Raw genomic sequence first — 72,089 nt, 5'->3', positions numbered from 1 at the left:
TAAATCTGTTTCTAGTCAATTAAAAAGACATATGTTTTGCTCTCTGGATAACACATATTAGTATGTAAAGTGAAAGAAAGTGAAAGTGAAGTCGCTCAGTCGTGTCCGACTCTTTGCCACCCGGTGGACTGTAGCCCACCCGGCTCCTCCGCCCATGGGATTCTCCAGGCAAGAATACTGGAGTGGGTTGCCATTTCTTTCTTGAGGGGATCTTCCTGACCCAGGGATCAAACCCAGGTCTCCCGCATTGACAGGCTTAATTGTTAGAAAAGGTCAGAACCTGCATTTCAGTGCTACAGTGAGCTACTATTTCCCTCAGAAACTTCGTAATCACTTATTCATCAAGATGTTCTGATGTTGAGTTTTTTCTAGGTCACAAGATCATGTGTCATTGTATGCTAATAAATAGCCAATCGGTGAATGACAGTGTCAATTTAAGCTTGTTCTTTTTTTTTAGTGTGAAAATAAAAATAAGCATTAACTTTCAGTCCTCTACTCACACCAAACTGCCAGCCTGTGGTAGAAGAAAACTTATTCAACAAATCACCTTTCTCCCTTACATTCAAAACCCTATAATAATCCATTTGTTGGGTGTATATTTGGGCTTATTTTTAAGATTTTTATCATATCCCATTAATTTGTTAGTCTAGTCTTACTACAGTAACACAGTTTTTCTTACTGTATCCTTGGAAAGCATTTTAATATCTGGTAGAACTGTCACCTCTCACTTCTTTTCTTGTTCAAAATGGTTTTGGGAATTTCCTCATGATTATTTTCTAGATGAATTCTAAATAAATTTTGGAGTTATATATTCAAATTTTAAAGTAAAATTTTATATTAGTATATTTGGGGGATTATATTGAGTATTTAGATTAATTGATTTTTTAAATCTATTTACACATTCTTATACAAGAATGCATGCATGCTAAATAGCTTCAATCGTGTCTGACTCTGCAATCCCATGGACTACCATGGGGTCGGGCTCATGGCAACAGGCTCTTCTGTCTATGGGATTCTCTGGTTAAGAATACTGAAGTGGGTTGCCATGCCTTTCTCCAGGGGATCTTCCTGATCCAGGGATTGAACCCATGTCTCCTGCATTGGCAGACGGGTTCTTTACCACTAGTGCCACCTGGGAAGCCCCCTATACAAGAATATGTATGTCTTTTTCATTTACCAAAGTTGTCTTTTATGGTTATCAGTAGAGTTTTATAACTTTTTTTCTCATATCGGCCTTGTACATATCTGGTTAACCAGGTCAAGGAATTTAACCTTTACTACTACTTTTATAAATATGAAGTTTATACATTACATTTATATTAATATATTATAATTATAAATGTTACTGAATTTTTATTAACAATGCTAACCAATTACCTTATAAATTATCTTCTAATAATTAATCATTTCTGAGTTTGTAATGATATGTAGTCATTTTATGTGTTACAGTGTTTTCCGTCTTTCCTATTTTATATATTTTATTTTTTTCTCTCTAAATGCAATGGCTAATACTTCTAGAACAATGTTAAATAATAGTCAATAATAGTTTTCATTGCTTTGTTTCTGATTTTAATGAAAATCTTCTGTTGTTTCAAAATTAACAATCTTTTGTATGATACAGTTAAGAAAATATCCATCTGTTTCATATTTTATTAAGTATCAAATCAGCTATAGAAAAATTTTGTCATTTATCTGTTTTGGCATTTATTAAGATAATCACATGCTGATTCTTTTTTTCTTTTGGTTTATTAATACATCAAATAATATTAATACTTAATCTTGAGTAGTTCTTTCCTTTCTAGGGAAAAACATCACTGATTATATGTATTATAACTGGTTATATGTATTACATGTACTGTATTAATACATGTGAAGATGGATTCTATTTGCTGATAATTAGGGGGTTTATATTAATATTCCAAGATAGAATATATCTGCATTTTTCTATTTTGTCTGAATTTTCTGGTTTTGGTATTGGTATTATCTTTTTCCATTAACCTCTCCCCCACTCAACACACAGAAACACACATACGCTTTTTATAAGTAGATAGCTAATGGATGATCTATTTTTTTTCCCAAAACAAACATCTTTCAATTTTTTTAACCTATAAAATATTTGTTTAATGAACATATGATGGTAAAAAGGCTTGTTTGCCCCCTTGGGAAACTGTGGTTCAAGTTGCTGAGAGTCTTACAGTGTTAAAAGTTGTTTGTTTGTTTGTTTTTTTGATCTTTTTACCTTTTGATCTCCTTCACCCAATGTCTCCCACCCCCACCCTAATTTGTACTTGTTCTTTTGATAGTTGTTGTGGGAGGTGGTTCAGGCTATCTGCCTTCAAGAAAATGCATTTCTCTTGGCAAGTCCAAGCTGGCATCTTATGTAACACACAGTAAACAAGATGGTGCTCTCACTGCTCATCCTCCCCTTAGAGTAGCACATGATGCTAGACTGCGAAGAGAGCGTTGACTTTTAAAAATAGAGTTATGGCTTAGGTAGATCTTAGCATTTATTTCTTTATTATTTTTTTGGCTGAGCTCTGTGAGCATGTGGGATGTTAGTTCCCCAACAAGGGATCGAACCCACCCCCTGCGGTGGAAGCATGGGATCTCAACCACAAGACCACCAGGGAAGTCTGGTCCCAGCGTTTAGAAGTTCAGAGCTGAACTGAGCTCAGAAAGGCAGTCGTATGAGGCCTGGGGTTCCCATATGATTTTCGCCTTCTCCCTGTGGATGCTGACATAACCACAAGTAGCCCTGAACAATTCTGAGACAGACTGTTGTGAAAGCACTCAATTTTCCCTTTTGGTGGTATCAGATTGAGCTGGCCATGGCCTCTTCATTCCTATCTCCCAGAGGAAGGGACACAAGTAGTCTGAATTGCCGAGGGAATTATTTCTGTAACCTCCTTGTCAGAACTAGGCCAGTCTGAGCCTCTGCTGGCCAATGGTCATCTATTCAACTTTAACAAACACTGCAACAGGCCAGGTGAGGGCAGCAAAGGGCTGATCATGGAGCAGGATTCCTGTCCGGTGTCAAATAACTAGCCCAGAAGGCAGATGCAAAGAGGTGCATGCCTGATGCCACATCTTTATTAAGAAAGCCAAGATTGCAAGGATAAGATGAGGCTGGGAGAGAGTGGAGGATGTTCCAGAGAGAAATGAGGGCAATTCAGAAGCACAAGCAGGTAAGGAAATTATTCGTGCATGGGAGCCAAGCTAAGACCAGGGAAGGAAATTTCTGGCACCTATTTTTTTTTTTTAAAGCACAAATACTTTTACCTGGAATAATAACTACTATTTAGGTAAAAACGAATACCACCTATTAGTTACTATCTCTTAGATACTATGCTAGGCTGCTAAATGTTTATTGCTGTTATTTAGTCACTAAGTCATGTCTGACTCTGCGACCCCATGGACTGCAGCACGCCAGGCTTCCTTGTCCTTCACTATCTCCCGGAGTTTGCTCAAACTCATGTCCATTGAGTCGGTGATGCTATCTAACAATCTTATCCACTCCTGCCCCCTTCTCTTTTTGCCTTCAATCTTTCCCAGCATTAGGGTCTTTTCCAATAAGGAAATGGCAACCCACCCAAGTATTCTTGCCTGGAGAATCCCAGGGACAGAGGAACCTGGTGGGCTGCTGTCTATGGGGTCGCACAGAGTTGGACATGACTGAAGTGACTTAGCAGCAGCAGCAACAATGAGTTGGCTCTTCCTATCAGGTGGCCACAGTATTGGAGCTTCAGCATCAGTCCTTCCAATGAATAGTCAGGGTTGATTTCTTTTAAGATTGACTGGTTTGATCTCCTTGCAGGAGACTTCCAAGGGACTCTCAAGAGTCTTCTCTAGCACTACAGTTCGAAAGCATCAGTTCCTTGGTGCTCAGCCTTCTTTATGGTACAACTCTCACATATGTACATGACTACTGGAAAAACAATGTGAGTGCTAAGTCACTTCAGTTGTGTTCAACTCTTTGCAACCCTATGGACTGTAGCCTGCCAGGCTCCTCTGTCCACGGGTTTCTCCAGGCAGGAATACTAGAGTGGGTTGCCATGCCCTTCTCCAGGGGATCTTCCCAGAAAAACAACAGCTTTGACCATATGGATGTTTGTCAGCTAAGTGATGTCTCTCCTTTTTAATACACTGTCTAGGTTTGTCATAGCTTTCCATACAATGAGCAAGCATCTTTTAATTTCACGGCTGCAGTCACCATCTCCAGTGATTTTGGAACCCCAGAAAATAAAATCTGCCACTGTTTCATTTTTTCCCCCACATATTGGCCATGAAGTGTTGGGATCAGATGCCATGATCTTAGTTTTTTTTAATGTTGTGTTCTAAGTCAGCTGTTTAACTCGCCTCGTTCACCTTAATCAAGAGGCTCTTTTGTTCCTCTTCATTTTCTGCCATTAGGGTGGTATCATCTGCATATCTGAGGTTGTTGATATTTCTCCTGGCAATTGTGATTCCAGCTTGTGATTCACACAGTCCAGCATTTCACATGATGCTTCCCTGGTAGCTCAGATGGTAAAGAATCTGCCTGCAATGTGAGAGACCTGGCTTTGACCCCTGGGTCAGGAAGACCCCTGGAGAAGGGAATGGCAACTCACTCCAATATTCTTGCCTGGAGAATTCCATAGACAGAAAAGCCTTGTGGGCTACAGTCCATGGGGTTGCAAAGAGGCAGACATGACTGATAGAGTTTCACGCACACATACTCTGCATAGAAGTTAAATAAGCAGGGTGACAATATACAACCTTGAAGTACTCCTTTTCCTATTTGGAACCAGTCTGTTGTTCCATGTCCAGTTCTAACTGTTACTTCTTGACCTGCATACAGATTTCTCAAGAGGCAGGTCAGGTGGTCTGGTATTCCCATCTCTTTCAGAATTTTCCACAGTTTGTGGTGATCCACACAGTCAAAGGCTTTAGCATAGTCAATGAAGCACAAGTAGATGTTTTTCTGGAATTCTCTTGCTTTTTCTATTCAAACAGATGTTGGCAATTTGATCACTTGTTCCTCTGTTTTTCAAAAATCTGAAAGTTCTCAGTTCACATACTGTTGAAGCCTGGCTTGGAGAATTTTGAGCATTACTTTGCTAGCGTGTGAGATGAGTGCAATTGTGCGGTAGTTTGAGCATTCTTTGGCATTGCCTTTCTTTGGGACTGGAATGAAAACTGATCTTTTCCAGTCCTGTGGCCTCTGCTGAGTTTTCCAAATTTGCTGGCATATTGAGTGCAGCACTTTCACAGCATCATCTTTTAGGATTTTGTTGGAATTTTATCACCTCCACTAGCTTTTTTTTTTTTAAATTTTATTTTATTTTTAAACTTTACATAACTGTATTAGTTTTGCCAAATATCAAAAAGAATCCGCCACAGGTATACATGTGTTCCCCATCCTGAACCCTCCTCCCTCCTCCCTCCCCATTCCATCCCTCTGGGTCGTCCCAGTGCACCAGCCCCAAGCATCCAGTATCGTGCATCGAACCTGGACTGGCAACTCGTTTCATACATGATATTTTACGTTTCAATGCCATTCTCCCAAATCTTCCCACCCTCTCCCTCTCTCACAGAGTCCATAAGACTGTTCTATACATCAGTGTCTCTTTTGCTGTCTCGTACACAGGGTTATTGTTACCATCTTTCTAAATTCCATATATATGCGTTAGTATACTGTATTGGTGTTTTCCTTTCTGGCTTACTTCACTCTGTATAATAGGCTCCAGTTTCATCCACCTCATTAGAACTGATTCAAATGTATTCTTTTTAATGGCTGAATAATACTCCATTGTGTATATGTACCACAGCTTTCTTATCCATTCATCTGCTGATGGACGTCTAGGTTGCTTCCATGTCCTGGCTATTATAAACAGTGCTGCGATGAACATTGGGGTACACGTGTCTCTTTCCCTTCTGGTTTCCTCAGTGTGTATGCCCAGCAGTGGGATTGCTGGATCATAAGGCAGGTCTATTTCCAGTTTTTTAAGGAATCTCCACACTGTTCTCCATAGTGGCTGTACTAGTTTGCATTCCCACCAACAGTGTAAAAGGGTTCCCTTTTCTCCACACCCTCTCCAGCATTTATTACTTGTAGACTTTTGGATCGCAGCCATTCTGACTGGTGTGAAATGGTACCTCATAGTGATTTTGATTTGCATTTCTCTGATAATGAGTGATGTTGAGCATCTTTTCATGTGTTTGTTAGCCATCTGGATGTCTTCTTTGGAGAAATGTCTATTTAGTTCTTTGACCCATTTTTTGATTGGGTCATTTATTTTTCTGGAGTTGAGCTGTAGGAGTTGCTTGTATAGTCTCGAGATTAGTTGTTTGTCAGTTGCTTCATTTGCTATTATCTTCTCCCATTCTGAAGGCTGTCTTTTCACCTTGCTAATAGTTTCCTTTGATGTGCAGAAGCTTTTAAGGTTAATTAGGTCTCATTTGTTTATTTTTGCTTTTATTTCCAATATTCTGGGAGGTGGGTCATAGAGGATCCTGCTGTGATGTATGTCAGAGAGTGTTTTGCCTATGTTCTCCTCTAGGAGTTTTATTTGTAGTGATGCTTCCTAGTGCCCACTTGACTCTGCATTCCAGGATGTCTGGCTCTTGGTGAGTGATCACACCATCATGATTATCTGGGTCATGAAGATCTTTTTTGTATAGTTCTGTGTATTCTTGCCACCTCTTCTTAATATCCTCTGCTTCTGTTAGGTCCATACCATTTCTGTCTTTTTTTGTGCTCGTCTTTGCTTGAAATGTTCCCTTGGTGTCTCCAATTTTCTTGAAGAGATTTCTAGTCTTTCCCATTCTATTGTTTTCCTCTATTTCTTTGCTTTGTTCACATACGAAGGTTTTCTTCTCTCTCTTTGCCCTTCTCTGGAACTCTGCATTCAGTTGGGTATATCTTTCTCTTTCTCCTTTGCCTTGGCTTCTCTTCTTTTCTCAGCTATTTGTAAGGCTTCCTCAGACAACCATTTGGCTTTGTTGTGTTTTTTTTCTTTGGGATAGTTTTGGTCATTGCCTCCTGTACAATATTGCGAACTTCCATTCACAGTTCTTCAAGCACTCTATCAGCTTGAATCCCTTGAACCTATTTCTCACTTCCACTGTATAATCATAAAGGATTTGATTTAGGTCATACCTGAATGGTCTAATGGTTTTCCCCACTTTCATCAATTTAAGTCTGATTTTGGCAATAAGGAGTTTATGATATGAGCCACAGTCAGCTCCTGGTCTTGTTTTTGTTGACTGTATAGAGTTTCTCCATCTTTGGCTGCAAAGAATATAATCAATCTGATTTTGGTGTTGACCATCTGGTGATGTCCATGCGTAGAGTCTTCTCTTGTGTTGTTGGTAGAGGGTGTTTGCTATGACCAGTGCATTCTCTTGGCAAAACTCTGTTAATATTTGCCCTGCTTCATTTTGTACTCCAAGGCCAATTTGCTTGTTACTCTAGGTTTCTCTTGATTTCCTACTTTTGCATTCCAATCCCTTATGATAAAACGGGTATCTTTTTTTGGTGTTAGTTCTAGAAGGTCTTGTAGGTCCTTATAGAACCATTCATATTCAGCTTCTTTGGCATTAGTGGTTGGGCTGTAGACTTGGATTACTCTGATGCTGAATGATTTACCTTGTAAACGAACCAAGATCATTCTGTTGTTTCTTAAGTTGCACCCAAGTACTGCATTTCAGACTCTTTTGTTGACTATGAGGGCTACTCCATTTCTTCTAAGGGATTATTGCCCGCAGTAGTAGATATAATGGTCATCTGAATTAAATTTGCCTATTCCCATCCATTTTAGTTCACTGATTCCTAAGACGTCAATGTTCACTCATGCCATGTCCTGCTTGACCACATCCAATTTACCCTGATTCATGGACCTAACATTCCAGGTTCCTATGCAATATTGTTCTTTATAGCATCAGACTTTACTGCCATCACTGGTCACATCCACAACTGGGTGTTGTTTTTGCTTTGACTCAGCCTCTCTATTCTTTCTGGAGCTATTTCTCCATTCTTCCCCAGTGGCATATCCGACACCTACCGACTAGGGGTCTCATCCTCTGTTGTCATATCTTTTTGCCTTTTCATACTGTTCATGGAGTTCTCAAGGTAAGAATACTGAAAGAGTTAGCCATTCTCTTTTCCAGTGGACCACATTTTGTCAGAACTCTCCAACATGATCCATCTGTCTTGGGTGGCCCTACTGGCATGGCTCATAGCTTCATTGAGTTACACAAGGCTGTGATCCATGTGATCATTTTGGTTTTCTGTGATTGTGGTTTTCATTCTGGAAGCCATGGGATTGTAGTTTTTGCTTCTTCTGTCTGCGCCCTGATGGATGAGGATAAGAGGCTTGTGAAAGCTTCCTGATGGGAGAGACTGAGTGTGAGGAAAACTGGGTCTTGTTCTGGTTACACACGTGTATATACATACATGTGAGCTTCCTTGGTGGCTCAGTGGTAAAGAATCTCCTGCAATGTAGGAGACACAGATGTGGGTTTGATTCCTGGGTCGGGAAGATCCCCTCAAGAAGAGAATGGCTACCCATCCAGTATTATTCCTTGGAAAATTCCATGAACAGAGGAGCCTGGAGAGCTAGTTCATTGGGTCACAAAGAATAGGACACTACTGGTTATATCTTGGGCTTCCCTGATGGCTCAGAGGTTAAAGCATCTGCCTGGAATGTGGGAGACCTGGGTTCGATCCCTGGGTCAAGAAGATCCCCTGGAGAAAGAAATGGCAATCCACTCCAGTACTCTTGCCTGGAGAATCCCATGGAGGTAGGAGCCTGGTAGGCTACAGTCCATGGGGTTGCAGAGTCGGACACGACTGAGCGAATCTTATATGGGTTTCCTTGGTGGCTCAGACCATAAAGAATCTGTCTGCAATGCAGGAGACCTGGGTTCGACCTCTTGGTCAGAAAGATCCCACGGAGAATATTCATACACACATATATGTACACATATATTTTTATGTAGTATTTAAACTCTGAAATCAATACATGGATAAGGACAGATAGAGAAGAGTCTCAAGGCCTGAGCCCTGGGCACTTAATTATTTAGAAGGGAGAAAGAACCAGAAAGAAGCCCTGAAAAGGAACAGCTAGTTGCTGAAGTATAAATAAATATATGGATGTTTAGTACATAAGTATAAATGTAAGTATAAATAAACATATGTATAACATACATTTCCCTATATTTAATATCAATATATAACCTAGTATCATACATAACATATTTAATTTATAATTCTAAAAAGATACACAAAGTAGGTATTATTATCCATTTTTAATAGCTGAAGAAAGTAAAATCCAGAGAGATTAAGTAATTTTCCCAAGCTTACAGTATATAGTTAGGCTGATGGACAAACTTAGAACTTTCTGACTGAAATCCAACACTTTCTACAACATCATATACTATATGTCTTACAGTATACTGCTATGAATTTATCCCTTTCATCTAGATTATCTAATTTGGTGGCATACAATTTTTCATAGTATTCCCTTATAATTTCATTTATTTCTGTAGTGTCAGTAGCAAAGTCCTCTAGTTGATTTTTGTATATTTAGTATTCTTTTTTTTCTTGGTCAGTTTAGCTAAAAGTTTGTCAGTTTTGCTAATCTTTCAAATAACCAACTTTCTACTTTGTTGATAGTCACTATTATTTTGCAATTTCTATTCATTGGTTTTTCCTTTAATCTTGATTATATTTTTCCTTTGTTTACATTCATTTTAGTTGGTTCTTCATACTTTACTTCCTATGGTGAAAGTTTAGGCTATTGATTTATTTCTTTTTTAATATAGGTGTTTACATGTACAAAGTTATCTCTAAAAGTACTGCTTTTCCTGCATCACACAAGTTTTGTTATCTGTATTTTAGTTTCCATTGGCCCATTGGTTATTAAGGTGGGTGTTCATTTTCACATATTTGTGAATTTATCAAATTTATTTATTTTATGAACTTGTAACTACATCCCATTGTTGTTTTGTGAAGATACTTTGTCTAATTTCATTCCCTTTTAATATAATAAGACTTGATTTATGGCCTGTATATGGTCTATCTTGTAGTTAGTTCCCTGTGAATTTCAGAATAATGTGTTTTCTGCTATTTTGGGGTGGAGTGTTCTATAGTTTGTTGTCTAATTGGTTTATAATATCAATCAAGTCTTCTCTTTCCCTGTTGATTTTTGTTCTTCTGTTTATTCAGTCCATTATTGAAAGCATTAAAGTTTTCAACTATTAATTTTAAATTGTTAATTTCTCCTTTCAGTTTTGTTACTTTCTGTTTTATGTACTTTGGGATTCTGTTGTTAGTTATATTCACATTTATAAATGCTAATAAATTCTGGAGTGATTTCACCTTTTCTCATTATAAAAAGTTCTTTGTCTCTAGTAATAATTTTTGTCTTTAAGTCTATTTTGTCTGGTATTAAAATAGCTGTTCCAGCTCTCTTTGATTATTATTTGCATGGTATATCTTTTTCATTTTTTTTACTTCTCAACTTATTTCTGTCTGAATGCAAAGTGTGTACACTGTAGATAATATATAGTCGATCATTTTTAAAATCCACTCTACTGACCTTTGCCTTTTCATTGCAGTGTTTCATTTAGAGTGTAATTCATGTGCAATTAATTTAATTATTCATAATTTAAGGTATATGTTTGTCATTTTAATATCTACTTTCTATGTCTTATAGACTTTTTGTTCTTCTATTCCTCCATTACTGCCACTTTTTGTATTAATGATGAGGAGTGACTGCTTAATAGGTATAGGGTATCTTTTGGGGATGAATTTTTTTAAAGTTTTGAACTCAACAGTGGGGAATGTTGCACAACATTATGAATGTACTTAATGCTACTGAATTGTATACTTTTAAATGGCTAAAGTGGTAAATGCATGTTATTTTTAGTTTACTACAACAAAAATATTTGGATGCAATTTCAAAAATGACAGAATGATCTCTGTTCATTTCCAAAGCAAACCATTCCATATCAGAGTAATTCAAGTCTATGCCCCGACCAGTAATGCTGAAGAAGCTGAAGTTGAATGGTTCTATGAAGACCTATAAAACCTTCTAGAACTAACATGCAAAAAAAAGATGTCCTTATCATTATAGGATATTGGAATACAAAAGTAAGAAGTCAAGAAACATCTGGAGTAATAGGCAAATTTGGCCATGGGGTACAGAATGAAGCAGGACAAAAGCTAATACAGTTTTGCCAATGGAGTTTGGTCATAGCAAACACCCTCTTCCAACAACACAAAAGAAGACTCTACACATGGACATCACCAGATGGTCAACACCAAAATCAGATTGATATATTCTTTGCAGCCAAAGATGGAGAAGCTCTATACAGTCAGCAAAAACAAGACCGGGAGCTGACCGCGGCTCATATCATAAACTCCCTATTGCCAAAATCAGACTTAAATTGATGAAAGTAGGGAAAACCACTAGACCATTCAGGTATGACCTAAATCAAATCCCTTACAATTATACAGAGGAAGTGAGAAAGAGATTCAAGGGATTAGATCTGATAGACAGAGTACCTGATGAACCATGGACAGAGGTTCTGACATTGTACAGGAGACAGGAATCAAGACCATCCCCAAGAAAAAGAAATGCAACAAAGCAAAATGCCTGTCTCAGGAGATCTTACAAATAGCTGAGAAAAGAAGAGAAGCGAAAAGCAAAGGAGAAAAGGAAAGATATACTCATTTGAATGCAGAATTCCAAAGAATAGTAAGGAGAGATAAGAAAGCCTTCCTTAGTGATCAGTGCAAAGAAATAGAGGAAAACGATGGAATAGGAAAGACTAGAGATCTCTTCAAGGAAAATTACATATACCAAGGGAATATTTCATGCAAACATGGGCTCAATAAAGGACAGAAATGGTATGGACCTAACAGAAGCAGAAGATATGAAGAAGAGGTGGCAAGAATACACAGAACTGTACAAAAAAGATCTTCACGACCCAGATAATCACGATGGTATGATCACTCACCTAGAGCCAGACATCCTGGAATGCAGAGTCAAGTGGGCCTTAAGAAGCATCACTACGAACAAAGCTAGTGGAAGTGATGGAATTCCAGTTGAGCTATTTCAAATTCTAAACAATGATGCTCTGAAAGTGCTGCACTCAATATGCCAGCAAATCTGGAAAACTCAGCAGTGGCCACAGGACTGGAAAAAGTCAGTTTTCATTCCAGTCCCAAAGAAAGGCAATGCCAAAGAATGCAGAAACTACTGCACAACTGCACTCATCTCACATGCTAGTAAAGTAATGCTCAAAATTCTCCAAGCCAGGCTTCAGCAATACGTGAGCCACAAACTTCCAGATGTTCAAGCTGGTTTTAGAAAAGGCAGAGGAACCAGAGATCAAATTAGCAACATCCGTTGGATCATCAAAAAAGCAAGAGAGTTCCAGAAAAACATCGATTTCTGCTTTATTGATTATGCCAAAGCCTTTGACTGTGTGGATCACCACAAACTGTGGAAAATTCTTAAAGAATTGGGAATACCAGACCACCTGATCTGCCTCTGGAGAAATCTGTATGCAGGTCAGGAAGCAACAGTTAGAACTGGACATGGAACAACAGACTTGTTCCAAATAGGGAAAGGAGTACATCAAGGCTGTATATTGTCACACTGCTTATTTAACTTATAGGCAGAGTACATCATGAGAAACACTGGACTGGATGAAACACAAGCTGGAATCAAGATTGCTGGGAGAAATGTCAATAACCTCAGATATGCAGATGACACCACCCTTATGGCAGAAAGTGAAGAAGAACTAAAGAGCCTCTTGATGAAAATTGAAAGAGGAGAGTGAAAAAGTTGATTTATAACTCAACATTTAGAAAACTAAGATCATGGCATCTGGTTCCATCACTTCATGGCAAATGGATGGGGAAATGTGGAAACAGTGACAGAGTTTATTTTGGGGGGCTCCAAAATCACTGCAGATGGTGATTGCAGTCATGAAATTAAAAGATGCTTACTCTTTGGAAGAAAAGTTATGACCAATCTAGACAGCATATTAAAAAGCAGAGACATTACTTTGTCAACAATTTCCGTCTAGTCAAGGCAATGGTTTTTTAAGTAGTCATGTTCGGATGTGAGAGTTGGACAATAAAGACATCTGAGCATCAAAGAATTGATGCTTTTGAAGTGTGGTGTTGGAGAAGACTCTTGAGAGTCCCTTGGACTGCAAGGAGATCCAACCAGTCCATCCCAAAAGAAATCAGTCCTGAATATTCATTGGAAGGACTGATGTTGAAGCTGAAACTCCAATACTTTGTCCACCTGATGTGAAGAGCTGACTCATTGGAAAAGACCCTGATGCTGGGACAGATTGAAGGCGGGAGGAGAAGGGGACGACGGAGGATGAGATGGTTGGATGGCATCACCCACTCAATGGACATGATTTTGAGTAAACTCCAGGAGTTGGTGATGGACAAGGAGGTCTGGTGTGCTGTAGATTGACTAGTTTTCTGTGATTATGGTTTGTGTGTCTGCCCTCTGATGCCTCTCCCAGCACCTACCATCTTTCTTGGGTTTCTCTTACCTCGGACGTGGGGTATCTCTTCACGGCTAATCCAGCAAAGTGCAGCTGCTGCTCCTTACCTTGGACCGAGGGGTATCTCCTCCTGGCCACTGTCCCTGACCTCGGACATGGGGTTGCTCCTCTCGGCTGCCGCCCCTGACCTTGGGTGTGTGGTAGTTCCTCCCGGCCGCGCAGAAGCTACCCCTGGCCCGAGGTCAGGAGAGGCAGCCGAGAGGAGCTACCTCACGTCCGAGATCGGGGGAGGCAGCTGAGAGGAGCTACCCCACGTCCGAGGTTGGAGGCAGCGGCCGAGAGGAGCTACCCCATGCCCGAGGTCAGGGGTGGTGGCCGAATTGAGCTATCCCACGCCCGAGGTTGGGGGCAGCGGCCAAGAGGACCTACCCCACACCCGAGGTCGGGGGCGGTGGCCGAATTGAGCTACCCCACGCCCGAGGTCAGGGGCAGCGGCCGAGACGAGCTACCCCATGCCCGAGGTTGGGGGCGGTGGCTGAATTGAGCTACCCCACGCCCGAGGTCGGGGACGGCGGCCGAATTGAGCTACCCCACGCCCGAGGTCAGGGGCAGTGGCCGGGAGGAGCTACCCCTCGCCCGAGGTCAGGGTCGGCGGCCGGGAGTAGCTACCCGACAGTGACACTGGTAATCGGTAAAACTATGGCTCGAGGGCCATGAGTTAAAACGATTCTGACCATTTCCTAGTCTTCATGATCCCATCCCCCAGTTCTCTCACAGCCCATGCCCATCCTCCCTGTGGCGTGAACGTGCCCCTAACTGCTCACGCTCAGTGAGGTAGTCTCCATTATGTGTATCTGGGCTTTAGTGGTTGGACCCCACCCCACTTCATGCCCCTAGTACATTTGTGCAGTTGTCAGGTGGGCAGCTCTTTAGGCTCACTTTCCCTTTCAGATGGATTCCTATCCCAATGTCATCTCCATTTCTTTTTTCCAATTTTAGTATATGTGTTTCCTAAGCTGCTGCCGCCGCTGCGTCGCTTCAGTCGTGTCCGACCCTGTGCGACCCCATAGACGGCAGCCCACCAGGCTCCCCCGTCCCTGGGATTCTCCAGGCAAGAACACTGGAGTGGGTTGCCATTCCCTTCTCCAATGCATGAAAGTAAAAAGTGAAAGTGAAGGCGCTCAGTCGTGTCTGACTCTTCGAGACCCCATGGACTGCAGCCCACCAGGCTCCTCCATCCATGGGATTTTCCAGGCAAGAGTACTGGAGTGGGGTGCCATTGCCTTCCCCGGTTTCCTAAGCAAGCGCTCTCAAATATAGTTGCTGTGGGGAATTAAATTCGCTGCTGAGAGATTTGATATCTCACTTTAATTTTACCCTATTGTACTTTAGTTTTACCCCCTGAACATAAATGGCAGCAAAGAACTTTCTAGAAGGAGGCAAAGGCAAAGGAAAGCTGAATAGGACCGTTGAAATAGTTTGAATTCACTGCTTGAACCAATCACAGAGTCTGGTTTGTGACTCTCTGTGCGTGGTTTGTCCTGTGCATCCCACAATTCCTTGAACCCCAGTTCAAATGAAAACACTTGAAGCGGGAATTCTTTCCACCAGTAAGAGTGATGCTTGGGATAGAGGCATGAGTTCCACATACAGAGAAAGAGTGAGTGGATACTGTACTTGTCAATCATTCTTGCCTCAGCCAATCAGGAACTTTATAGGCGAGACCATCAGTAGGCTATAAAAGGAGTGCACTTGCTTCTCGCCCGCCGTTTTTTCCCGGGTCTCTTGGTGGGTGCCTAGTGAGTTGGTCCTTTCAGCGGTGAGGGAACACAGCGGCTGCTCCTAGGTGAGTAAGATTAATTTAATTTTTATTTGTCATTGCTAGTTGACTGTTTACAATGTGATTTTTATAGAGGAATATACTTTAATAATGTAATTAATAATATACTTTAATAGTCTGGAGGGCTTTGGAGTTTTGGCTGTGTGGGTCTTTTAGCCGAACTTGGACACAGTGTTGTGCTTTATGGTACAGCATGATAACTTTAATATTTTACTTGTTTTAAATATTGATCTTGGTTCCCTTTTGTAATCGTTGTTAAGGTACGGTTAGCTGAGCAGGTAGAGGGGAGTCTTGGGGCTGCCAGGGAGCTGATTTTGGCTTTTTATTTTAAATCTTTTTTTTTTTTTTTTTTTGGTCAGTTAAAACTTTTATTTTAGAGTTATGTTTTCTCTTTTTTTTATTTTTTTTAATTTTATTTTTAAACTTTACATAACTGTATTAGTTTTGCCAAATATCAAAATGAATCCGCCACAGGTATACATGTGTTCCCCATCCCGAACCCCCCTCCCTCCTCCCTCCCCATTCCATCCCTCTGGGTCGTCCCAGTGCACCAGCCCCAAGCATCCAGTGTCGTGCATCGAACCTGGACTGGCGACTCGTTTCATACATGATATTTTACATGTGTCAATGCCATCCTCCCAAATCTTCCCACCCTCTCCCTCTCTCACAGAGTCCATAAGACTGTTTTTTTTTAATTTTAAATTTTATTTTATTTTTAAACTTTACATAACTGTATTAGTTTTGCCAAATATCAAAATGAATCCGCCACAGGTATACATGTGTTCCCCATCCCGAACCCCCCTCCCTCCTCCCTCCCCATTCCATCCCTCTGGGTCGTCCCAGTGCACCAGCCCCAAGCATCCAGTGTCGTGCATCGAACCTGGACTGGCGACTCGTTTCATACATGATATTTTACATGTGTCAATGCCATCCTCCCAAATCTTCCCACCCTCTCCCTCTCTCACAGAGTCCATAAGACTGTTTTTTTTTAATTTTAAATTTTATTTTATTTTAAACTTTACATAACTGTATTAGTTTTGCCAAATATCAAAATGAATCCGCCACAGGTATACATGTGTTCCCCATCCTGAACCCTCCTCCCTCCTCCCTCCCCATTCAATCCCTCTGGGTCGTCCCAGTGCACCAGCCCCAAGCATCCAGTATCGTGCATCGAACCTGGACTGGCGACTCGTTTCATACATGATATTTTACATGTGTCAATGCCATTCTCCCAAATCTTCCCACCCTCTCCCTCTCCCACAGAGTCCATAAGAATGTTCTATACATCAGTGTCTCTTTTGCTGTCTCGTACACAGGGTCATTGTTACCATCTTTCTAAATTCCATATATATGCGTTAGTATACTGTATTGGTGTTTTTCTTTCTGGCTTACTTCACTCTGTATAATAGGCTCCAGTTTCATCTTTACATGATTGTTGTCACTGTGTATTTAATTATTGGTCTTGGTCCCTCCGTTTCTGTTGTTTTCAACCTGAAAAGGAGAAACTTAACAAACTGAGAGGAGTTGTGCATGGGATTAGGACAGTTAGTCGCTTTTGGTTACCTTTAGAGTAACTTTATTGGAGAAGGCAATGGCAACCCACTCCAGTGTTCTTGCCTGGAGAATCCCAGGGACGGGGGAGCCTGGTGGGCTGCCGTCTATGGGGTCTCACAGAATCGGACACGACTGAAGCGACTTAGCAGCAGCAGCAGCAGCAGAGTAACTTTGTGCTTATGTGCCAGCGTCCGTGCCCCAGTGTGTGCCTGTGTGCCGGCATGTCTGTGCACGCGTGTGCTCATGCCTGGGTGCCTCCGTGTGTGCCCATGTGTGAGTGCCCGCGTGCGTGCCTCCATGTTTGCTCATGCTTGCGCACCCACGTGCGTGCCTCCATGTTTGCTCATGCTTGCGTGCCTACGTGCGTGCCTCCATGTTTGCTCATGCTTGCGTGCCTGCGTGCGTGCCTCCATGTTTGCTCATGCGTGCATGCCCGCTTGCGTGCCTCCATGTGTGCCCATGTGTACGGGCCCTCATGTGTGCCCTGGCGTGCATGTGCATGCCTGCATGCCCACATATGTGCCTATGCATGCATGCCCACGTGGGTGCCCATATGTGTGAGTTCTCATTTGTGTCATTAAATTTTGGAATCAATCCTCTCAGACGCTGATTTAATTAAAAAGAAAAAAAAAGCTTCTGACATTTTAAGCTTGGAATGAGGAAATCAAAGGTCTGATTGGCACAGGAATTGTTCACTAATGACTTTAAATAGCTTTCAGTCACCGTTGGGGCTGTTTAATGTATTTGTATATTTGATATCATATTTGACCAAACGTGGTCCTGGGGTTTTTCATGTGTTTTCCTTTAAAAGCCTGATCTTATTTGCACTTGGTATTTTACAAACACTGTGGATACCCCAAAGCCTCTCTTCAGCCAATATTGGATGCAGTTTGGCCTTTAATTTTATGTAACAATTGTTTGTTCATTCTCTTTGCATTTCAGTTAAGTTTTCTTGATTGGGATTTCATAGTTTTCTTATGAAAGGTTTTGTGAAAATTTAGATTTACAGGGGGAGAAAATTAAGTCAGATTGCGTGTCTTTTATTTGGTAATTGGTTATTTGGTATAGTTTTATTTGTTTAAATTGTGATTTTATAGCCCATTTCATAAATTTCTTTAAAAATAAACATTTTAGGGTACTTGGGATTTACAAATGCAGGATTTAATCATCAGGCAGAGTCTTTACTGTTTTACGATAGTGAATGCACTTAAGTGTCTGTCATAGGCTGCCTTGTAGTGCAGTTTGGCAGTTTTACAGAGGAATTGTGTGTTTGGTATCATTTGAATCCATTAAATGTAGATCTTGGTCCTTTACACAAGCTTTGTGTTTAAAAAAAAAAACACCGTATGTTGTCTTCAATTCACAAATAAGGAAACAAGTTTTCTAATCCATAGATTTATGGTATTTTCAGTGTAAAAATACACACCTGGACAATCTGAGTGGCCACGAGCTTGTTTTAGGACACTGGATGCTCAAAAATGCCTGGTACTGGCCAGAGTTGAGTCATGTTTTGGATTTCGTCTCCTGTAAAATCACATGTTGAATATGAGGTTATTCCATAAAATATTCTGTCCCTGCTGCTGCTGCTAAGTCACTTCAGTCGTGTCTGACTCTGTGCAACCCCATAGGCGGCAGCCCACCAGGCTCCCCCATCCCTGGGATTCTCCAGGCAAGAACACTGGAGTGGGTTGCCATTTCCTTCTCCAATGCATGAAAGTGGAAAGTGAAAGTGAAGTCGCTCAGTCGTGTCTGACTCTGAGCGACTCCATGGACTGCAGCCCACCGGGCTCCTCCGCCCATGGGATTTTCCAGGCAAGAGTACTGGAGTGGGGTGCCATCGCCTTCTCCGATTCTGTCCCTAGCCTTTGGCATATATTTGCTTTGAAAGATGTGAGACATTTAAAGATAAAAATCAGGAAAGTAATGGGGAGATGGAGGGCTTTGTGTTTCCAGACAGCGAAGTCGTGTTGTGTGTTCAGTTTTGAGTTTTATTTTACAGGCTCAGTGTGCATTTAACATAATAGTAATTTTAAAATTTTGGTCCGGGTCCTCTTTCCCAGGTCCTTTCCCCCCTGTTATTCCACAGGGGGGAAATAATTTGTACAGTTTCTGTTCATAAGCAAGGAGGACAGCAGTGTTGGGTACCAGGGTAGTCAGGACCGAAAACGGCGGGAATTCCAAGTCCCGCCCCAACGTGCTGCCTTCCCCCGCTATTGGCCACACCCAGCGGAGGTTTTTGCGCTTAACCATAGAGCGAGCGGAGGCTTCTGAAATCTAAATGGTAATGGTTGCTTGTGCCTCTGTTACCTGACATGTATTCATGGGGAGAATTTAATGAAAGGAAAACCCTTGTCTTTCAGAAACCCAAAGACCAAACTCACTGAGAGGAGCCCAATTTTTGCTTTGAGGTAAAATGATGCTATTATTGAATTTGGTCTGGTTTGTTCTTGATTTCTGCCTGAATAATGTGCATTGTTCAGTATGTCGGTGAGTGCTGGACACCTTTTTTGGTAGAACACTAGTGATTTCCGAATATTCTCTTCCTGGATTATGTTTAGAAATCAGAAAGTTGGATTGTTGGTAGGATTGAAAGCTACTTCTTCCTCTGTTATGTGACATACCGAGGTTTTAGGCATTGGGACATTAAAGCATCACAAATACTACTGTTTCAAGCTCTAAACCTCGTTTTTGACTGTGGGATTTAGGTCCAAGGGTCAGGCTTGAAGGCATCTTTATTGTATCTACTTTGCTCATAGGAATCCTAGAGGGCATATTTTCCAAAGAACACATCTACAAAAGCCAATATTAGCAATGGTTACATTTCTCTCATTGCTACTACCTTGAAGGATCTGTGCTCAGTTTCAGACAGCAGCAATGTTATTTAATGGTTTGGATTATTCATAAAAGTACCCCTAATGATATTAGCTGCTTTCTGCTGTCTGTGATTTTCTAACTGTGTTACTGATTACTTAAACTAATACCTCATGAAATTGTTGTAGAGTATGGTGAACAGCTCAGCCTCCCATTTCAAAGGTTTAAGCCTTTAGCTATGGTATTGAAAATAAACAGATTGGTTTGAGACGCACTGTCCCCCATAGAAATTAAGGGACATTGCCTTTTAGCCTAATATTTCATACTTTCCCTGTGATGTTTGATTAAAGCAGGATGAAGGTTCATTTTGAAGGGGCAGTCAGACCTCTGAAGTAGCGATCTCATCTGATCTTGTAGCCACAAAATGAGTGCTGTCCCTTACATTATATTTCACTCTGAATGATTGGGTACCCACCAACCATTTCCAAAAGTTCCTCTGGATAAGGGGAAAAAAAGGATATTTGTTCCAGCCACTCACCTAAGTAAGTTTCCAAGTGAAGTAACTTTCCCTCTGTGGTGCTAAGCTGCCCACCCTCAGGCAAGTCTTCTTGCAGATTTGTTAAGTTACCACCTTTTTCAGGACCTGCTGTGGAAAAGTCCAGTACTGATAAATCTGTGGACTTGTAACATGAAGAAAAAGGAACCAGAACCCGCCAGATGATTAAGTGCATTGCTGTGTAGTGAGAGGTGAGGGGTGTTGGGCAGAGGGCAACTCTGCTGTCTCCTGGCTCACTACACAAGGTGTTGGACCCCTTCCCTGTGTCTCTAGAGATAGGAACTACCAGCAGTGGCAGGGTCACTCCTGGACACTGCCGACTAACTCGATGGTAGAGACCGTGTTTCTACAACCCGTTGTTTTAATTAAGCAGGTGCATGTTTTTACCCATACTTATTTGTATTCCTCTGTACACTGTGAGTGCTACTGTTACAGAGACATTGGCAGAATCAGACTGGTTGAATTTCAAAGAAACCTCACTTTGACTTTTTAAAACCAGAATTTTGACTTTTCTTTGTATTCTTTTTGGAAAGCCAGAATGGACTAGATTGTAGAAAACAAACTTCGGGAGTCAAGAGTGCAGGGTGCTGCTTAAATTCCTGTTTCGACAGGTACGAGAATGTGGATCTGAATGTAATTTTAGAGCCCAGCTCTATCTATGGAAAAGGGGGAGGGATGAGATTCATGGACCAAGCGGGGAGCAGGGAATGGTAGTCTGCCAGCCTACCTACCCTCATTGTGACATTTGGTAGGAGTCCTGAAGGCAAAGGCCAGCAATTAAGGTAATACGTAGGTCGTACTCCTCCAAATCTTTACCCTTCCATACATTTTGGGCATTTTCCTGCTCTACAGACATTGCTGGGACCACATATCATGTTTCATACATAGTAAGCCTTCAGTCTCTAAGCTTGAGAGACACTCAGCTCATTTCCACTCTAAGACAGGTCTGGTAGTTCAGCTGACTTCTAACGTATTCAATACTTGGTGTCACTGTTAAAATTTTTCAATGGATTCAGGTATTGGAAGCTGGGGATAAGATTTGAGATTTTCATGCTTAAGTCTCCCTGACCCCTGTGTTTCCTGTTAGTTACACCATGGGATGAATGGGTTTGGGTGAGGTGATCATGACAAAAAGTGCTAATGTTATTGGGTTACATTTAAGCTCCTGTATAACAAATGCTCTCTGTTGTCTATGTCAAGGTCATCGTCTCTGTCAGTACAGTGGCCAAACCACAAGGCTTGATTGGTAAGAATTCCCCATGTTTGGTGCTGTTTTTCCCAGATTGCTCTCCGATGTTTCTGTAAAACATGTAAAGGTCTTGTGTGTGAACCTGATCTCACCTTTGCAGGCAATTTTCTGACAAGGTAAGTAGTAGCTAGATCTGGATTCTTTTCTGGTGAGTGATGAGATTTCATATTAATTTGGGGTTGAAGCTTTCAGAATATTGGAATACCCAATCGCAGCGTGGGACATCTTCTAACCACGGTTTTTACATTTGGAGTTGTTGCTCACTCTGGCGTACATTTTGGAATGCAGTCTTCCCCTGCAGTCATCTAACAATAAGCCTTATAAACTAGAATCATGTGTAAATTCCTGCATTATTGGTGGCTCAGATGGTAAAGCAAGCATTTGCGTACAATGAGGGAGACCCAGGTTCAATCCCTGGGTCGGGAAGATCTCCTGGAGAAGGGAATGGCAACCCACTCCAGTACTCTTGCCTGGAAAATTCCATGGACGGAGGAGCCTGGTAGGCTACAGTCCATGGGGTTGCAAATAGTCGGACACGACTGAGCAACTTCACTTCACTTCATGTAGCTCTAATGCTTGGTACTTTATAACTTGCCACTTGGATTGCTTTGGAGTCAGTCAGATCACAGTTCCAATCTGATTCCACCAGTAACTGTGTGTAGACATAAATACTAGAGTGGGTAGCCATTTCCCTCTCCAGAGAACCTTCCCGACCCAAAGATCGAACCTGTGTCTCCTGCACTGCAGGCAGATTCATTTCCATCTGAGCCACCAAGGAAGCCCACACTTTTAAGAAGTTCTATCCAAAGTCCAGGAGGAGCTGATGAGGTGGTTGGATCAGGCAGAATCTGCAGAGAACTCTAGTGGAATACTGCACTAGGACTCTGGATAGCCACGAGTGCCTCAGGAGAGTCTGGAAACTGCTAGATCCCCAAAAAGCAAACCTGTGAGCTTCTGCTAGAGTTCTTCCAGAGTCAAGAGTGGAGGTTCTGCTGTCCTTACTTGGGTCTTTCTGTAGCTGATGATGCAGTCTTTACTGTCTAGAGAAGGACTTCCCTAGAGGAGGCAAGGCAAGAGATGTCAGCTAAAAGCACAGTGCAGTGAACTTCCCTGGTGGCCCAATGGCTCCCAATGCAGGGGACTGGGGTTCGATCCCTGGTCATGGAACTATGATCCTACATGCTGCAACTAAAAGTTCACATGCTTCAACTAAAGATCCCGCATGCCTCAACGAAGATGGAAGAACTCACGTGTTGCCACTAGAGACCCAGTACAGCCAAATAAATAAATAAAAATATTAAAAAAAAAATAAAAGCATGGTGGGAAGAGAGTAGAGGAGAATGATTGTTCCTAGTGCACAAAGGTACATGGGTAGCTTGCTGGTCAGGGATTAATTTTTCTAAACATAATCTTTTCTCAACAGATCCAGTTTCACTGTTTCCACCTGGGCTGATAAGGACGTGCCTCTCAGGATCTTTGTGGAGGTAAGGACATTTGACAGTCACAGAAAAGTGTTTTTATTAATACATCATTTTGATTCACAGAATAAGCAAAATGGCGGCAGGTAAAGATTTTCACAGCTTGCATGAATGTTAATTAGAAACAACTAGAAGCCTTGGATGCGAGTGTCACTTGTTTAATTTAAATATCTTTGCAGAGAAAGTGGTCCTTACTCAGTTAGTCATAGCTGGCATCCAGCCATAAGGAAACCCCAAAACCCATCTGTTTCTTGGACTTTTGACCAAAACGGTCACCCCACACACACCTAGTTAGTATAAGTGTAGATCATTTGGGTACTTCAACACAGTGGGAATTTTGATTCCTCATTTAAGCAAAAATCTTTCCAGCTACCTATTTCAGCATGTCTCATTTTTGGCTGTTCTATAGACCTATTTTCTCCATTTATGTATGTAGTTAGGTTGGAAATGTCAAGGGACCACAGGGGAATGTTTATGAAATTCCATAAAAATATGCTTTCACAAGACTGAGGTTTATTGGTATTCCAGAGGAGCTAGCTGGTAATGACTTCTTTTCCATCGGAGTCTGCTCCTCGTCTCCTCCCTCTCACCTTGAACTTTTGCTTGAATCTAGGAATCAATTTTGTCTAATTTCCAAATGTTACTTGTCGGTGGTTTGGCTGGATTCATTACACACACACACACACACACGCACACGCACACGCACACACCCAGAATGGAAGTAGCATGGTGCATCTTAATGACATAAATACTACCCTTATCTTGAAAGCTTTTATTCTCCCTTCCTGTTATTTTGTTTTGTGATTTCTCAGCAGAATCAAGGGATATAATGATAATTTTATTAAAATGAGAGGTTCTCTTAGCAGTACCATGACCCTACTGTCTCATTTCATGGTAAACTCTACTCGTCATTTGTAGGCATTTGTGGGAATTCATATTTTTCATGGAGTTCTAATGAGTCAAAAGTGATCCAGAAAAGACTGTCCTTTGGTCAATGACTGTCCAGCTGTGGGCCTGGCATGCATTCCCTGCAATCTGTCTGTGCACAAAGTGGGTGCACAAACCAGTCCAAAAATAAAAGTGTGTTTTTAAAAAAATTTGTATCAAACTTATACAAGTATGACATTTAAAGAATAAAATAATTCCATGAAGTTTACTCATCAAAATAATACTTCCCCCAGCCTACCACCATTCCATTTCCTGCTCACCATGTTTATCCAGAAGCGACAGGTGATTTTGCAATTGTAGAAGTAACTGGTGCTGAAAACTGCTCAGAAAATCATGAGAGCACTAAAAGGATTTTAGATGTGGTTCTTTGGCTACTTATTGTCTGTTTTTCTAAGGGGAGAAGAATTGCAGCAGATAAATCCTCAGAAAATGAATCAGAGAGGGAATGACAAGTAGGAAATGGTCTCTTACCTTCAGCCCAGCCCAAAGATGGGGAGAAGGCTTGAAACAGTAGTGCTGTGCTTCCGAGGATGAGGACAAAGCAGACAATTAGAAAGATAGGGCTTTTGGTATGAAAGGTATCACGGGCATTGTGGGTTCAGGGGGTGTCTCCTACCCACTTTCCTCTTCTCAATCCTACCTGTGCTTCAGCATCTCCTCAACTAAACAAGTAAGTAACATAAAGGATATCACAGATCTGGAAGTTTTATTACTGTGGTCTGAGATGTAGCTAGCAAATATGGAAGGAGATGTATATATCAGGAGGCAAAACCATGACTTATTGCAAATACTACTTTTCCCTACACATTTTAGCTTCAGAATATAGGTATTCAAAAGAAATGTCTAGTGCTGTGGCCACTTGATTTTTTAAACTTTCATGTGTCTTCCCACCTTCTGCCTTGGGGTTTGATTCAACTAATCAAAGTAATATTTAAAGATGATTTTTAGGGGCAAAGATATCAATGTAGATGAGACTTGAAGGCAATCTCAGTTTGAGATGCATCAATTAATTGCTTTAAATGCTTCATTTAGATATATATGCTATCTATGGTCTATTTATCAAACACTTGAATAAAGAACTGGTAGCTCCACACTTTTAACACTGTCATCTTTCTTGGTCTGTTATTACAGTGACAGAAAGATTGATGACTCTTGATACATGAGGAAAGGATGGTAGTATTTATCATCTAGAGCCTGAGAGTGGCTCCTTTTAGCCTTGAAAAGTTATTGTAGTCACCAACATGCAGAATATTTGGATTCCACTGTAGTTGTTTTAGATACTAATTTCTTAGTGGTAGTTTCTCAACCTGGAAAAATTACAGTTCAGTTTAGGTATATAAACACACATCATGAAGGAGATAGGTCAACTTAGGCAGTATGGAAACAAGTGAAGGAAAAGTGTCTGAACTGGAAAGTACTCAATAGGCAATTCATAGTCAGACCATTTGTAAGGAGACCATCATCAAAGAACCTTTCTCAGTTCTCAGAGTTAGTTTATATATTTGATTCGTTTTTCTCCAGAGCATCTTGAGCCCACTGGAAAATAAGTAGTTTGGAATTGGATTGGTTTGTCTATTCACATCTGCAGTAACATGGGAAGAGTATTTAAGAATTATAGAGATTTAAGGGTCCCCAGTACAATGCTCGGGAGAAGGCAATGACACCCCACTCCAGTACTCTGGCCTAGAAAATCTCATGGATGGAGGAGCCTGGTGCGCTGCAGTCCATGGGGTTGCTAGAGGTCGGACACGACTGAGTGACTTCACTTTGACTTTTCACTTTCATGCATTGGAGAAGGAAATGGCAACCCACTCCAGTGTTCTTGCCTGGAGAATCCCAGGGACGGGGGAGCCTGGTGGGCTGCCGTCTATGGGGTCGCACAGAGTCGGACATGACTGAAGCGACTTAGCAGCAGCAGCAGCAGCAGCAGCAGCAGCAGCAGTACAATGCTCCAAGTATGTATAAGGAAGAAGAAGATACCAGTGCCCATTGTGAGTATAGGAGAGAGAACTGCCCTTTAGGCAGTTGAGAAACTGGTGATGGAGATGACTCTTTACCATTTTTCTCTGAATTCTTTATTTCTTTGTTGATGTAGGCTTTGCTGCTCCTGTTTCTTGTGGATTTTTATTGGGCCTCTGAAAAATGACCCTGGGAATAAGTGGCCTCTCAGCTTCTCATTTGTTTAGAGTCGAATTTCTGGTACAGACTTTTTGCACATGAGCTATTTTAAGGGTGAGATTGTTCCAATATATTCCTCAAGACACTGTTTTCCTTCAATCTTCCCATATTCTATATATTTCTTCTGGACTTTAATCTGAAGTCATGGTTGGTACCTGTAATATTTCATCTCCCTCTTGTGATCTTTCATTGATTTTTTTTTCAGGAGGACTCAGCTAAGTTTCTAAGTTTTAATTCCATACATTGATCAATTTCTTTTTCTTATTTTGAGTTAGTTCTGCGTGCTGAGATTCAGTGCCTTTTCTTCCTCTACTTTTTTGTTTTCTAGCCCAGATCTTTGTTTTCTTAGTATATTCTTTGTGAGGTTTCATGGCAATGACACTTGTGAAGGTGATATGGTTTGTGTCTGCCAGAAAGCATCTATTCAGCTAAATCCTGTCTGTCTTCTATGAACACCAGCAGGCCATCTAGAATCTGCTCTAAGCTTTGGTTTTCTCCATCCCTTCCCTGCTTGGCTAGACTTTATCATGTTTCATCTTTGATATATGTTTCCTAATTCCACAAATTCCTCTGCTCTGTGCCCTTAAGAAGCATACAATTCTTATATGCCAATCCACCTACAAGAGCTGTCCCTAGAAAATCATCGAGTTAGTCTGTTAACTCTTTTTATACTGGTACTCCTGGACTTTTCTTGTAATCTGTCTAGTTTTTTTTTTTTTTGTCTTAATTTTCAAGAGGTATTTTCCTACTTGGTATTTCCATACCGTTTGTGCTTCTTAATCACTTCCTGCTCATGGCTCCTTCAGTGAGTGGGAGTGGAGTCAACTCTCTCTGATTATTGAGTTCTTATATATCATTATTTCTTAGGTTCTCCACGATCTTGGTCACCCTTTGTGATCTTGTAACAACTTAAACATCCTTGTTTGTACAATACACTCTTACGGAGAATGTAGACTCACATGTATTTCCTTTATTTGTCCCTTCTGGTCTTAAAGATCTGGCATTTCCCTATCTGTACAGGTTGACTTATAAAGATCTCATAGTTAATATTAAGAACTCTTACTTTGAACTTAACCTGTTTTCATTCTTCCACTGCTGATGTTCTTTGATGTGGCTGATTACCTAACTTCTGTGAACTTTAATTACTCTAAGTATAAAGTGGAGACGATGAGATCTGCCCCAGCTTCTTAAAGCGGCTGTTATGAGAGCAGAAGTTAAAGCATTGTTGAATACTGGGTCCTCAGAAATATCACCAGAATAACTTGTTGATAAGGACAAGTTGAGTTTATCCTTACTGTGGTAAGGAAGAGTACTATCTTGAAAGCTAAATGGGGATAATTATGCGGTTTGGGAATCTGATTACAGGTGGCTATTGGAGTATGGGTGATTGATTAGGATTAGGTAAAGTTCATGACATAATATTATACTTTGGATTGGTGGACACAACAAGGCAAGGTTTTTGAGACAAGGGTATTGATCTCAATCCTATCTCTGAAAGTCTGTTCGCGATTCATATGAGTATCTTTGGGACATCTCTGGAATGAGCCACAGAATTATTTGCAATGTCTTTCTTCACGAGCAAGAGTTACCTGGAATTGTAAAGTCATGTTGATGAATATAGTAGAATAGTTAAATTGTGTGGTAAGACAGCTGAAGAGTAAAATCATGTTAATGTAGGCAGTGAGCTGTGAGGAGGTTGAAGCTTTTAGTGCTTGGTATACAAAAGCACTTTGTAAATGATAAGTACTGTATAAATGGTGGTCATATTCATGAGGCAAGTGTTTCACTTGTTTTTGATTCTTATGCCTTTTTATCTAAATGCAGTCTTTTTCTGCTGAAACTCAGTAGAAAGGGGAATCTGTATTCAGAATGACTGAACTTCTGATATGTTATTTAGCTCTTTGATGCCTGGGACCAGCCTTGAAAAAGTCGTGTGTAACCTCTACAAAATTTTCCTCAACTCTTTAAAGCAACTAATCACAAGAGATAATGAAGGCAAAGTCAGAGAGTTTTAATTCAGGTTAAACCTTCAAAATAAGATAAAACATTTGGGGGAAAATATATGCCAACATGGTGAGTGAAGTAAAACTCCTCACTTGGCCAATCAAGAGTCAGCCTTTTGCCTTCCTTATCTGAAAATAAAATCCTGGATAGTTCTTTCCTTTATAACTTCCATTTTGGCCTAACACTGGCTCACTAGTTAACTCCAGCTACATGGTATATAGACTGTTTTTAAAAGCTCATTGGGCATAAACTTTAAGATAGACTAATGTAGGTAAAATATCATAGGAATATTATATTTAACATTGGACTAGCAGTTAAAATATAGTTCTCCCAAGAGAGTTATTGCAGGTCTGTTATCTCTAGGCAACATAAATATCATATCAACACTATTGATTAGTTCTCTTTTACTTTGATAGTCAGGTGTGAATTATTTTTAATATGTCTGACACTGTCATAGAAAATAAGTGGACACAGAGGAAAGAGCACTGAGGTATTTGACCATTGTTGTACAAATGTGGACCATCATGAAATAGAAAAACTGAAAGTTTTCAGACTACATAGTACTTTTCCTATCTCATAGTACTTTTTTATCTCAAGTAAAAGCAACAAAGAAAATAGATTTGCTTAGGATTCAGAGTGCATGACATACTTGAAATAAACTCAAGACAATGCCAGACATGGAAGAGAGAATTTAAAAACATGGCAAGAAATGATCCTTTTCTCAAGGATCTTACAATCTAGTTAGAGACAAAACTAACTTAAATTCATTTCATCTGTATAATGAGTTAAGAGGAAGGAAACATTGCAATTTCAATAGAGAAGTCTTAGAAAAGGTCAATGGTGGGGTGCTTCTTGCTCTCGCTTCCCAAGGATAGAGGAAAAGTCAGAATCCACAGGGGCTTCCCAGGTGATGCAGTGGTAAAGAATCACCTGACACTGCAGGAGACATGGGTTCTATCCCTCAATCAGGAAGATCCCCTGGAGAAGGGAATGGCAACCGACTCCAGTATTCTTGCCTGGAGAATCCCGTGGACAGAGAAGTCTGGCAATCCATGGGATCACAGAAGAGTTGGACACAACTGAGCACACACACACACTCCAACACGCACACAGAACCCATAAAGGAGAGGGAGAGCACTGAAGAGAAAGGTGTGAGGTAAGGGGACAAAAGTGGGAGGGCACAGACAGACCTGTGATCTTTAAAGTTGAATTGCTGATGGAAATCTGCTGCTGCCACCAGATTTATATCTTTCTCGGCTGTAGTGCAGCTTGGCCCTGAGTATACAGATGCTTTATTGGATTATTATGTCTGTGACACTGCAGCTATTAATCATACTCAGCCATAGGACCTGACAATATAATGATGTTCTATTTTTACTTCTGTCCCAAAAATGCCCCAGAAGTACTGAAATTATGACCAGAAAATTAATTTCTTTGCATTTGGACTAGAAGTAAAAGAACAGGGAATAATTCTACATTCAGTCTATAAATCTCCAGAGTTGTTGAGAAACATTTTGTGTTAACAGTTTAGGCTGAGTTTTATAGTAAGTATTGCACTCCTCCCCAGAGGAACTGGTGAGAAAAATACCTGATCAGAGCATTTCAGTGTTGTTCAAGGCTATCAAACAGACGCTTGCACATATATGCACATACAGTTGTAACACTGATTATTTTGCAAGGTCAGAAAAGGAGTGGCTGTTTTGTGCCACATCCTAGTCGCTTTCCTGAGTATAGAAATAAAGCCGGCTACTTCATCCAAGCTTCTCACAGAGGTTTTCTTGGTGATCTGTGTGTGTACCAGGAAATTAGCGCACAGGACCATTTATATTCTTATTTATATTGAGTTCCTGATGAGATCAGTTAAGCCACATTCTCAGTCTTCTTCCCTAGTACTTGGTCCATACTCTCAAACTGTCATAGACAGGTGGGCCCTTGGAGATCACTGTCCACTGTATAAGTGAAGAAATGTCAGTGCAGTGAGATAGTGACCACATAGACTGTGATTAAGCTGACACTACCACCTTGTCTCCTGCTTTGTCATCTTCATTCTGTCATGCACCTTTCCTCTCTTCCCAGAGGTCCTCCATACATTAACATATGTATTTGAAGTGACTGCGTGGAGAGCGAAAGGAGCAGTGATAGTGTGCCTGTTTGTGGGGAATGCTCTCCCCCGCCCACTACGTGTGCTGCACACTTAGACATACACAGCAGGGCAACCATATGACAGCCTGTGTCACCTGTAAGGCCAAGAGTTCTGTTTGTAAAGATGCGTTGTATTGCTTTAACTTTTTGGGGTGGGGCACAGGTCAGTTTCATAATCTGTTGACATTGTATACCATCTCTTTGGGAAACAAAAGGCTTTTGCACATATCCATAGACATACAGTTTTTAGGAGGTCAGGGACCAACCTCAGGAGTCCAACATATTACCGACGGTAAGAATTCCTCTTCATGTTATAAGCACTTATTTCTTTATTTGATCATAAGACATTTGATTGCCTGCCATGTACTCTGGGCCCTGCGCCAGTTCCTTGCTAAGTAACCCCGTGACCTTGGGGTCATCTCCCCAACTCTTAAGTTTTGTGTATAAGATTAGCGTGTTTTAATGGAATGATCTCTAAAGTCTCTTATAGTGTTTTATGTACTCAGCCTTGTTCTAAGTACAGATAGGAATGCACAGTCCAAGCATCTAATAAAGCAGAACAGTGACCAGGAGCAGGCAAAAGCAAGAAGCAAAGGGAAAAGGGATGGCGGCTCCTGTTTAGTCATTTGAAACAGACAGTTAGGCAAAGAAACTGTTTCACTGCTGTGTGAGAACTACAGCTCTGAGTTTGTCTCTACATGTGGCCTCTGTATAATAATGAATGCTCACATCATTAATCCATTTGGACTATTGCATAATTTTTTAATTTTATTAATGAGTTGCTTTTAAATTTTTTAAAAACTCACTCCTTTTCAACCAAGTACTTAATGGGTCAAGTTACTGTTACTGGACTGCAGGAAGTCAGGGAGATGGTACCCTGTGTAAGGAAGAGCGGAGTTTCACACAAACTCTTCCAAGTAAACTATATTTAAAATGTTTATGTTATTACAGTCTCTACTGAAAGCATTTCTAAAGCTCTTAGTAAACTTGTCCCTAGGCTGCTTGTGTCTGTATTTATTCAGCCTTCAAATAATTCATTTGCTCATTTCAGGCATGTGTTTGTTTTATTTTTTTCAACATGATTTAATTTAACTGAGACTTCAAGTTTGTATCAGGATGTCCAAATAAGTTCATTAATTCTGGGAGATTTTCTCCTAACAAGTAGAAATTCATCAACATCAAATAATGACATATTAAAGTTATTAAATTGAAAATATCTTTATGCTCACTCTGGAGCTTAAATACGTCAGTCAATAATAATCAAATGCCACCCAAACACTCATAATTTTCTGAGAAGACAAAATTAGTTGGTTTCAATATGTCTGAAAGATAAATCAGACTATCAGTGTTTTATCATTCATATGAGAAATTTATATAACTCACATTAAACAAATCAGATCAACTGGAAAATTGGAGTAATTAAATGTTATAGGGGAAAGAATTTTATTAGAAGAGTAACAAAGACACTCATGCTGCTAGTTCAGTTCAGTCACTCACTTGTGTCTGACTCTTTGCGACCCCATGAATTGCAGCACGCCAGGCCCCCCTGTCCATCACTGACTCCTGGAGTTCACTCAGACTCAGATCCATCGAGTCAGTGATGCCATCCAGCAATCTCATCCTCTGTTGCCCTCTTCTTCTCCTGCCCCCAATCCCTCCCAGCATCAGGTCTTTTCCAATGAGTCAGCTCTTCACATGAGGTGGCCCAAGTATTGGAGTTTTAGCTTCAGCATCAGTCCTTCCAATGAACACCCAGGAATGATCTCGTTTAGGATGGACTGGTTAGATCTCCTTGCAGTCCAAGGGACTCTCAGGAGTCTTCTCCAACACCACAGTTCAAAAGCATCAATTGTTCGGCACTCAGCTTTCTTCACAGTCCAACTCTAAGAGCAGTGAGAAAATGCAGACAGGTGAGGGCAGAAGGTGTAATGAAGGCACAGGTTTCCTGTTCTTAGGAGTAAACAGGGAACGCCCAAGGCAATTAGATTCATAACAAGTAGCTGGCGAAGCTAGAATATGCCAGCACACTGGAGAAGAGCACAGATACTATAAATGTTGACTTTACTCCCTTTAATTTAAATTTAAAATATTTTGGAGTAAAAAAGAAAAATGCTTTTAAACATAGTTGCATTTGTGATGATGATCAGGAGCCTTCTCTGCCATGTTCTCTACCCTTTCTCTAATACCTGTTTTTGTTTTTTTAATATTTGTTTTTAGTTTTGGCTATTTCCCTGTCTACATATACTCTCTTAATACTCATTGTTTAAATTTTTATCTTAGGAGATTGCATATTGTATTCTTCTCTAATGGCTCATTTAACCCACCCTCATCTTTAGCTTCTTTCCTCCCAAATTACATCATTTCTCTACTATTTTAGCCACTGTACTTTAACATTCATCTCTTGTTGCATCAAGAGTCCATACTTAACAAGGACATGTATATTGCACGTCTGTCCTTCACTTCATTTCTTTCCCTTTTACATTCTGCACTCTGTCAAGCATACCTTTTCTTTTACATTATCAAGGTTGTTAAAAGCACTCTTATTTTTTATAATCACCTAATTTTGTGGGCTAAATCATTAAGTAAATTCCTAAGAAAGGTATGTATAAGGCAGAGTTTATGAACTATTAATTATTTGAAAATATTTTTCTTTAGACCTCACACTTGATTGGTACTTGTATAGAATTCTATGTTCAAAACCATGGGCCCAGAGTTTTCTTTTTAAATTTTTCTTTCTTCTTTTTTGGATCTTCTATTAGATAGATATTGGGTCTCCTGGACCAATCATCTGTTATGTTTGTATTTCTCCTTACTTCTATCTTATACTTTTGCTCTGTATTCTGGGAGCATATTCTCAATCTTAAGAAACCTATGATTCATCAGACACCCTTTTCTAGGCCCCAGTGAACTCCCTACTCTGTTACCTGGGTCTTTGATGGGACATACTCTTATTAGGCTCTCTGAAGTTTCTCACTCATAATTATGACTCCGACTACAGTGATACTAGACACAAATGTCATTATTTCTAATCTTAGTTGTGTTCTCTAAGAAATAAAATATAAACCTCCTTTCCTCTCTGTCTTCTCCTTAATTTCTCATGAAAATATAGTTTCTTCTTTCCTTAGAATATCATTATGCAATATAGGCATCAACTATAAACTTTTCTATTTGCCAACACATCATGAGGGTTGCCTTTCATGCTGTTAATGCCTGGAATTTGAATAGAATTTATTTTGTGAACTTGTTCCACGTCTGATTTCTATACCCCTTCCTCTTGAATCTGGGTAAATAAAAATAGTACAAGATCATGCATTAAATGAGCCATTTCAAAATATCTCAAGTAACAAATAGAAAAAGGGAGGAGGTTACTTGTGTAGGAGTCTGTCTATGCAGATAATTACAAATTTAAAAAATCTACAGTAAGCACTATTCCTTTGAGCTGCAAATTAACTCATTCTTATTTGGCAGAAAGAAAGTGAAAGTGAAACTCACTCTGTCGACCCCATGGACTATATAGTCCACGGAATTCTCCAGGCCAGAATACTGGAGTGGGGAGTCTTCCTGCCCAGGAATCGGACCAGGGACCCGCCTGTACTGCAGGCAGATTCTTTAGCAACTGAGCTATCAGGGAAGCCCTAATTGGGAGAATGCCCCCAAAATACCACCTTGGTGTCAACAAGTCACTTAATTTAAGCTCTACACTGCACTTTGCTCCTTGAAATATATAGCATCCCTTCTGTCACAGAAATTCTTGAGACTTTTCCTGCAGTAATGTTGTTTTGTGCTAAATGGAAACTTCCCAGATGACTGGCTCATCCAGCCTCCTACTTGCTGCAAAACTCCTGGCACACTTAGCCCTACCAGTTTCTCCTGCCTGGTAATTAACCAAATCCTTCATCTTGAACTGAGAATCTATATTGTCACTGGGTACAAGAAATAGGTAAATGAAATAGGTTTTTCTCCATATTTAAACTATCTCATGGTGCCCAAAGCAAGATTGTGAAATAAGGGACAGGCTTCTGATTTTAGAGCTTGATCTTACAATTTGGAGCTAGAAGGCTCTGTTTCTTTGAAGAACTATTTCTTGTATTTTCTTTTCCATTCATTGTTCACTTAAGCTTCTCTTATTAGGGCCAAAGTTTCATATGCTATTCCTCACTTCACAGCCTGTGAAAGCATACACAGATTATCTTTTTGGAAGTGACTGGTTGTGGGGGGACAAGTCTTTCATACTTAGAAGTGACTAAAAGAAATAAGACCTTCAACATACTTTGCTGTCCATTCTGCTTCATTGGAGCATTCATTATGTGTCTCTCTATATCTGGATTTACTAAGCAAAGAGGGCATTCTAGAAGACAGTATGTTAGCAATTGAGAAACCACCAACTTCAATTAATTAATTGTTTCTATAGTCTCCTTTTAACATGTGTCAAGGATTTTCCTAGAGCAAACTTTTGTTTGTGGTTAATATTTAGAAAAAACAGCATAATTGTGTATTTTTACTATATTCTGAGGCTGAACATTAAATTATCCTAGAGATGTTAAGATTTGGATATGGTTTGCCTTTAAGATTACCCTAGTACATTTGTTAATGAATCTTTTACATGAATTGATACAACTTTAAAAACATTATTAATTTTTACTCTGATTCTAAATGCAGTATAATAATCTACATAGTGTTTTTAAGCACTCAAAGCAACTGTGAGAAGAAAGATTTTTACAATCTGGGAAGAAAAATGTAAATTTTTAGTATTTCATTAGTATTAGGGGAAAAAGGCATTTTAAATGTCCATATTGTGGTAAGTGGGCTTCCCTGGTAGCTCAGCTGGTAGAGAATCCGCCTGCAATGCAGGAGACCCCGGTTTGATTCCTGGGTCAGGAAGATCTCCTGGAGAAGGGATAGGCCACCCATTCCAGTATTCTTGGGCTGCCCTGGTGGCTCAGATAGTACAGAATACGACTGCAATGCGGGAGACCTGGGTTCAACCCCTGGGTTTGGAAAATCCCCTGGAGGAGGGCATGGCAAGCCACTCCAGTATTCTTGCCTGGAGAATCCCATGGACAGAGGAGCCTGGCGGGCTACAGTTCATGGGATCACAGAGTCAGACATGACTGAGCGACTAAGCACAGCACATTGTGGTAAGTAGTGTTTTTAAAATTGTGTTTTTTAAAAGTGTTTTTAAAAATAATTTCAAGGCAAAATCAAGATCTGTTCTTATTGTCAGTTTTCTGTGCTCTTCCACCAATCTGCTGAACAGAATGCATTTCAACAGAGCAGAATGGTACTATTAGGAATTATTAGGACTTCTGTGTGTCATGCTATCTCTTGCTGCAGCAGAAGAGTGCTTCAACATCTTAGAGAAATGATTGCATAAAACCCTAAACCTCTCATACACTAAATCTCAGTTTTACTGTAATACTGAATTCAATTTTGATTAACACCCCTTTCTGTCATTCAGCATTCAACACCTTGGACCTGTGAAATGCTGGGTCACAGAGAAGGAATTGGCGAAGACCTGTTGTCATTCTTGGGTGTTCATAACACTGATCTGTTAAACAGGATGCATTTTACCAGAGTAGAATGATAGGAGTTTTAGGAATTATCAGGACTTCATACTTCTAAGGAGAAGGCAATGGCACCCCACTCCAGTACTTTTGCCTGGAAAATCCCATGGATGGAGGAGCCTGGTGGTCTGCAGTCTATGGGGTCGCTAAGAGTCAGACACGACTGAGCGACTTCACTTTCACTTTTCACTTTCATGCATTGGAGAAGGAAATGGCAACCCACTCCAGTGTTCTTGCCTGGAGAATCCCAGGGATGGGGGAGCCTGGCGGGCTGCCGTCTATGGGGTCGCACAGAGTCGGACACAACTGAAATGACTTAGCAGCAGCAGCAGCAGCAGCAGCAGCATCTGGATAAAGTGAGGCTATTGATGGCAATATTATTAAGGATAGGCATTTGGAATTGGGAATACTCTGTTACAAGATATGAGCGTGACTTGTGAAGAAGTATGGTGTTATTAGAAAGTCAGATTAGTTGTAAATACATATTGCAAACACTAGGAGAATCACTAAATTTTCTTTTAAACTATTGTTGATATTCCACGAGAAGACGTAAAACGTATTCATAAAGCACTTGATTAAAACCAGAAAAGGCAGGGATAGAGAAGAAGAAAAGAAAAGAGCAGGGAATAAAAATGGTTACTACCATAGTAGATATTAATATATCTGTATCAGTAGTCACTTTAGAGGCAAATGATCTAAAAGTGTCAATTAACATATTTTCAGAGTGAATGAAACTATATGTTGTCTATGAGAGACCCATTTTAGATGTAAATATTCTGTAGTTTGTAAGTAAAGAGATGGAGGAAGATGAGTAGTTGTATTATTTTTAGACAAAATAGATTTTGTAACGAGGAAAATTATCAGGAATAAGAGGGAGCATTACATAATGAGAAAAAGGAGAAAGCTCTCCCAGAAAACATAACAAAATTCTTCATGCATTTATATCTCACAACAGTTTGTCAAAATACATAAGGCAAAACAAGTAAAACTTAAAGAAGAAATAGACAAATCCTCTATTACAGTTGGCAGTTTCAGTGCCCTCCTTTCATTCATTGATAGATGAAGCAGGCAAAAAATCAGTAATGGCATAGTTGACCAGAAAAACATCATCAGTCAATTTGATCTAATTGACACTTAAAGAGTACTCCATCCAACAACAGCAGAATACATATTCTCAAACTCACATAGAACATTCACCAACATAGATCACATTCTGGGTGATGAAAAACACCTAAACAAATTTAAAAGAATAGAAGTCATGTAAAGGATGTAGTTGAACCACAATAAGATTCAATTTAAAATCAATAAGAAATAGAAACTCCACAAATATTTGGAGATTAATCAACACATTTCTAAATAACATATGGATCAAAGAAGAAGTTTTAAGATAAATTTTAAAATATTTTGAACTAAACAAAGAAGGGAAATAAAACTTATCAAACTGTGTAAGGTTGCAGCAAAAACAGTGCTTGAAGGAAAATTTATAGCATTAAATTTAGAAAAGAAGAAAGATTTAAAAATGATTCAGCTCACATGTTAGGAAAGTAGAGAAAGAAAAGCAATATGAGCCTAAAGCAAATGAAAGAAAAAAAAATAGATTCAATAAAAATTAGAGGAAAAATCAGTGAAATTAAAATTGGGAAAATAATAGAAAAAAATCAGGGAAATTAAATCTGGATCTTTGAAAAGAGAGTAAAATTTAGCCAGGGTAGTGAAGGTTAAAAAAGGGAAGACACAAACTACTAATACCAGAAATGCAAGAGATGTATGACTGTTGATAATGATGGGCATTAAATCTAAAACTTTCTAAAATAACTATCTATTTAAAATAAACATTTAAAATGAATTATTATTAAGGGTTTACTGAAGGATATGGATTCTCTGCAGATTATAGAGTGTATAAAAAGGCTGAGCTCACAAAAGGTCTTGTTGCATTTAGGGATCAGTAGGCTTCCAGAGATCCCTGGGAAGCCTACCCTTCTTTCCCCTTCACCCTTCCCTCTTCCCACTGGTAACCACTAGCATGTTCTCTATGAGTCTGTTTCCTTTTTTTTTTTTTTTTGTTATATTCACTAGTTAGTTTTCTTGATATCATAAGTTATATACGTGATATCATACAGTATTTGACATTTCACTAAGCATGATATCCTCCAAGTCCATCCATGCTACTGTAAATGGCAAAATTTCACTTTTTAAAAGGCTGTGTAGTATTCTATTATGTATATATACACCACATCTTTATCCATTCATCTATTGATGGACATGTAGACTGTTTCCATATCTTGGCATTGTAAATAGTGCTGCTATGAACATTGGGGTGCATCCATCTTTTTGAATTAATGTTTTCCTTTTTGATGGGTATGATTATATGCAATTTCAAATGTTATGTGTCCAAAATCTCTGCCTCTGAGTCACTGAGCTGTTTGTGTAGCTCCTGACAAAGAGAAATCCCTCAGTTGTCTATTTCTAGGAATTGCTAGCTCTCTGTTTTCAGAAAATTCATATGGGTCAGAAAGGAGTGAGAGTAAGGAATGTCAAGAGGTTCAGGCAGGAGGAACAAAAGGTCCAATGAACTGCCACCACATCTTCCCTATTGGTAGCAAGGGATCACAGAAGGGAAGAGGTAGAAAATGGCAGTGCTCAGATATTGGGAAAGGATAGCCCAAGTGTTCACAGTTTGATAGCACCTGAACTCTACTGTTCATTCAGGTCATCATCTTTTTTTAAATTGATGTATAGTTGATTTACATTGTTGTGCCAGTCTCTGCTGTACAGTAAAATGACTCAGTTACACACGTGTATACATTCTTTTTAAAATATTCTTTTCCATTGTAGTTTATCACAGGAGATTGGATGTAGTTCCCTGTGCTATACAGTAGGACCTTGTTGTTTATCCATTCTATGTATAATAGCTTGCATCTACTAACCCCAAACTCCCGCTCCATCCCTCTCCCTTCTTTACTACCTCTCCTCCTTGGCAGCCACAAGTCTCTTCTCTATGTGAGTCTGTTTCTGTTCTGTAAACATGTTCATTTGTGCCATATATTTGATTCCACATATAAGTGATATCATATGACATTTGTGTTTCTAACTTACTTCACTGTTGGTGGGAATGTAAGTTGATGCAGCCACTATGGAAAACAAAATGGAGGTTCCTCAGAAAACTGAGGCTAGAATTACCACATGATCCAGCAATTCCACTCCTGGGTGTATACCTGGACAAAACTATAATTCAAAAAGATACCTTCACCCCTATGTTCATAGAGCTGTTTACAATAACCAAAACAAGGAACCAAGCTAAATGTCCATCGACAGATGAATAAAGATATGCTACATATATACAATGGAATGCTACTCAGCCATAAAAAAGAACGAAAAAAATGCCATTTGCAGCAACATGGATGGACCTAGAGATTATCATACTAAGTGGAGTAAGTCAGACAGAGTGTCTAATCTTTAAAAAATGGCTGCCAAATGTGACTAAGTACTCACTCATTTCTGTTCAGCATAGGCAATGTCCTTAATAGACAGCTGCAGGACCCTGATTACACTCTGTTTTGCTTATTAGATCCTGTGACTTATTCCGATGAAGAGAGAACAGGTCTCACTGGTAACAAAACAATCATGCTTTCAGCCCCAGTGAGCATCACCTCTGATCTAGGCTGAATTGTATCTATAAAATTCGTATGTTGAAGCCCTAACCACCAATGTGACTGTATTTAGAGATAAGGCTTTTAGAAGGTCATTAAGTTTAAATAAAGTCAAAAGGATTAGATCCTAATCAGATCGAATTAGTGGCCTTATAAGGAAAGAGAGCTCTCTTTGCATGCCCACACACTGAGGAAAGGCTATGTGAGACCACAGTGAGAAGGTAGCCATCTACAGGCCAGGAAGAGCAATCTCACCAAGAAACCAAGCCTTGCTTCTAAAATTATGAGAAAATAGATTTCTATTTTTTAAACCACCCATGCTGGTATTTGTTATGACAACCCATGCTGACTAAGGCATCCTCCATTCTTCTTTCTTTAGCCATGGAGGATCAGTGGGAACAATAAGGAAAGTATTGCCTGCGTATAAAACACAGATAAAGAAATTCCCTGTGTGGAAGTCTGGCATTTACAGTTGTTTAAAGGGCAATTTGGCTTGTCTCTTTTGTGTTTTAATAGCAGAAAGACATTTCACATAATAATTCAACTCCATGGTTCACTCTAATCTCTGTCTCTGAGTGGGGCTTTGCATTTTTTGCTTGTGATTTACATCGCCTGACACCTAATGTAATGACTCCCACTGCAAGGGCCATTGCTGCATCTGTGCAGCTCCAATCTGTCACTGGCAACGTTCTGAGAGCTGGGGTACCCTCCATTCAATCATGAAACTAGACTGAGTATAATTAATTACATCCTTTACCCCCAGCCCCACCAACTGCAACACATCACTTCTCTTAAAAACTCAGTCAAAGCAATATTTTTTCCCATACCCTCTATCCCCATCTTTTCAGTAAATGCAGACATGGTTGTGCAATCAATCTTGAAACTTTAGGCTGTTTTTTTTTTTAATTTCAAATATTCATGAGCATATCTCTGCTGCAGATTTTAAATGTATTCTTTTAAGAAATGTATTCTTTTAGAATGAGCTCTCTAACTGACTACTGTACTTCAGGAAGATCTTTGAAACTGGAGTTTCAGCCACCTGTATGTAAGCAATGGCCATCTCTGTGACTGTCTTCTAGGACTGTAACAGATGCTTTAGCTGATAAATAACACCCATAATTTTATTGTCAAGTTTGCAGTTTGGTAACAGTACCTAAGCACCAGTTATTCTGTGGACTACGTTAAATGGAGTAATAGAATGCAGGACTAGGATTTCAAGGGTGAGATTTGATATGATTGTTTAGGTTGTATCATTAGGCATTACACCAAATAATTTATCCAAGTGGATGGTCTTCAATTTTCAAGTCACTCAGATTTTGAGTGACTGATAAGTTAAGAGAATGAGGTTCATTATGGGCGGTGAGAGGGAAAAAAAGTGCATCAGAAGCTTGGAAAAGAACAGACTCTCAAAACCAGCTAAGCCCATGATGCATTCCAGTGAATTGTTAGGATGCTATTATGTTAAGAAGTTCTCTGCTTTCCTATAAAGGTCTCTGAGAGTATTTTCTGTTGGCCATTAAGACAGAGCAACACAAACCAGACAGCAGTTGTGACTTGAATGCTCAGTGCTGTAAAACTATTATGTGAATCGTGTTCAGTTTACATATGGAAGATGATGGTGCCTCAGTGCTGTTTGCATCATTACAACTCAGGAGGAAAAATGTAAAGCGAGTGGAAAAGAGGAAGGTAGAAAAAATTAATTGGAGCTTTGAGACCAAGGACATGCCCACCTGGTCAGCTCCATCTAAAGTTAAAGAAGTAAATGCTGTCTAGAGGACTCAGTCGCTTCTTTTGAATCTCTGGAAGGCTGTTAATCTCTTGCCCACATATAGGAAGCATAGCCCCTGGAACAGACTCCGGGCACTAGAAAATAGAAATCAAAATAAGGCAGAAGTTGTTGGAGTTTATCTAGGACAGTTTAGTTGCTGCTGCTAAGTCACTTCAGTCGTGTCCGACTCTGTGCGACCCCATAGACGGCAGCCCACCAGGCTCCCCCGTCCCTGGGATTCTCCAGGCAAGAACACTGGAGTGGGTTGCCATTTCTTTCTCAAATGCATGAAAGTGAAAAGTGAAAGTGAAGTCGCTCAGTCGTGTCCGACTCTTAGTGACCCCATGGACTGCAGCCCACCAGGCTCCTCTGTCCATGGGATTTTCCAGGCAAGAGTACTGGAGTGGGGTGCCATTACCAAAATAATATCCTCATTACTCCAACTCTCTCCTTCAACCTAACACTATTCCTTGTACTTTAGATCTTTGTATTGCTCCTCATCCCCAGAATGTGTCCCCTTTCCTTTCACGTAATGAGTAGACTGGAAGGGGAGAGACTGTACTTAGGAAATGAGGCTCTGCACTTAGGTAAGTACTTAGGTAGGAAATTTGAGTTCTAGTCTCGGCTCAGACACTTAAAACCTCTCTGACCTGAATGTCCTTACCTGACATACTTGATTGTGAGGGTAAGGATCTTTTATCTCATCAGTGCCAACAGTTCTTAAGTCTGAACATTTACCAGCCTCAGAGAGGTTCCTGCTCTGTGGCCCATTGGCATGTAGAGGGATGTGGGATTTACTTATATCTAGGAAATAACATTGACCTGGCCCCTGAATTTTCACATTAAAAGATTAATCCTACTTACTGTGCTTGTCTCAAGTATGAATCTGTTTTCTATCAGTAGAAAATATTAACACTGTATTTTTTCTCTAGTCATATTTTTGTTAAGACATGAGTTTATACTGTATTCAGGGTTCATATCCTCCTTTCTTAATATATCCATCTCATGGGCTTCTTAACAGTAACCATATATCTTGAACCAAGTAATGTACACATAGTATATTAGTGGAGTCACTTTAAATGAAAGTGTCAGAAAGAAAAGCAATTCAAAGTAGCTTCTAAGCAAGAGAGGGAATGAATGGCATATTACTGAGAAATCTGATGGAGGCACTTTAGTTCACATACAGCATTGACTTTCATTCTGTTTCTCAGCGCTGCTTTCTTTTGTCCTGTAAGTCTTGGCTCTTACCTGACACAAAGAGGCCCTATCCATATGGTAAGAGGACACAACTGCCAGGGCTCCCCCTTGTCTACATTGTAAGACAAGATGTTTAAGCTCTGTGGCATCCGATTGTCTCTGCATGGCTCATGTGCGTCACCTGTACCAATCTTGGTGGACAGGGATCTTGGGTCACCATGATGGGCAGGCAGTGCTCTGATTGCCGGCTAACAAACAAAAAAATCAACAGCCCTTCACTACACTATTCCTAGTCTACTCAGCACTCACACACCCTCGGTGAGATGAAATATAATCAAGCTGATGTTTCCAGTGATACCTGTGGAGGGACTTCTTTCTGCAATTGTGAAATTCATTTTGTGAAGTCTTTAACAGGAATAAAAATCAAATTTTACATTTTTCCACCTTTTTGGTAGTCACAGATACATTCACTCCCTTTTCTACATTTCAAAGTCAGGTAATTCTTGGGGCTTCCCTGGTGGTCCAGTGGCTAGGAATCCACCTTGCAATGCAAAAGTCAAGTCATTCTGAAGCCTTGTAAATATTCAGACCCACTGTGTTCATTCAGTTGGTCATACATATGGCATCAGGTGCCATTTGCAATCTGAATATTATTTCATTCCCACCCAGGGGTGCTGTCTTAGCTCCTTAAATGGATAACCAGTTGTCTACTTCAGTGTCTCTTGGACTCAGACCCCACTGTCATAAATCATATTTTCATTCTCCATCTCTGGGACCACATCTTGGGTTCACTAAATTCCACATCCTAGTGACTCTTAGCACCAGACTCTCCATCCAGAGGGGCTGTTAACGGCTCTTGCTTTGTTGTTTTCCCAGTGCCTTCTGCTTGTTGATGTGGAGCTCTCATTTCTACAATTTCTTCTCTCTATATTTAACTGCTCCCTTGTTGACAGCCAAAATCCCATCTATTCCATACTAGAAGGGAATGTGAATGTGGAATAGAAACTTAGACTATCAGGAAACTGTTCATTTTAAGTAATTCTACTGGCTTAAAGAAGTAGGAGTTTAATTATTTTCATTATTTTTCACCTAAGAGCTATATCTTGGGTTGTCAAAATTTCTATTTAAGGCTTTTCAACATGAATATGGAATTAATGATTAAAACTATCATTTAGGAAGTTTTGACTGCATGTAACAAAATGTTTTAATGTATGTCATGCAAACTACAGGGTCACATCACAGAAACTGTGTTGGTAGTAAATTCACTCCTTGTGTAACAGCTCCAGCTCATTAAGGATCAGTGCTCTTACGAGCTTTCATATTACTCTGCCATCCTGAACTTGTTAACTTTTTAAGTCAATTAATCTAGCATGACTTTTCCTTTCCCAACCTTTGGACTTAAACCTCATGGTATTCCATGTCCAGTGGTCCTGAGCTTTTAACTGCCAGGAACAAAACAGAACTTCAGTAGCATAAATAAATATGATGGTTGTTGCAGTGGTTCAGGGGCATCTTCAAGGAACCATGTTTTTAAGAAAGATTTTCAGTCTTCAATTCTGGTTGTATCTTATCTTCTGGTGGTTGTCTCTTGGAATTAATAAGGCTTCTTTATTGCAGTATTCATCTTCATCTTGTTGTTTCATGAGATAAGAAGGCTTCCTTATTCTATTTATGTTCAGTTGGTAAAAAGGGAAGTGTGAATATTGAATGGCAAAATGGGTCTTTGCAGGTATCTTTTTTTTATCAGCTACACAAACTCCATAGACTCCTGCTTTGTTGTTCAGTTGCTCGGTTGTGTCCGACTCTTTGTGACCCCATGGACTGCAGCACACCAGGCCTCCCTGTCCATCACCAACTCCTGGAGTTTACTCAAACTCATGTCCATTGAGTCAGTGATGCAATCCAGCCATCTCATCCTCTGTTGTCCCCTTCTTCTCCTGCCTTCAATCTTTCTCAGCATCAGGGTCTTTTCTAATGAGTCAGCTCTTTGCATCAGGTGGCCAAAGTATTGGAGCTTCAGCTTCAGCATCTGTCCTCCCAGTGAATACTCAGGATTGATTTACTTTAGGATTGACTGGTTTGATCTCCTTGCAGTCCAAGGGACTCTCAAGAGTCTTCTCCAACACCACAGTTCAAAAGCAACAATTCTTCAGCACTCAGTTTTCTTTATGGTCCAACTCTGGAAAAACCGTAGCTTGACTAAATGGACCTTTGTCAGGAAAGTAATGTCTCTGCTTTGTAATATGCTGTCTAGGTTTGTGGGCTTCCCTGGTGTCTCAGTGGATAAAGAATCTGCCTGCAATGCAGGAGACCCCTGTTCAATTTCTGGGTCAGGAAGATCCCCTGGAGAAGGGATAAGCCACCCTCTCTGGTGGTCTCGAGTTTCCCAGGTGGCTCAGATAGTAAAGAATCTGCCGGCAATGCAGGACACCTGGGTTCGATCCCTGGGTTTGGAAGATCCCCTGGAGGGAGGGCATGGCAACCCACTCCAGTATTCTTGACTGGAGAATCCTGAGAGCAGAGCCCGGCAGGCTACAGTCCGTGGTATCGCAAAGAGTCAGACACGACTGAGCAATTAGGCACAGCAGCAGGTTTGTCATAGCTTTTCTTCCAAGGACCAAGTGTCTTTAATTTCATGGCTGCAGTCACCATCTGCAGCATTTTGGAGCCCAAGAAAATAAAGTCTGTCACTGTTTCCATTGTTTCCCCATCTATTTGCTATGAAGTGATGGGAATGGATGCCATGATCTTTGTTTTATGAATGTTGAGTTTTAAGCCAGCTTTTTCACTCTCTTCTTTCAATTTCATCAAGAGGCTCTTTAGTTCCTCTTCATTTTCAGCCACAAGGGTGATGTCATACGCATATCTGAGGTTATTGATATTTCTCTCTGCAATTTTGATTCCAGCTTGTGCTTCATCCAGCCTGGCATTTCGCATGATGTACTGTGCATATAAGTTAAATAAGCAGGGTGACAATATACAGCCTTGACATACTCTTTTCCCAATTTTGAACCAGTCTGTTGTTCCATGTCCAGTTCTAACTGTGCTTCTTGACCTGCATACAGATTTCTCAGGAGGCAGGTAAGGTGGTCTGATATTCCCATCTCTTTAAAAATTTTCCAGTTTGTGGTGACCCACACAGTCAAAGGCTTTAGCGTAGTCAATGAAGCAGAAGTAGGTGTTTTACTGGAACTTTCTTGCTTTTTCTATGATCGAACAGATGTTGGCAATTTGATCTCTGGTTCCTCTTCCTTTTCTAAATCCAGCTTGAACATCTGGAAGTTCTCGGTTCATGTACTGTTGAAGCCTGGCTTGGAGGATTTTGAGCATTATTTTGCTAGCGTGTGAGATGAGTGCAATTGTGCAGTAATTTGAACATTCTTTGACATTGTCCTTCTTTGGGATCGGGCTTCCCTTGTTTCTCAACTGGTAAAGAATCCCCCGGCAATGCGGGATACCTGGGTTCAAAATCTGGGTTGGGAAGATCCCCTGGAGAAGGGAAAGGCTACCCACTCCAGTATTCTGGCCTGGAGAATTCATTTCATGGACTGTATAGTCCATGGGGTCGCAGAGTCAGACATGACTGAGCGACTTTCACTTCTTTGGGATTGGAATAAAAACTGACCTTTTCCAGTTCTGTAGCTACTGCTGAGTTTTCCAAATTTGCTGGCATGTTGAGTGAAGCACTTTAACAGCATCATCTTTTAGGATTTGAAATAACTCAGCTGTAATTTCATCACTTTCACTAGCTTTGTTCGTAGTGATGCTTCCTAAGGCCCACTTGACTTCACACTCCAAGATGTCTGGGCTCTAGTGTCTTGATAACTGTGTCAGATGTCCTCAACAGTCTGGAAGGGGGATTGGAAAGCCATATGGAAGTAAATATAATGGTAGAATTTCCAGAACTGACAAGGAATTAAGCTATGCCTACAGTCACCTTATCTATGCTGTCCCATATGGCTCAGTTCAGTCACTCAGTTGTGTCCGACTCTTTGCGACTCTGTGAATTGCAGCACACCAGGCCTCCCTGTCCATCACGAACTCCCGGAGCTTGCTCAAACTCATGTCCATCGAGTCAGCGGTACAATCCAACCATCTCATCCTCTGTCGTCCCCTTCTCCTCCTGCCTTCAATCTTCCCCAGCATCAGGGTCTTTTCCAATGAGTCAGTTCTTCACATCAGGTGGTCAAAATATTGGAGCTTCAGCATTAGTCCTTCCAATGAATATTCAGGACTGATTTCCTTTAGGATTGACTGGTTTAATCTCCTTGCAGTCCAAGGGACTCTCAAGTCTTCTCCAACACCACAGTTCAAGAGCATCAGTTCTTTGGTGCTCAGCTTTGTTTATGGAAAAAAGAAAGCTTTCTTCATATATTAAAAAAATAAGGTTTCACCTATCCAAAAGACGTAAATGGAAATCCTTACTGTGTCTTGGGAAAATGACACACAGGTAATAATCCATGGAGAATCTGACTTGGGTAAAGATTGATGCTTGATTCTGATTGGGTAACGATCATGATAAACTAGATTAGAATGGTGGGCATGGCACAACAGGGATTTGGAGGCAAGAGGTTGAAAAAGTCGTGGGATATAAACTGTTAGTCGAGGCTTTGTTTTGAAGAGTTGCTGGAATGAACTGAAAAGCTGTTTGCAGCTTGTATCTTTCTGGGCCAAGTCATTTTGGGTAGGAAGGTCATATTGATGAAAATAGTGGAATAGAAGACTCATGCGAATATAGACAGGAAGCTATACAGGGTATATGACTTTGGTTCTCAGCACTTATCTACTGGGGGAGTACATGTGCCCTGCCTCCCATCATGTGATTTTTAAAGTTAACAGAGATAAGAAGCAATAATTGAGGAAAGAGGGATAGCACTGAGTTGGGAGACTGGTGGACAGATTCATGAGAGAGGTATACATTTGAGCTATGTATGATCGTTGGTTATAAGTTTAGAACATTTGAGTGGCAACCTAGTGTTTCTAAAGGCTAAAGGTTACTACTACTTTCGAGAAGGGCACGGCAACTCATTCCAGTATTCTTGCCTGGAAAGTTCCATGAACGGAAGAGCCTGGTAGGCTACAGTCCATGGGGTTGCAAAGAGTCGGACATGACTGAGTGAAAGGGGCTTCCCTGATAGCTCAGTTAGTAAAAAATCCGCCTGCAATGCAGGAGACCCCGGTTTAATATCTGGGTCAGGAAGATCAGCTGGAGAAGGGATTCATGAGAGAGGTAACATTTGAGCTATGTACGCCTTGATCATTGGTTATAAGTTTAAAACATTTGAGTGGTAACCTAGTGTTTCATGCTAAAGGCTACTACTACTTGATTAGTCATGTCTTCCTTTCTTCTTTGAGTTCATTCAGGGCTAGTCAAGTCATAGTCCTATGGGTGGAACATGAAAGCAAGTTCAGCACCCCCTCCTTTCTAAATTGGAGTACAGTTGATTTATAATGTGTTAGTTTCAGGTGTATAGCACACTGATTCAGTATTACATTTTGAAGGATTGTAGGCCCTCTGAAGCAAGGTGGTATGTTTTCTTGACTGCTTTTTTATAAATGAGCTCATCTTTTGGAGCAGAGCTTCTTAGCTCTGCCTTTTTCACTTGAGGAGTGCTTCCATTAGCACCACATAAACATCACTAAAATATCAGCAGAGAAAGAAGGAATGAGGTGCTTTGTTGGACTCTAGGGATGCTGTGCAAGGATGCAAGTCCAGAGCAGCTGCTCATTTTCTCATTTCAGCTTTGTGAGTTCCTTTTCGTTCCAAGATGACTAAGCTGAGAGGAGCTCTGTTTTTTCAAACAATGAGTTAGTCACTGGAAGCAGGAGCACTTACTTTGATTTTTTGAAGTGTTTTCTCTCTCATACACGTGCACACACAGGCATTTTTGTTAATGGCAGCAAAGAGGGAAAAACTGGTATGCAGAATGAGGGACTGCTTAAGTAGGGAGATGAATGAGAACTGCTGTTTTAGAAGGATTGGAGGTATGACTTAGGTTTTGGGACTCCATTCCTAAGATTATTTACAGACAAGTTAAAATAAAGCAATGAACAAGTTAAGGCAACTTTGCATTTCTCCTGTTCAGGTAACTAACTGATCTTTCAGATAAGACAGATGGGTGTTTTAAAGGTATGAGAAGAGATTTTAATTCCAGCACTTGTGGCATCTAACACATTTTTGAGTGTTTCCCCCAAAAGTGGCTTTGTAAAGTTCCCTCATAGCTCTTCCTAGGCCTAACGGTGTCACATTTATCCATAACCAAGCTGCAGATGTGTTGGAATTGCTGCCCTCCTTCTCCTTACTTTAGAAAAGGATCTTCCCTAGTGGCTTAGTCGGTAAGGAGTCTGCCTGCAATATGGGAGACCCAGGTTCAATCCTGGGGTTGGGAAGATCCCCTGGAGGAGGAAATGGCAACCCACTCCAGTTTTCTTGCCTGGAGAATTCCATGGACAGAGGAGCCTGGCGGGCTACAGTCCTTGGGGTCACAGAGCCAGACACGACTGAGTGTCTAACACTTTCACTTTCTTACCTTAGAAAGGAAAATGCTGTAGCTCCCTCTTGTGTTATGTGAGACCAAAAACATCCTGCTTGATCCACCTCAGCAGAATCCACTCCACTAATTATCCTAAAAGTATCTCCTCAAAGCTTTTTGGGGATGGGACTTTGCTATTTGCTGTACACAGGAAAGAACCAGGGCACCCAGCTAATCTGTGATTTCTCATCTCACTTCCTACTTTTCTGCAGTGTTCCCAAGGGCCTCTTACCTGGAGGATCACCTTTTTCTGGCAGTTGGGGATGATTTTCCTCATGAGGTTGTAGTCCTCTTATCTGCCATGTAGTCCATCAAATCTTGTACAGTTTCATGTCCAAATAGAGCAAGTGGAGCTTGCTTTCACTGTGGCCCCCTCTTGCCCTGTGATCGGGGTCATTCATTCTGTATCCTGACTTTTCAGCTTGAGCAGTCACTGGTTTCTTTGCCCTTCCACCTCCAGAGTAAACATGTCAAGTATTCCCAAGTCTCTCACATTCTAGCACATGAGTTTGGAATTAAACATTTTAGCTGCTTAATAAGCGTGCAACCAGAGTGTGAGATGCAGCCACACATCTCTTTTGAAAGTGATTCCCCAATCTTAGTTCCTATGCCACACTTGACTTCCATGTGGGAGTAGGGGAAATGCCACAGTGCTCCTTATTAATGACTTTCCTTACTTCAATTTATATTTGATAACTAATTGATATTCTACATAAGTGTAGCAATTCTTATATAATGTGTTTTTTTTTTTTTACTGATTTTGCATCTTTGCCAATACTGCAAGAAAAGAGGGAAACTCTCATTTTATAGGTCATTTAAAAGTTACTTAAGTTAAATATACTGATTGTTTCAAAGATTAACAGTTTTGCAATTATATCTTGAGGACAAAACCATAATAGAATTGCTTCATTTAAGTGTGTGTGCCTTTGAAATTCTATAGACAGTAGTTTTCACTTGTTCAGTCTCCCGTCTCATTTAACCTGGTCTCTTCATGTGATAGCTTGATGTTCCAGTAACAGTTCCAGCCCATTTAATTTTACCCCCTTCCTGTCCTGCCGGCCCTCATCTTAAAACTTTGGACACTGTTTTCTTAAGGAAAGTTAGAGTTCTTTGATCCCAACCCTTAAAGGACTCCTACTTGTCCAGCTTTATGATTTCCCTTGGGAAAGCAGTTTCACTCCACGCTGACTGAAAATAAATTGGAGTACAGTTGATGAGTACAGAATGATGAGTACGCCCACTCGTCATTCTCTGGCACTTGTTAACTTTGTGGTCAGTTCATGTGAAGCAGCCATGCAAGGTAGCATAGGCTAAGTGACAGTCTTAAAAAACTGAATGCTCTGAGTTTCTGAGGCATGAAAACTCAGCCCTAGCACTCATTCTGAATGAACTGAGACTTGGACTCGATCTTAAAAGGAAGAGTAGAACTAAGACAAAAATAGGGAGATTATGTGTGAACTTCAGACAGAGAAGAAATGCCATAAGAAGTTGAGATGGCAGAAAACCCATGAACTCTTACGTAACAATAGCTGAAAGTGTGTGTGTGTTAGTCACTTCAATCCTGTCCGACTCTTTGCGACCCCGTGGACTGTAGCTCACCAGGCTTCTCTGCCCATGAGGATTCTCCAGGCAAGAATATTGGAGTGGGGTGCCATGCCCTCCTCTAGGGGATCTTTCTGACCCAGAAATCGAACCTAAGTCTCCCACGTTCCAGGCAGATTCTTTACCTTGTGAGCCACCAAGGAAGCCCAACACTAACTGAATTTTACTTAATACATTTTCCTTGAACTGCCATTTTCCAGTATATTTGTCTTACAACTTGTCTGAGGTTGGGAGTGCTTTATTGCTTCATCTTCACATCTTGTACATAGTTGATGTCCATATTCGACTAGGTACCAACAAATATTCTGATTTCAATGTAACAAGTGCACTTTCTCATGAAAGAGCGCTTTCTTAATGAAATCATATTTAATTTCTGGAAAATAATCTGCATTCTGTTTTCCTAATCAACTATGTCTTATTAATAGCACTAACATAATCATTTTAAAAGAATGAAAAACAACAACAAAAAAGCTCTGCCAAACCTGTCTCTGAGAAAAGGTTCAAAGCTTGAGTAGTTCATGGGAACAATTTGCTAGTGGAGATTTCTTCTCATTTCGGTCCCGGCCTCCTATGGAGAGATTTATGTGCAGTGTATGTCAAGAGGCAAAATAATGGCATTTCTCTGCTATACAATGACTTGGACATTTGCTTAGTGGAGAAATGCACCTTTAAACCAGAGAAAGAAGCAGTTTGCCCTGATCCAATCATTTTGAAAAGCCATGTGCACTGAAGCTGGGGCCAAACATAATGACGGGATTTAATTGCTAATGCCCTAGAGGCACTGCGCCTCTTGATGTGTTGACCTTTAACCCAGACTTGGGAAGTTGAAAAAAGAGAGGGGATGGTTTTCCCTTCCCCCTCCCGCATCTGATCCTGCCTGCCTCTAACCCTGTCCACATACTCCTCATCTCTCCACCCCCATCCCCATTAGTTACTTCCAGCTTTGGGGCCAAGGGAGAAAGAGTGAAAGAACTGAAAGGAAGAAGGCAGTAGCATTTGAGAAGGAAGTCTACAGGCAGTTGACAGCTGCTCAGAAGCATGGGGCAGAAGTACAGCTACAGAAGTGGGAGCTGAACTCCTGGTCCCCTGATGCTTCTAGCCCACCTCCAGCCCCATCCCCAATATCTCATGAGATTTAGGCTATGTCTCCATGTTTCTGTTCTCCACTCCCATTTCACCCTTTCTAGTCCATATTTATAATCACTTCCTTCTGACACCTGACTTTTCCTTCTTCAGTTCAGTTCAGTTCAGTTGCTCAGTCGTGTCTGACTGTGACCCCACGGACTGTGACCCCACGGCACGCCAGGCCTCCCTGTCCATCACCAACTCCTGGAGTTTACTCAAACTCATGTCCATTGAGTCAGTGATGCCATCCAACCATCTCATCCTCTGTCGTCCCCTTCTCCCACCTTCAGTGTTTCCCAGCATCAGGATCTTTTCATATGAGTCAGTTCTTCGCATTAGGTGGCCAAAATATTGGAGTTTCAGCTTCAGCATCAGTCCTTCCAATGAATATTCAGGACCGATTTCCTTTAGGATGGACTGGTTGGATCTCTTTGCTGTCCAAGGGACTCTCAAGAGTCTTCTCCAACATCACAGTTCAAAAGCATCAATTCTTCAGTGCTCAGCTTTCTTTATAGTTCAACTCTCACATCCATACATGACTACTGGAAAAATGATAGCCTTGACTAGATGGACCTTTGTTGGCAAAGTAATGTCTCTGCTTTTTAATATGCTGTCTAGGTTGGTCATTTCCTTCTTACTTGGTTATTAATGGCAAAATCTTGAGCAAAGTTAAATTCATAGCTCTGTCTATTACACATCTGCACCATGACAGCCGGGCAGCTAGGTATAGCTGCAGAAAAACTCAAACACGCCCATTGGTTTCGCTGTAAATTCATGACCACTAGCCTGAAGTGGACCCTTTGTGCTGCTCAGCACGTTTACCAGTCCACTCACTTTCTTGGTTTACTTGTTTATAAAACGTTCGCACCTTCTTTCTCTTCTGTCTTGAAGTTTCTTCACTGATCTCCAGCCATGCTGATCTGCTTTCTGTTTATAACATGTTAAGCACACCTGAGGGCCTTGTTACTTATTCTTCCTCCTGCCTGGAGCACCCTGCATCTAAGCATTTGCTTCCTCACTTCCTTCAAGGCCTTGCTATGTGATGTCATCCTTATCAGTCCAGCCTTCTCGGGCCACTCTGGGGAAGGCAGCAAGTACATCCCCATCAAACCTGGGGCACAGCCTGTCCTCTTAACTTTATGTTTTCTTTGACAGTTACCACCATCTGGTATTCTATATATTTTATGTTTGTATATTATTATCCCTCTACTAGAATGAAAATTTTATGAAATCTTGGGTTTTTTTTTTCATTATTCTATAGCTAGTGCTTAATACAATGCTTGCTAGTGTGCCATACAAATTTGTTTCAGGAATGAATGAATAATGAATGCCTATTGGGTTTTGAAAATCCCCTCTTCCCATTTGCCAATACCAACATATTCATAACCATGTTTTTTGTATGGTGACCATAGTTTCTAAGCCCAGATTAAAACATGTCACCTAATTGGTGGGGAAAATACCTTTTATTTTGCACTGTCTTGGGAAATTCAATGTGCTTATTAAGTATATTCTACCTAGAATCATAGTCTTATAGCATAGAGTCCTCAAAGGAAAAAGATGATCATTTTTCAGTTATCTTAATGGCCCTGATAGTGTATTTGGCTTATCCTAGGACACTAAACTATGTTTAGTTTAAAATAAGTGTGAGTTGAAGTTGTTGGGTTTTTCCAGCTCTTGTTTGTGCTTTGTGGAGATACCTAGGAATTACTGGAAACCTCTGGTAATATCCGGTCCCATCTTTTCTAACTTAGTGCGTTCAGTGCCTAGCATATCAGCTCATGGGTCCTGCATCATTTCTATCCAGTAAGGCTTGCTTGAGTAACCGGGCAGGATTTCTCCCCATATGCTAGGTTTGCCTTTGCTCTCTCACTTCAAATTCTTGAAATAATGACAGCATGAATGGTGGGAATAAGGGATACAGAGGGTAAATACTCTAAAAGCCTCACAAGTCCTCATTACATTATCTTACTATAGAATGGATAACCTGGGTTTCCAGGTTCTCAAATTTGCAGGCATTCTTCCCAAGGACCAATTTCTTATTTGCTCTGCAGAACATTAGGTTAAGCCTCATCATTTTGCAGAGTTGTGGATAGGGCTTGAGAAATCTCAGTCCAGGTGATCTTCTCTTTTACAAAATACAGCTCCCACCTGTGGTATGTGTTAAGCTCAAGAAAATGGCAGTGAAAGGATATTTTCCCAGATTCTCCCACTGGAAGCAAGGCCCCTTTAACTGTGATGTTTACGCAGTGATGTTTGGAGTCTAAGATGTTTAGTGACAGTGAATGCTCACATCCTTTTGTCCCTGAGAACACTGACCACAATACTTGGCATGAAGCAGACACTCAAGAGCTCATAATCAGCATAAGGCAGGTGCTTAGCAAATACTCAGTGACCAAGAAGATGAGTGTAAAGTAAATTAGTAGAATAACAGCAAAGCAGACATTTCTACCTGGAGTATTTCTACCTTAGGATCAAGTTCTTGACACTGTAGGCCATGTCTCCAAATATGATAGGAGTAGTGCAACTTTATGAGTTTCTGGCTATACTTTGAGACCAGCAGCTAGCCCAGTGTGTTGCACTAGTAGGTGATTAATCAAACTTAGTGTACTGAGTTTGTGGACAAAAATGAGAGAAAAGCACTTTGACTTTCATAACTTTTAAATGTAGTTGTCATCCATATGTTTTGAATTTGGTGAGGGTCTGGCAAAGGAGGAAGAGTATCATATGTTTACTTTAGGCTGTATAGAATAGTCAAAAAGTTCTCTCCAGATGAGTTTTAAAGAATTGATACATTTTAGTTTAAAATCTTCCCCCAAACCTACCAATCAAAGGAAACCCTAAAAGCCTTTGAGTGATGAGGCAGAATCAAGAAAGGAGATTTAAGCTCAAGATGTGCTAGGAAGTGAGCAGTGACCATTAAACTGTGTATCAGCAACACAGTCCTTAATCTTCACTTCCAGTACTCGGTGGGCTCAAAGAAGTCTCCTTTATTTGGGAATGAAATGGAACCAAGTTGAACTGGGAAGAAGGTATGACAAGTAGAGCCATCGTTTTGGAAACATGTCTCTACACTGCTTCTGAAAGCAGAGAGTGGAAATGCCGTGAGAGTCTAGATTATCTTGGCAATCATTTCAAAGAATGGATAACCATTTTTGATAAATACAGATCAACTGGGATCACAGCGTTTTAAAATGCAAACTAGAAGTGGTTCTGTTGTAGGAAGGGGGAGGCCCCCCTACAGGGCCCCAAGAGCGGGCTCTTGTCTAACACTCGGAAAAGAATTGACGGAGGAGACACGTGCTGACAAAGCAAGAGATTTTATTGGGAAAGGGCACCCGGGTGGAGAGCAGTAGGGTAAGGGAACCCAGGAGAACTGCTCTGCCGCGTGGCTTGCAATGTCGGGTTTTATGGTGATGGGATTAGTTTCCGGGTGGTCTTTGGCCAATCATTCTAATTCAGAGTGTTTCCTGGTGGCACATGCATGGCTCAGCCAAGATGGATGCTAGTGAGAGGGATTCTGGGAAGTGGACGGTCACGCGGTGTCTCCTTTCGACCTCTTCTGGTTGGTGGTGGCTTATTAGTTCCGTGTTCCTTATCAGGACCTCCTGTCATAAAACAACTCATGCAAATGGTGACTATGGTGCCTGGCTAGGGTGGGCAGTTTCAATCAGTGTGCTTCCCCTAACAGTTCTGGGGTTGTAGTTTCTCTCAAGTGGTTGAAATAGGAGCAATTAAGACTTTTTGTGGAGAGGAATAGTTTAAACTCCTACTTAGCACCAATAGTAGGACAGTGAACTATAAATAATCCAAGCACTTGAATTTGCAGTTGTGCTTCAAAGTTTTTATGGCCCCATTTCCATCATGATAAACATAATCATTCGCACTTGGATTCATATGCACTTTTTTATATGGATGAGTGCAATCCCTACTTTACTAAACATAGGTTGATAGATAAAATACTTGATAAAACAAAAATCTCATTAATGTTTGCTTCACCAATTTTGAGTTTTTGATAATTTGGATAGGAATCAAGCAGAAGTTTCATTTAGTATTATTCATAAAGATAGGGTTTGTCGAGCAAGTTAATAACATAGACAAGATTCAGGAATAATATTAACTATGTAGGGAGAAAACATAATTTCCAATCAATTCTTGGACATATGCTTTCGGATAAAAAACATTTGTAGTGCTAAGTGCTGAGCTATTCATTAATTCAGATTGGTTCACTACAGTGTTATTCAGAAATTTAAAATTTTGAGTGATTAAGTACATCTAATCCTTCCTGGCTGGTTTTGAGTACAGGGAGCTAGCTAAGGTTATATGGACCCTGTGGCCAGAGCTGAAGTTAGCCAATTCTTTGATACCTGCTTTAAGCAGTGGTAGTTAGGCCCCCACCCTACATGGGGTAGAATGTATGGACTTACTCTGGTGCTACATGAAAGAAAAGAACATAACAGGATTTGGAAGGAAGTAGATTCAACTGTCCATCTGTTATTGGGTTGAGGGCTGCATAGGGCCTCTCACTTTCTTATTCACTTATTGTGGTTGGCCTGTGGGGTCATTCTGTGACAGGGGGATTAGCATATCATATACATACACTTGAGACACTGTTCATTATGCCCTTCAGCTATGTACTGAAAGTCTTCAAAGTGTTTAATGATTTCAGTTGAAGTGTGGAAATTAATCAGGATAGAATCTAGTATTGCAGTGGAAAAGAGATTTAGTGTGAGAGAGTGAGGTTTGAATTCTATCCAAGCATTTCTCTGATAACTTAAATAATTTTTCTTGATTTTTTTTTCCATAGAGGCCTTGCTTTGGAAATCAAGACTCTGCCCTCATGCAACTGTGGATAGCTCTTGAAGCATACTGGTTTTATCACTAGAGAGCTGGATTATCCAGAGCCTGAAGAGGCTCTAGGATAAAAGTAGCACTTGAAACAGGATCATTCTATATAGAGAACTAAAGAACTATTTCTTTGGTGTTGTCTCCAGAGGTGAACTTGCCAACATATTGGAACTTTAAGATTGTCAATAATTCAAGATAGGTGTATTTAATTTGTAAAGAAACCATGGATCCTGTAGCAGCACATGGTTTTGTCCAATTATGGAACAAGAAGAATGGGATGTCTAAGTCGAAGAAAGCAGTCGTTGAACTATCGGGAAAAAAGAAGAAAACTAGATTGGTGATCTATTTCTGTAATGGAGAAAGCAGAACTTTTGAACTACATAATAATATTAAAAACATGATCATTAGCTCCTATGGGGAAAAAGTGAATCACCTGCATTTAACTTTCCAAAACAACAGCTTCTTTTTTATGGAAAAAGTATCCTCTACAGATGTCAAAAAATTGAAGGCATTCCTGGATGGAGTCTGTCAAAATCATCTTCCACCACCCATAAGACCTGATGTGGATAGCAGTGCCTCTGCCAGCACAACAGTACAGAAGATAGTTGATGAAACTTCATTTCAAAAAGTGGGTCAGAAGTCAAATAGTCAACCTTTTGAGAAAGAAGAAAAAAAGGGGACACCTTCATCTGCATCAGAATCACTAACATCTACCTATGAACAGTTATTAGAAGATGAATATGGGAAGAGGAATAAGATGCTCTCATGGGATTTCCAAAATGAGAGTAGCTCTGTGAAAAAGAGGAAATCCAAGAGATACCTATTAAGAAATGTAAGCCACAATGAGAAGAAAGAATTGAGGATAAAAGGGTTAAAACAGAGTAAATTAGATTTAGATTTTTTATTTAAGATCAGTCCTTACCTACATGGCACCAATCTTATCCCAAAACTGTCTGAGAATATATATTTCACATTTCTGTCAGAACCAGGGTATGATAAGGATGACCCATATTGGGACAGACTCAAGCTGACTCTTGACTACTACCCGGAGAAACTATGGCAAGGCTTCCCCAATTTGGGAAACACCTGTTACATGAATGCAGTTCTGCAGTCTTTATTTTCGATCCCATCATTTGGTGATGATTTACTCAATCGGAGTTACCCATGGTGTAAAATTCCCCCTGATGCACTTAGCATGTGCTTGACACAGATGTTTGTCTTGAAAGACATTTATAACATAAATATTAAGAAGAGGTTACTTGCGAATATTAAAAAAACCATTTCAGCAGTTGTAGAGATATTCGCTAACAACAGGCAGAATGATGCCCATGAGTTTTTAGGTCATTATTTAAGTCAGATGAAAGAAAAAATGGAAAAATTAAACACACTTGTGAAGACTAAAATTGAATCTAAGGAAGAAAGGTCACCTCAACCATTTTTTGCTGGCAGTGCAGCCAAGCAAGCACTCCTTTGTCCTGTCATCACTAATTTCGAGTTTGAGTTGCTGTGCTCTATTACTTGTAAAGGCTGTGGGCATGCTGTTCTTAAGACAGAAGTGAATAATTACCTCTCCATCAATCTTCCCCAAGGACAGCAAGCACTTCCCTTTTCTGTTCAATCTAGTCTTGATCTTTTCTTCGAAACAGAAAACCTAGAGTATACATGTGAGCAGTGTAAACACAAGAAATCTCATAAAAAGTATACATTCAGTAGGCTACCTAGGGTCCTTATTGTTCATCTGAAGCGCTATAACTTTATTGAGTTTCGGTCCTTAAAGAAGGATGACCAAGAAGTCATTATTTCCAAAAATTTAAAGATATCTTCCCATTGCAATGAAAATACCAGACCACCATTTCCTTTAAACAAGAAAGCACATCTTATGAATCTCAATGTTTTAAAAATCTTTCGAAACATAAATTCTAAAGCTATCAGTAAGTTGACACCGTCAACAAAGATGGCCTTGGAATTCATGAATTCTTTGCCTTCATACATTGTACCAGACGAAGAGCCCGAACCACAAAATGATCATGTTCATCATGAAGATTCAAGAGAAGAAGAGAAACAAAAAGACCTCGGAAAATGCTCTGTACTAGAGATACTAGACTCTGCATTGGCAGACTCACAAGATGGAATAATCGTTGCAAGAGAGCTGTTAGCAGTGGCCTTAACAATGAATATGGAAGACTGCTCATTTTCTCTGAGAGAGATAACCATCAGTGACCCAGATGTATGTCAGAAAGTGTTTGAAAATCCAAAACTAAAGGGCGATGAGAGAATCAATATGTTTGCAGATTTTGAGGCTGTGGCTAAGACCACCGAAGATAAAGATGAAAATGCCAAAATTTCAGAAGTTTCCCCAGTGGCTGAACAGACCCCAGATAAAGAAAGGATGAAAACCTATGAACAAGCCCTTTGGCTGACACTGCTTCAAAGCATTCCAAAGACAAAGACTCAAAAGAAAAAGAGCACAGAGAAACTCAAAAGACCAAAGGAATCAGGCGTCCAGGGAACCGAGGTGAATTCCCCAGGTGCATCGGGTTGCAATAAAAAGCCTGGAAAAAAGGACTCTTTACGGATAGAGAAGACAGAAGAGGCATCCAACGAACCAAAAGAAGAAGCTGAGATGGAAGATCGTCAGGGCTACCGGCTCATTGGTGTTCTCAGCCATCTTGGGAAGAGCCTAAATTCAGGCCATTATATCAGTGATGCCTATGACTTTGTAAGGCAAGAGTGGTTCACTTACAATGATTTGCAGGTGTCAAATATCGAAGAGGCCACAATGCAAAAAGCTAGACTTTCCTCTGGGTATGTTTTCTTTTACATGCATAATGAGATCTTTGAAGAGCTGTTGGAAAGGGAGAGCTCCCCACCTTTAAGCACAGAGGCAGGGAAGACCTCTCAAGAGCAGGAATAAAGACAGACTTAAATTGCACAAATCTGCTTGACTCCCTCTCTGGCTATCACTTTCTCCATGGAAGGAAAACTTTCAACTCTAGCCAAGCACAAAGGAGCAACTAGCATCCAGGACCAAAGTTCAAGCAGAAACAGTTACCTGAAAATAAATCTTTGTTCTAACCCTGATCGAGACACCTTAACCCGCAGTTCTGTGATAAACATTTATCTCCCCTACTAGACTAGAACTGTGCTTTCCATATTCTACTAATGCAGTGAATTTTGAGTGTGGTCCTCAAGCCAGTACTATAAGAAACATTGAAGGACTTGTGAGAAATGCAGTTTCTTGATTGCACCATGGACCTACTAATTCTGAAACTGAGGAGAGAGGCAGCAGTTTGATGGCGAGCTTCCAGAAAGTTGGAGAATCATTTCCATAGTGTGTAGAGTATATTGGTGTATTTTCCTGTTGTATATTTGAATTGTTTATATTTTGTAAAGGAGTTTGATCACATTTTTTCTTACATTCATTCATACCTTTCCTTTGTAAGTGTATTAATATTAACATCAAAAGACACAAAATTACTCTTCTGCTGATCAGATTCAGCAGTTTGATGGGAAAAAGCAGTTTCTGAGGTTCTGGCAAAACAAATGAAAAAACTAGTTGCTCAAGTCCTGGCAATAAAACAATAGTTGCTAGGGTCCTGACAATAAACACTAAATGAAGCCTGTAGTTTATGCATCCTTTTGGGCGTACATAGATGAGACTGAACACCATATCAGGTCTACAGATTGTTTGCTTAACTTTTCTTTAATGCCAAAAGGGCTGTATACCATCAAGCTTAAACCCTGAGAATGGAGAAGTTGATTTGCCCTCAAGAAATTCAACACGTTTTCCTGTTTGTCTGCTGGCAAAGAGTTCTTGGTTATCTAAGACCGCCATGCCATTTTCTTCAGAGGGACACTTGCGCTGCCTAAAAGGAATATTGATGACCAGAACTTTACCTGAAGGCTTGACGAAGCTTCACTCAACTTTATAAGACTTGATTCCAGATTTCTTTTACTTACTTAAACCTTATAATATGGTGGCCTTATTCCTTCAATGAGTAAACCATACATGCTTTAAAGTGTACTTGTAGGATTTCAAAGTCTTGTTACTGATTTGATACAGTGTCAAAAAACCTGTGCCTGGATATGATCTGCTTCTGGGTAAAAGCCTCGTGGATCCTGAGGTGATCATATTCTGTTGAAGTGCCATGTGATTCAGGGATTTAGTAATTCTGATATTAAGTTCGTGCCATCTCTGTAACTTAACTTTTTGCTGTCTTTGAGGCAGTGAATTTGTAATGCCTTGTACCTTTGCTATTAACAAATGATTTGTACTAAGAGACTTTCTTACATCATATAAAAGGATTGAACTTTTCAGTCCCACCTTTTCCAGCATGGGTGAGTCCCCCTTGTGGATGGGATATGGTTCTACTATGGCTATATTAATCCAAGGGCATGTTGATGCTGTTCATTCTGGAGGTCCTTAAAAGAAGTGAATGAGAATTCATTGGTGTGAGAAAGTTTAAAACTGCCCTCTGAGAGAAAAACCAGATTCTAAAGTTTGGGAAAATAAGTTTGTTCAGAACACAGTGTGTCTAAAAAAGAGGGCTGAATGGAAGCTAAAGATTGCTGAGTTTGGCGGGGGGATGTTTCCTAGGTTGAATTATCTCTGTGGAAGGTGTTGAAGACACAATAATGAGATTTGTTCAACCTGTGTAGCACCTCAGCAGCTGGAGTTTGGAATTAGATTTAGAGGAAGAGAGTGACACTCTGTTTTCCAATTTCAGATTTTTTGCTTCTAATAGAATAGTTAAATCTGAACCTATTTTCGTTGGCATCAAAGCAAGAGTTTTGGAAAGAGTGAGGGAAAGTGATTTCCTTTTTAGAGAATGAAGACGCTAGTAGTTTTTTTTTTTTTTTAAAGCTTAATCTGCTACATTTACTTTCCATTTCTTTATTGTCTTTCCTTTTATTATTTTTTTTCCTTTTGAATGACTTTTAAGTTTAGTTTATTTTTATTTTATATTTTATTTATATTTTTATTTTATATTTTATATTTATTTTTATTTATTTATTTATTTATATTTTGAATGACTTTTAAGTTTATTTTTTTTTTTTACTTTACAATATTGTATTGCTCTTGCCATGCTAGTAGTTTTAAGAGGTTAAATTTTTTTGGTGTGGAGTATAGAGTGTTATACATTCTGCATATGCTGCTCTTCAGCTTGTTGCACTTCCAAATGCAGGGCAAATGAAAAGGCAAAGAAGGTTCTGGTATCCATGAGAGGAAGGCTCTGTCCTCTGGGACAGATAGTTTGGGTGGAATCCATCACTGTTCTGTGAGAAAAAATTCTTGGTGCACAATGAGTGGCTGTATACTGTTTACCTATTACATTGTTATTTCAAATAAAAATTAAAAATTCTTAAGTGACTCAGTGACTACTTATTATGGATTTTAATTGGTTCTCTATTTTACAGATCAGGTTTCTGGGTAATCTGTGGATATAAAAACTTTCTTTGACACTCTGTATTAGTTTTCTACTGGTTCTTTAAAAAATTAACCACAAGGCTTCCCTGGTAGTGCAGTGGCAAGGAATCTGCCTGCCAGTGCAAGGGACTTGAGTTTGATCCCTGGTCTGGGAAGATCCCACATGCTGTGGAGCAACTAAGCCTGTGTGCCACAATTATTGAGCCTGTGTTCTAGAACCCATGTTCCACAACAACAGAAGAGTAGCTCCTGCTCCCCACAACTAGAGAAAAGTGTAGCAACGAAGACCCAGCACAGCTAAAAATAAATTAAAAAAATTTTTAATTACTACAAAATTAAAATGGCTTAAAGCAACACAAATTTATTGTCTTAAAATTCTGGCAGTCAGGAGTCGAAGAGAGTCATCACTGGGCTAAAATCAAGATGTTGGCAGGTCTACAGTCCTTCCAGATCCTCTAAGGGGATGACAGTCTTTCTTTCTCAGTTCCTGGAGGCTACCCACATTTCTTGGCTCATGGCTTCATTCCTCCACCTTCACACCCCACAATGCTGTACTGAGTCCTCACACTGCCATCTCTGGTTCGCCTGCATTCCTTTGCCACTTTTAAGAACCATGGTGAGACTAAGCCAAGATAATTCAAGACAATCTCCCTACCCGAAGGTCAGCTGATTAGCACCCTTAATTCCCATTTGTCTCCTAACAGTATTGTCACAGCTTCTAAGCATTAGGGTGTGGACATCTTTGGGGGACCCCTACTCTTGCCACCACACAATAGTAGAAGGTAATGGGAAACACAGCAACAAAGAGTAGAGTGATTCAGGACACGGACCCCTGGGAGATCGTTTTAGTACCACCACCAGGTGAAGAACCCAAAGCATCTGATGTTTTAACCAAGGATGAAGTAAAACTGTAATCAGTAATTAAGCAAAAATCTTGAGACCAGTTACAGAAACAAGGTCTATAGTAGCTTTGCATATTTTCTCTATGTCTATCATATGAGTGTCTCTGTTTGTATATACTCAACCATTATCTTTTTCTCTGTCCTGCTTCCTATTTTTAATTTTATATACAAGTTATTGGAAGTTAATTTTACAGCTTAGTTTTTAAAGGTAACAACAGAATATTCAATGACTGCCTGACTGAATTGGAGGGATAATTAACAGATCCCATGATGGATGCAATGACTTGGGACTGAGTCATCTAATTTGGGGGGAATGGTGAACAACAACAGGATTGATGTGTCTCTTAGGTAGAAACATGGGATCATTCTGCTGCTGTAAAAAGTTCAAATGTATGTAGGGGTACATAGGGAAGCTGAGTAACCGAAGACAGGCAGTGCCGGTTAACAACGCACTGCCTCGGCCCCATTCACCCTTCAGTACATGATCTGTGACAGCGGGCAGAATTCCTTTAGGCCTTTCTCCTTTACAGTAAACACAGGTTGAGCTTTCTCAGTAGAGGGTGCACGAGGTACACAGCAAGTGAAAGGGGTTCTCTTGCCATTTCCAGTTGTCGATGGGGGTTGGCACTGTGAGCTGTGATGTGAGAATCTAGGAGGTTCACAAACCCAGCCATGGAACCAGAATGTAAGGCCCCTGAGACTTCCCAGTTCTGGCCTGGCCCACCCTGGAGATGACTAGCTGCTGTCCCCACCTGGACCCATGTGCCCTGACTCCCTTTGATCACGTGCTTTTCCCAGGTTTGGATTCCACAGGCCTGATGCCCACAAGGCCACACACCGCGGGCCTCCTGCTTCTCCAGCAGCCTCTGTCCCTCTGCAGGGCTGAGTTGCTGGCCAGTGGCATTAGCCCTCCTTCTGAGCGACTAACACTTTCACTTTAGTTTCACATGTACAGCAAAGTGATGCACTTATATATGTTCATCCTTTTTCGATACTTTTCTCATATGGGTTATCACAGAATATTGAGTATAGTACCCTGTGCTATAGAGTAGGTCCCTGTTGGTTTATCTATCTTCTAGGTAGTAGTGTGTGTATGTTCATCCCAAGTTCCTGATTTATCCCTCCCCTCCCCCCACCACATTTCCCCTTTGGTACCCGTAATTGTTAAATTGCTTTTGCTGCATAAAATTTACTGCATAAAATGAGCAGGTTTTCAAGAATGGAATCTGACAGCTACTCCTATTTCCCTGTTCTAATTCTACGTCTAGAGGTCACCAACCCCTGAAGCGTCTGGAAGGCATCTCTGCCATGGTAGCACTTAGAACGTTCACAACCAGGATTCTCAGTAGAAAGGCATACTTCCTTGCTTCTTCCTTGAAATTTTCCTTGCACATCACAAAATTTCCTGTCATAGAAATGGAAGATAGATGGATAGATGGGTTGATAGATAAGTAGATGGATAGATAGATTAAATGGCCACTGATTTTGTGTTAGATTTCAGGAAGAGTGGAATGTCATAAAGTAAGACTATAGACCAGAGTTCAGTAGACCATAGTCTGTGGGCTAAACATGGCTTGCTATCTATTTTTGTAGATAAAACATTATTGGGATACAAGTCCTGATGATTCATTTACATATTTCTAACTAGAGCAGCCCAGTGCAGTAGTTGTGAAATGGACTGTAAAGCCTGAAATACTTACTATTTTGCCCTTCAAAAAATGCCCTTCCTTTAGGCTTCTACTCTGATGCTGCTTGAAATCCCCCATTAGGAAGGCATCATTTGGGGATGTTCCTATTGCTATTGGAACAAGGCAAGATGCAATACTCCACTGTTCATGAGGCCAGATACCTTTCTCTCCCAAATTTTAGGACAGAAATGAACACAGGGATAGCAGGGGGAGAGAGGAAGCTGGGGTATAGAGAGGTGCTGCAGGACAGGGTGTGAATGTGAACACAGTTTATCCACAGAGGATACAGATAGAGAATAGGGACCACGGCATGACAGACTTGTATGGATCCCATTCCTTGCAATATCTGTCAAGGACAAGCCCAAACATAGAAGAATGGCATGGAGAGCACCACACTGAGACTTTGAACAAATATCAAAAGGATACAGAAAAGGTGCCAATTGAAGTGAATTCAGTTAACCTCAATGAGGATTAACTGAGTACTTCTTCTATACTAGCCAACAAAAGGTAGATAATCTACCTCAGAAGAGAGGACTTGATTTATTTCTGTCAGTGAGCCTACCAACCTTGAAATAGTAGCATCAACCTTCTCCCTCAACCACCACATATTCAACCAGTCCTCTGTCTCTTCCTCTTCATTCATTCCCAGTGATATCAATCTAGACCAGACTAATCAACCAACTCAGTCAACTCATAATCCTTTGAGTCTGGGATGTATATACGAACACGTAATTGATAAAACCCACAGCACAAAAAAGAACAACTAGACTTTGAGAGGGAAGGCATTTCAGAGAAGCTGGATTCCTATTGTCTGGGCTGATTAGAGAAAATTTAAAGACATACATGGCAGTTGAGCTGAGCCTTGAACGTTGCACAGAATTCAATTATGTGGAGAAAGGGGCATCTCAAGTGAAGAAATGGGTGTAGCAATGGCATAACATATGGATTGTCTCATTCTTCTATGACAACACACAGTGGCCCTAGAAAAGAATCTAAAACTCTGCTCCCTAAGGATGAGGTGGGTCATGAAGAACAGCAACCAAAGTCTTACCCAAGCTATGTGATCACTAAACAGCTGGATAAGCTGATTAATGGTCTCTTGTATCCAGAGAGACTGTTCCTTATGCTATGCTATGCTATGCTATGCTATGCTAAGTCACTTCAGTCATGTTCGACTCTGTGCGACCCCACAGACGGCAGCCCACCAGGCTCCCCCGTCCCTGGGATTCTCCAGGCAAGAACACTGGAGTGGGTTGCCATTTCCTTCTCCAATGCATGAAAGTGAAAGTGAAGTTGCTCAGTTGTGTCCGACTCTTAGTGACCCCATGGATTGCAGCCTACCAGGCTCCTCCGTCCATGGGATTTTCCAAGCAAGAGTACTGGAGTGGGGTGCCATTGCCTTCTCCTTTCCTTATGCTAAAGATAACACAATAATGGGGAGGAGGGAAGTAAGTGACTCCCATACACACACCTTGCAAAATGGCACTCGACTGAAACAAAACATAAAGAAATGAAGGTGACATCCATGGCCATATTGAGACTGTATCAAAAGATTTTACAGGGACTTCCCTGGTGGTTCAGTGGTTAATATTCCATTCCTTATAACATGCCACACATCATACAATGGTCCCACCAAGTATATACACTTCCAGTTTTAAGAACAATGAGTTCTGGGATCTAACATACAACATGGTGATTGTAGCTAATAATGCCGATAGAACTGTGTTAGCATAATACTGTATCGACTTGAAAGGTGCTGAGAGCAGATCTTAAATGTTCTCACCGTAAAAAAGAAATGGTAGGGGCTTCCTCAGTGGTTTAGTGGTTAAGAATCCACCTTGCAATACAGGAGACACTGGTTAGATCCCTGGTCTGGGAAGATCCCACATGCCTTGGAGTAACAAAGCTCAGGAGCCAAAACTACCGAGCCCATTCACTGCAAGTACTAAAGCCCATGTGCCTAGAGCCTGTGCTCTGCAACAAGAGAAGTAACTGCAATGAGAAGCCTTTGCACCGCAATGAAGAGTAGCCCCTGTTCACTGAAACTAGAGAAAGCCCGCATGTACCAATGGAGACCCACCACAGCCAAATAAATAAATAAATCTTGAAAAGAACTGGTAATTATGTGACAGGATAGAGGACTTGGTTAAAGCTGTGGTGTCATCATTTTGCAATATATAGGTGTACCAAATCAAAATGTTGTACACTTTATAAACTTATTCAATGTTTATGTATATGTCAATTATATTTCAATAAAGCTAGAAAAAAAGAGAAAGAAACCCCCAACCCTTTTGTGTTCCAGGAAATGGCTTATTGTAAAGAATGTCTATTCCCATAGGATGTAGGTAAGACCTGGGCTGGCCCCCTTCTTTACCTATGACAAGGCCAGACACAGACCCTCCCAATTCCCGTTCTCTGTCTCATCAATTGAACTGAACTAGATATGCAGATGACACCACCCTTATGGCAGAAAGTGAAGAGGAACTAAAAAGCCTCTTGATGAAGGTGAGAGTGGAGAGTGAAAAAGTTGGCTTAAAGCTCAACATTCAGAAAACGAAGATCATGGCATCCGGTCCCATCACTTCATGGGAAATAGATGGGGAAACAGTGGAAACAGTGTCAGACTTTATTTTTCTGGGCTCCAAAATCACTGCAGATGGTGACTGCAGCCATGAAATTAAAAGACGCTTACTCCTTGAAAGGAAAGTTATGACCAACCTAGATAGCATATTCAAAAGCAGAGACATTACTTTGCCAACAAAGGTTAGTCTAGTCAAGGCTATGGTTTTTCCTGTGGTCATGTATGGATGTGAGAGTTGGACTGTGAAGAAGGCTGAGCGCCGAAGAATTGATGCTTTTGAACTGTGGTGTTGGAGAAGACTCTTGAGAGTCCCTTGGACTGCAAGGAGATCCAACCAGTCCATTCTGAAGGAGATCAGCCCTGGGATTTCTTTGGAAGGAATGATGCTGAAGCTGAAACTCCAATACTTTGGCCACCTCATGCGAAGAGTTGACTCATTGGAAAAGACTCTGATGCTGGGAGGGATTGGGGGCAGGAGGAGAAGGGGACGACAGAGGATGAGATGGCTGGATAGCATCACTGACTCGATGGACATGAGTCTGAGTGAACTCCGGGAGTTGGTGATGGACAGGGAGACCTGGCGTGCTGCGATTCATGGGGTCGCAAAGAGTTGGACACGACTGAGTGACTGATCTGATCTGATCTGATTTGTTTCCATGGGCTTCCCAGGTGGTGCTAGTGGTAAAGAACCCACCTGCAAATGCAGATGTAACAGATGTGGATTCGATCCTTGGGTCAGGAAGATGCCCTACAGGAGGCCATGGCAACCCACTCCAGTGTTCATGCCTGGAGAATCCCATGGACAGAGAAGCCTGGCAGGCTACAGTCCATAGGGTCACACAGAGTCCAACACCACTGAAGCAACTTAGCATGCATGCACATGCATGGGCATGCACACACACACACACACACACATATGCACATTTATTTCCATTAGCCAATCTGGACATAATATTGGCTAGTTTGGCTTGACCAGACATTAGTCAAGCTTCTCTCCTCCACACAGATCCCTGAACTTTGACTTGCTTTCAGCCTCAGAATGCGGAACGGCCCCTCCTTAACAACCCCTCCTGAGAATCGGCTGACCAGCAAGAAAGATATTCCTTGATTAACTGCCTGATTATGCCACAGGCTCATCCCACTCCCCCATATCGTTTTTTTCTAGCCAGAGTTCCTTGTTCCTATAAAAGAAAAACACTTTCTGCCTGCCCTTTGAGGTACTTGCATATCTCCTGTTCCTATTGCAGTAGGCTCCTCCTTACCTCCGTCTCTTCTGACCTCAGTCAGGTGTTTTTTTTATTTGACACAGTCGTCCTTTCCTCCATGATGTAGCAGCAAACTGATTTCTCCTTAGTAATGAAGATCAACCACCCCAGTTATTAGACGAATCTCTCTTTACACCAGTTTGTTCAGTGACACAAGATCAAAATGGTCAGTTGGCACTTCCCACCTCCAGTTCCCTGAAGCCATTTGTGTGGCCCCAGGAGGAAGCATCCTTTCCTTGGGAACTAATATCTCCAAGACAGTAGAGCTCAAAATTCCTAGCATGGAAAACAAAAATGCGGGAAGTGTGGTACTGGGTGTAATAGTAACAGGGGCCGTTCCCACTGCCTCTCCCACTCCTTAATTCCTGGACTTATGTGTTCTGGGTATGGCGGACACAGGACGATCTGTGATTTCAAACATAAACTGCATCCTGGGAGGCTGAATTGCATCCTAGCAAGGTGTTTTCTCCCAGTTGACACTGTGAGTCTTCAGTAAGCCATTTCACCTCTCAATCATGCCAGGTGCTTGTGGGGTAATGGAGGGTGTCATAAGACCAGTTATTTCCATTGATACAAGGTCATGGCTGCACTTCCTTGCTGGGAGACGAGTTCCCTGATGAGATGCAAGGTTGGATTGCCATATGTCAGATAAGGCTTTCTGTGAATCCTGGGATGGTGGTCCTGGCAGGATGACAAATCCATTTCCAGAATATATGTCTACTTCAGTGTGGACAAATATTTATTCCCTCTATAGGAATAGAAGGGTTTTCCAGGTGGTTCTGTGGTAAAGAATCTACCTGCCAATGCAGGAGACGCTCATTCAGTCCCTGGGTTGGGAAAATCCCCTGGAGGAGGAAATGGCAACCCACTCCAGTATTCTTGCTTGGAGAATCCCATGGACAGAGGAGCCTGGTGGGCTACAGTCCATGAGGTCACAAAGAGTCAGACACGACTTAGCAATTAAAACAACAGTTGGAGAAGAGGTCCAGGGTAATCCATATGCCCACAGGCGGGTGGCTCGTCCTGCCAAGGAGTGGCGCCATATCCGGGGCTCAGCATGGATCCTTGCCCTCAGCAGGTTACACACTCAGCAGTAGCTGTAGCCGGGTCAGCCTTCCTGAGGGCAAGTCTGTGTTGTCCTGCCCATGCACAGCCTCCATCACTGCCACCACGGCATCTTTCTGTCCACCTGCTATCTTCACATCCCGTGCCCATTCGGAGTCACCGATCCACATGTCTCTCCCCTAGACATCCTCGTGTCTACACCGCTGACCACTGACCCACGGTACACCACACTCCTGACAGCTGCCGGAAGCAGCCGCGAACTAACTCCTTTTCTCTTGCAATGTCCCTCCGACACCCTCTACTGGCAAAGCCCAGCATCGTGCTCATTGTAAACTAGGGATGTTAAGTGAATTCTGTCCACTATGGCATAGCGGTATGGACCTGGGAATTTGGAGCTAAGATACAATACATTGATAAGTGGCATAGATTCTCCACTTCAGGGCCATCAGGCCTCTGATTTATTTGGATTAGAATCCTGTGTGACTGTTGAGGTAGAAAATGTCTGAGCCTCAGTTTTCTGACCCTTGAAACATAGCTCAATATTCAGGGCTTAATACGTTATGTTTTCAGCAACATATTTCCCAAATACTTGAAAGTAATTATGTCCGTTTGGAATCCTGCCTAAAATCCTTGATCCTTCCTTTTTGTACCCCACAGAACCTTTGCTTCACTTAAAATTTTTAAAACAAGTTATACATTCGTTCTACAGTCCTGGATACCCCCAGAAAGGCAATCGGAGTAACTCATCTGCAAACTTGTGGCTTTAAGTGTCTACTGAAGCAAGGAAGACTTTGGGAGGTTTTACACTAACACACCAGTCCACTTTGCTTCCAATTGTTCTGGTGCAGAGAACGTTGACTGATTTGCATTATGAAAGACTAGGTGGTAATGGAAGTCCCAGAAGCTGGCCTGATGCAGCAGTTATTTTCTATACCTGCTACAGGGTCTCGGGCATTGTGGGACTCAGCAGTGTCCTCTAGTACAGAGTGTACATTCTTGTGCATGATGAGTGTCCTTTTATCAGGGTCTAACCAGAGGGCTGAGGGTGACAACGAACTGTCCATAGGATTGTCCCCAATTCGCACAAGCCTCTGTCTGATTTTGAGGGAGATAGTTTTCCACTTTGCTACATCAAACATGCAAACCCTCAGCCTCTCTGGATGCAGCAGCTTAGTTCATGGGTACTGTTACATTAGACCACTTTGCTTTGGATAAATTCCTTCCATCTTTCATAGCCCACCTTTATGTCAGCTTTCACCACGTTCAGTCTCTGAATCCTCTGCATTTATTAATATTAGCAACCTCCATTCAGTATTCCCCCAAGACTGCCTTTCCCCATCGCTTTACATTCTACTCACCTCTTACTCTTGCTTCCCTCTCCCTCTCATAACCTTTCTTTAGAGTCCATTAAAACTTTCCTTTTCTCAGTCAGCTGGTCTCCCCAACACTTGATAGTAATTGTACTGTCAAGGTGAATCTTTATTTACTGAAGCTATACTCCTCTCTCACTGGTGGCATTCGGGGTCTTGTGATGAAGAGACAAGAACTGGATTCTGAAATCACTCCTGAATCTGGTAGGTATAAGGCATATTTCATTTAGCCATATTTGGATTTTGTTCTAATGGCTGTATTTTTTTTCCCATCTGCGATCACATTCACAATTCTGAGGGAGAAGTTGGAGTTCAGCAAAGAGAAGTACAAGTAGTAAATGAAAGCTTTGCTGAGCAGAAACTATCCTTTAGCAATAATTATATCTATTATTGAAATGATTATCTTCTCTATAGGATTTTCAGTTTCCTCTTCTAGAAGCATCTGATTTGCTTTTTACCCTTTTCATTTTACGAGCAATTATCTATAAGTGCAACTGAAGTGCCAACGATCTGAACTGTTACTAAAACTGAAAACTACGCAGTCTGAGGAATAAATGTTAAAATTGATAATACCTTTTATGCACAGTCTCTGTGGGTTTTGTTCTTGTGTTAGAGGCACAATTTCTGTAAAGAAGGAAAACAAGCTACTGTGTTTGTATTCATTATAAACCACCATACTAAGCACTCTGTTTGTAAGTTGGAATCCAATGGTCACTAAAAGAAACCTTCCCTGTGTCTGCAACTCTGCCCCACACTGGCTGGGGTTGTAGTCAGAAGTGTCATCACAAATGTTTACTACCAGAAGACGTAAACTGTGACGCTGCCTTACCTTGAATACATTAATGACTGTGCCTGTTGGAGAAGTTTGAACTGTGGTGCTGGAGAAGACTCTTGAGAGTCCCTTGGACTGCAAGGAGATCCAACCAGTCCATCCTAAAGGAAATCAGTCCTGATTATTCATTGGAAGGACTGATGCTGAAGCTGAAGCGCCAATACTTTGGCCACCTAATGTCAAGAGCTGACTCATTTGAAAAGACGCTGATGCTGGGAAAGATTGAAGGAGGAGAAGGGGAAGACCGAGGATGAGGTGGTTGGATGGCATCACCAACTCGATGGACATGAGTTTGAGTAAACTCCAGGAGTTGGTGATGGACAGGGAGGCCTGGCGTGCTGCAGTCCAGGGGGTTGCAAAGAGTTGGACACAACTGAGCGACTAAGCTGAACTGTG

The 72,089-nt window shown here is 40.8% G+C and overlaps 1 protein-coding gene across 1 annotated transcript; it reads left to right on the top strand.

Annotated features, from left to right (window-relative positions):
* The first annotated feature begins 20,357 nt into the window (after window positions 1-20,357).
* Window positions 20,358-59,965, top strand: USP26 (ubiquitin specific peptidase 26). The gene is made up of 5 exons (XM_044937068.2): window positions 20,358-20,470; window positions 20,817-20,890; window positions 21,480-21,525; window positions 22,952-23,012; window positions 56,522-59,965. Exon 5 carries the CDS (start codon window positions 56,786-56,788, stop codon window positions 59,474-59,476), a length of 2,691 nt encoding a protein of 896 aa, XP_044793003.2. The 5' UTR covers window positions 20,358-20,470; window positions 20,817-20,890; window positions 21,480-21,525; window positions 22,952-23,012; window positions 56,522-56,785; the 3' UTR covers window positions 59,477-59,965.
* The last annotated feature ends 12,124 nt before the right edge of the window (window positions 59,966-72,089 follow it).

Source organism: Bubalus bubalis, chromosome X, assembly GCF_019923935.1.
Source record: "Bubalus bubalis isolate 160015118507 breed Murrah chromosome X, NDDB_SH_1, whole genome shotgun sequence".
NCBI lineage: Eukaryota > Metazoa > Chordata > Mammalia > Artiodactyla > Bovidae > Bubalus > Bubalus bubalis.
Note: the sequence above shows the minus strand (reverse complement) of the source record. Positions and strands in the feature narration are given on the sequence as shown.

Bases quoted from the DNA above. Each gene is read 5' to 3' on its own strand.
- USP26 (XM_044937068.2), top strand. From the start codon at position 56,786: ATGGATCCTGTAGCAGCACATGGTTTTGTCCAATTATGGAACAAGAAG.